General features: G+C 38.7%; 4 protein-coding genes across 5 annotated transcripts in view; 3 read left to right on the plus strand and 1 right to left on the minus strand.

Moving 5' to 3' along the window:
- Positions 1–25,697: 25,697 nt before the first annotated feature.
- LOC141349760 (uncharacterized) lies at positions 25,698–28,761 on the plus strand. The gene is made up of 5 exons (XM_073853947.1): positions 25,698–26,073; positions 26,769–26,882; positions 26,988–27,926; positions 28,243–28,309; positions 28,389–28,761. Exons 1-3 carry the CDS (start codon positions 25,738–25,740, stop codon positions 27,660–27,662), a joined length of 1,125 nt encoding a protein of 374 aa, XP_073710048.1. The 5' UTR covers positions 25,698–25,737; the 3' UTR covers positions 27,663–27,926; positions 28,243–28,309; positions 28,389–28,761.
- Positions 28,762–37,795: 9,034 nt separating this feature from the next.
- drc4 (dynein regulatory complex subunit 4) lies at positions 37,796–55,133 on the minus strand. Its single transcript, XM_055173403.2, has 11 exons — positions 54,821–55,133; positions 54,402–54,494; positions 52,105–52,302; positions 49,589–49,795; positions 49,443–49,497; positions 48,847–49,052; positions 44,029–44,196; positions 41,282–41,368; positions 39,975–40,184; positions 39,804–39,869; positions 37,796–38,091 (listed from the first exon to the last, which is right to left on the minus strand). The coding sequence occupies exons 1-11, from the start codon at positions 54,821–54,823 to the stop codon at positions 37,942–37,944; spliced, it is 1,443 nt and encodes a 480-aa protein (XP_055029378.2). The 5' UTR covers positions 54,824–55,133; the 3' UTR covers positions 37,796–37,941.
- On the plus strand, positions 54,369–58,904 carry pdcd5 (programmed cell death 5). 2 transcript variants are annotated; one of them, XM_055173407.2, is made up of 6 exons: positions 54,369–54,510; positions 55,656–55,724; positions 56,442–56,485; positions 56,617–56,678; positions 57,785–57,948; positions 58,341–58,904. In XM_055173407.2, the coding sequence occupies exons 2-6, from the start codon at positions 55,659–55,661 to the stop codon at positions 58,386–58,388; spliced, it is 384 nt and encodes a 127-aa protein (XP_055029382.1). In that variant the 5' UTR covers positions 54,369–54,510; positions 55,656–55,658; the 3' UTR covers positions 58,389–58,904. The 2 variants fall into 2 exon arrangements, with proteins under 2 accessions (XP_055029382.1, XP_055029379.2); XM_055173404.2 differs by lacking the exon at positions 54,369–54,510 and adding an exon at positions 55,282–55,334.
- A 3,119-nt stretch (positions 58,905–62,023) lies between these two features.
- mvda (mevalonate (diphospho) decarboxylase a) overlaps positions 62,024–72,089 on the plus strand; it is an 11,613-nt gene continuing 1,547 nt past the window's right edge. Inside the window, exons 1-9 of the mRNA XM_055173401.2 lie at positions 62,024–62,477; positions 62,749–62,819; positions 62,921–63,035; positions 63,126–63,272; positions 63,960–64,159; positions 66,069–66,143; positions 66,237–66,455; positions 68,496–68,611; positions 70,870–70,978. Coding sequence (XP_055029376.2) covers positions 62,402–62,477; positions 62,749–62,819; positions 62,921–63,035; positions 63,126–63,272; positions 63,960–64,159; positions 66,069–66,143; positions 66,237–66,455; positions 68,496–68,611; positions 70,870–70,978 — 1,128 coding nt within the window. The 5' untranslated portion in view covers positions 62,024–62,401. The remainder of the gene's footprint in view (positions 62,478–62,748; positions 62,820–62,920; positions 63,036–63,125; positions 63,273–63,959; positions 64,160–66,068; positions 66,144–66,236; positions 66,456–68,495; positions 68,612–70,869; positions 70,979–72,089) is intronic.

Consider the following 72,089-nt stretch of genomic DNA (forward strand, 5'->3'; position numbering starts at 1 on the left):
GAGCACTGATTCTCCCATAGAGCCCCAGGCCCCAGCTTCAAGTCTCACAAGGTTTAAGTGGAGTTCTCCACTGACAAGTAGTCACTTGTTTAGCTCTGATAGAGTTTGTGGGCAGCTTATAGCCTGCATATTCTATTTTGCCTTCCCAAATCCAGTAGGTTGTTCATTTTATTACTGTTCCTATGTTTCATGAAGCAGTCTTCATAGCTGATGTGGGCTTAAGATTTTTGTTGGACATTTGAGATAAAATTTAAAGGGGACATATTATGAGATTTTTTTTAAGATGAAAACTAAGTCTAAAATAGGTCTGAGCAAAAGTGTGCCGTTTTGGGTGTGTCATTTAAAATGCAAATGAGCGGATGAAGTGCAACCACTGATCACAATGATGGTGGTTTGTTGCAATTGAAACTCTAGTGTGCTGTGAAATATTTTCTCTCTCTCTTTCTCTCCATACTAAATGGTTGTGCTGTGGTTGGATAGTGCAGATAAAGGGGGCGGTATTACCTTATTCTGACATCACAATTAGGCTTGTGCCGGTGTTCGGTAATACGGTAAACCACGGTAGTAAAACTGCACGGTAGTGTTATTGCGGGGTCTTCAAATTACCGCGAAAAGACGTGCATTATTTTTTTTCCTTTGACCGGTTCAAATTACACTGCACGGATGCTGCGTAGGTGTCACTCATACGCAGATGCACACCTTACCAGACTCTCATGGAGAAGGATGACGGAAGGATGAGTGCTGCTGCTGCTGCTTACTATTTTTACACATTACAAAAAATAATGTATGGAGTAAAGTATGGAAGTTTTTTTTGGCTTCGTGAAAAAACAAAGAGGGAGTGCTGGTGATAGACAATTCCCCTATGTGTAGAATATGTGGACGGAACGGGTCAGCAAATTACGTGAACACTAACTTTATGCATCTTCCAGACAATCATCCCCAGTTCACGGAGATAGAGGTAAGATACATGGCATCATATTTCATATCTTGTGTCTAGCAATGCTAATGTCCGCTAGCTAACGTTACGCTGTTTAGTTTGTCTAATATTATTACGTCTATTAAGCTAACGTTATATTAGCTATCCTACCGCTTGTAAATCTGGTAAAACACATATTATTAATTATAGCTGAAACTGAGCCTGACAGGTAACGTTAAGTTAATTACTTAATATTAAACAGACTACAATTAATGTTAGTGCAAAACGCAGCTGCTAGAGTTCTTACCAGGTCCCGCAAGTTTGATCATATAACCCAAATTTCAGTATCTTTACACTGGTAAGTTATCTTTTTACAAAAAAAATATTTTAATCTTCTAAATTGTGTTTTATGTATATTTTAATTGTGTACATTATGTATATTTTCATTGACTGTTAAATGCGTTATGTGAATTAAGTGATGTGTCACTGTCTGACTTTCAGTCAGTAATAATAACTATTTAAATATGTTACGTAATTTATTTGAACTCTGTATGTAACTCTGTATGTTGAATAAACAGTACTGTGAATACAAATGGGCATATTTAGCTGTATGTGTTCTTTTACTAAAATGAAAGGAACACATATTTATGTATCATATTTAATCATACAAACAAGTAAAAAGACAAACTATCAGTAAGCTTTACCTTATTTTATTCTCTATAATTGTCTAAAATGCATCTTTAAGGCGTGAAGTAATACTTTTCTTTGTTTTACAGAGTATCCAATCATCTAGCAGTGCTGCTGCTGGCTCATTTTCAGCTGAAGCTATACAGTCAACGGTCAAAGTGGCTTTCCAACATCAGGCTGCATATGGACTGATGATATTTTGCAATTTAATCATTTAAACCACTAAAGTTGACTGCTTTTGCAGTTTGGACGTTATTCTGTTTGAATCTGATTGGTTCAGTTTACTGTTTATTGTTTTATTTATATCATTTTAACAAGTTTAAGTTATTAAATCTTTTATTTACACTATAAAAAAGACGTTTGCTCATCTTTTCAACTTATTTTTGTAGTGCATTTCACCACCGTGGTAATACCGTCTACCATAATAAAACCTTCATAAATCACCGCAACATGAAAATTTAACACCGGCACAAGCCTAATCACAATAAGGGCCAAATTACAATGACCTATTTTTTCACATGCTTGCAGAAAATGGTTTACCAAAACTAAGTTATTGGGTTGATCTTTTTAACATTTTCTAGGTTGATAGAAGCACTGGGGACACAATTATAGCACTTAAACATGGAAAAAGTCTGATTTAATATGTCCCCTTTAAGATAGAGTTCTGGACATAAAATTCAGGGCTTTCAAGCAAAATGTATTCCTGTAAGTTTCAATTTAAGAAAGAGTCCTGGACATAAAATTAGCAAATAATACAGCAGATGCCAACAGTATCTTTGGGTTTTGAAAGAAGCAAACAAATCTTCTTTAGATCTGATAGTTTCATGTATTTTTGGTTTTGAATCTGACTGTACCAGCCAGCCAACTGTCTGAGCATAGGCAGCAATACACAGGACCAGGTTCTGTCAGCCCTGCTCCAACTCATCCTCTGTAGTCTAGTGGTTAGAGCACTGATTCTCACATGTGGGAGACCCAGGTTCAAGTCCCCCAATGTTTAAGTGGAGCTCTCTACTGACAAGTAGTCACTTCTTTAACTCTGATAGAGTTTGTGGGCAGCTTATAGCCTGCATAATCTTTTTGCCTTTCCAAATCCAGTAGTTTGTTCATTTTATTACTGCTCCTATGTCTCCTGAAGCAGTCTTCATAGCTGATGTGGCCTTAAGATTTCTGCTGGACATTTAAGATCAAATTTTAGATAGAGTTCTGGACCTAACATTCAGTGCCTCCAAGCAAAATGTATTCCTGTAAGTTTCAATTTAAGAAAGATTCCTGGACATAAAATTAGAAAATAATACAGCAGATGCCAACAGTGTCTTTGGGTTTTGAAAGAAGCAAACAAATCTTCTTTAGATCTGATAGTGTTCATGTATTTTTGGTTTTGACTCTGACTCTACCAGCCAGCCAACTGTCTGAGCATAGGCAGCAATACAGATTTTGTCAGCCCAGCTTCAACTCATCCTCTGTAGTCTAGTGGTTAGAGCACTGATTCTCCCATAGAGCCCCAGGCCCCAGGTTCAAGTCTCACAAGGTTTAAGTGGAGTTCTCCACTGACAAGTAGTCACTTGTTTAGCTCTGATAGAGTTTGTGGGCAGCTTATAGCCTGCATATTCTATATTGCCTTCCCAAATCCAGTAGGTTGTTCATTTTATTACTGTCCCTCTGTCTCATGAAGCAGTCTTCATAGCTGATGTGGGCTTAAGATTTTTGCTGGACATTTGAGATAAAATTTAAGATAGACTTCTGGACATAAAATTCAGGGCTTTCAAGCAAAATGTATTCCTGTAAGTTTCAATTTAAGAAAGAGTCCTGGACATAAAATTAGCAAATAATACAGCAGATGCCAACAGTATCTTTGGGTTTTGAAAGAAGCAAACAAATCTTCTTTAGATCTGATAGTTTCATGTATTTTTGGTTTTGAATCTGACTGTACCAGCCAGCCAACTGTCTGAGCATAGGCAGCAATACACAAGACCAGGTTCTGTCAGCGCTGCTCCAACTCATTCTCTGTAGTCTAGTGGTTAGAGCACTGATTCTCACATGTGGGAGACCCAGGTTCAAGTCCCCCAATGTTTAAGTGGAGCTCTCTACTGACAAGTAGTCACTTCTTTAACTCTGATAGAGTTTGTGGGCAGCTTATAGCCTGCATATTCTATTTTGCCTTCCCAAATCCAGTAGTTTGTTCATTTTATTACTGCTCCTATGTCTCCTGAAGCAGTCTTCATAGCTGATGTGGGCTTAAGATTTCTGCTGGACATTTAAGATCAAATTTAAGATAGAGTTCTGGACCTAACATTCAGTGCCTCCAAGCAAAATGTATTCCTGTAAGTTTCAATTTAAGAAAGATTCCTGGACATAAAATTAGCAAATAATACAGCAGATGCCAACAGTGTCTTTGGGTTTTGAAAGAAGCAAACAAATCTTCTTTAGATCTGTTAGTTTTCATGTATTTTTGGTTTTGACTCTGACTCTACCAGCCAGCCAACTGTCTGAGCATAGGCAGCAATACAGATGTTGTCAGCCCAGCTTCAACTCATCCTCTGTAGTCTAGTGGTTAGAGCACTGATTCACCCATAGAGCCCCAGGCCCCAGGTTCAAGTCTCACAAGGTTTAAGTGGAGTTCTCCACTGACAAGTAGTCACTTGTTTAGCTCTGATAGAGTTTGTGGGCAGCTTATAGCGTGCATATTCTATTTTGCCTTCCCAAATCCAGTAGGTTGTTCATTTTATTACTGTTCCTATGTCTCATGAAGCAGTCTTCATAGCTGATGTGGGCTTAAGATTTTTGCTGGACATTTGAGATAAAATTTAAGATAGAGTTCTGGACAAAAAATTCAGGGCTTTCAAGCAAAATGTATTCCTTTAAGTTTCAATTTAAGAAAGAGTCCTGGACATAAAATTAGCAAATAATACAGCAGATGCCAACAGTATCTTTGGGTTTTGAAAGAAGCAAACAAATCTTCTTTAGATCTGATAGTTTCATGTATTTTTGGTTTTGAATCTGACTGTACCAGCCAGCCAACTGTCTAAGCATAGGCAGCAATACACAGGACCAGGTTCTGTCAGTCATGCTCCAACTCATCCTCTGTAGTCTAGTGGTTAGAGCACTGATTCTCACATGTGGGAGACCCAGGTTCAAGTCCCCCAATGTTTAAGTGGAGCTCTCTACTGACAAGTAGTCACTTCTTTAACTCTGATAGAGTTTGTGGGCAGCTTATAGCCTGCATAATCTTTTTGCCTTCCCAAATCCAGTAGTTTGTTCATTTTATTACTGCTCCTATGTCTCCTGAAGCAGTCTTCATAGCTGATGTGGGCTTAAGATTTCTGCTGGACATTTAAGATCAAATGTAAGATAGAGTTCTGGACCTAACATTCAGTGCCTCCAAGCAAAATGTATTCCTGTAAGTTTCAATTTAAGAAAGATTCCTGGACATAAAATTAGCAAATAATACAGCAGATGCCAACAGTGTCTTTGGGTTTTGAAATAAGCAAACAAATCTTCTTTAGATCTGATAGTTTTCATGTATTTTTGGTTTTGACTCTGACTCTACCAGCCAGCCAACTGTCTGAGCATAGGCAGCAATACAGATGTTGTCAGCCCAGCTTCAACTCATCCTCTGTAGTCTAGTGGTTAGAGCACTGATTCTCCCATAGAGCCCCAGGCCCCAGGTTCAAGTCTCACAAGGTTTAAGTGGAGTTCTCCACTGACAAGTAGTCACTTGTTTAGCTCTGATAGAGTTTGTGGGCAGCTTATAGCCTGTATATTCTATTTTGCCTTCCCAAATCCAGTAGGTTGTTCATTTTATTACTGTTCCTATGTTTCATGAAGCAGTCTTCATAGCTGATGTGGGCTTAAGATTTTTGTTGGACATTTGAGATAAAATTTAAAGGGGACATATTATGAGATTTTTTTAAAGATGAAAACTAAGTCTAAAATAGGTCTGAGCAAAAGTGTGCCGTTTTGGGTGTGTCATTTAAAATGCAAATGAGCGGATGAAGTGCAACCACTGATCACAATGATGGTGGTTTGTTGCAATTGAAACTCTAGTGTGCTGTGAAATATTTTCTCTCTCTCTTTCTCTCCATACTAAATGGTTGTGCTGTGGTTGGATAGTGCAGATAAAGGGGGCGGTATTACCTTATTCTGACATCACAATAAGGGCCAAATTACAATGACCTATTTTTTCACATGCTTGCAGAAAATGGTTTACCAAAACTAAGTTATTGGGTTGATCTTTTTAACATTTTCTAGGTTGATAGAAGCACTGGGGACACAATTATAGCACTTAAACATGGAAAAAGTCTGATTTTCATAATATGTCCCCTTTAAGATAGAGTTCTGGACATAAAATTCAGGGCTTTCAAGCAAAATGTATTCCTGTAAGTTTCAATTTAAGAAAGAGTCCTGGACATAAAATTAGCAAATAATACAGCAGATGCCAACAGTATCTTTGGGTTTTGAAAGAAGCAAACAAATCTTCTTTAGATCTGATAGTTTCATGTATTTTTGGTTTTGAATCTGACTGTACCAGCCAGCCAACTGTCTAAGCATAGGCAGCAATACACAGGACCAGGTTCTGTCAGCCATGCTCCAACTCATCCTCTGTAGTCTAGTGGTTAGAGCACTGATTCTCACATGTGGGAGACCCAGGTTCAAGTCCCCCAATGTTTAAGTGGAGCTCTCTACTGACAAGTAGTCACTTCTTTAACTCTGATAGAGTTTGTGGGCAGCTTATAGCCTGCATAATCTTTTTGCCTTTCCAAATCCAGTAGTTTGTTCATTTTATTACTGCTCCTATGTCTCCTGAAGCAGTCTTCATAGCTGATGTGGCCTTAAGATTTCTGCTGGACATTTAAGATCAAATTTTAGATAGAGTTCTGGACCTAACATTCAGTGCCTCCAAGCAAAATGTATTCCTGTAAGTTTCAATTTAAGAAAGATTCCTGGACATAAAATTAGCAAATAATACAGCAGATGCCAACAGTGTCTTTGGGTTTTGAAAGAAGCAAACAAATCTTCTTTAGATCTGATAGTGTTCATGTATTTTTGGTTTTGACTCTGACTCTACCAGCCAGCCAACTGTCTGAGCATAGGCAGCAATACAGATTTTGTCAGCCCAGCTTCAACTCATCCTCTGTAGTCTAGTGGTTAGAGCACTGATTCTCCCATAGAGCCCCAGGCCCCAGGTTCAAGTCTCACAAGGTTTAAGTGGAGTTCTCCACTGACAAGTAGTCACTTGTTTAGCTCTGATAGAGTTTGTGGGCAGCTTATAGCCTGCATATTCTATATTGCCTTCCCAAATCCAGTAGGTTGTTCATTTTATTACTGTCCCTCTGTCTCATGAAGCAGTCTTCATAGCTGATGTGGGCTTAAGATTTTTGCTGGACATTTGAGATAAAATTTAAGATAGACTTCTGGACATAAAATTCAGGGCTTTCAAGCAAAATGTATTCCTGTAAGTTTCAATTTAAGAAAGAGTCCTGGACATAAAATTAGCAAATAATACAGCAGATGCCAACAGTATCTTTGGGTTTTGAAAGAAGCAAACAAATCTTCTTTAGATCTGATAGTTTCATGTATTTTTGGTTTTGAATCTGACTGTACCAGCCAGCCAACTGTCTGAGCATAGGCAGCAATACACAAGACCAGGTTATGTCAGCGCTGCTCCAACTCATTCTCTGTAGTCTAGTGGTTAGAGCACTGATTCTCACATGTGGGAGACACAGGTTCAAGTCCCCCAATGTTTAAGTGGAGCTCTCTACTGACAAGTAGTCACTTCTTTAACTCTGATAGAGTTTGTGGGCAGCTTATAGCCTGCATATTCTATTTTGCCTTCCCAAATCCAGTAGTTTGTTCATTTTATTACTGCTCCTATGTCTCCTGAAGCAGTCTTCATAGCTGATGTGGGCTTAAGATTTCTGCTGGACATTTAAGATCAAATTTAAGATAGAGTTCTGGACCTAACATTCAGTGCCTCCAAGCAAAATGTATTCCTGTAAGTTTCAATTTAAGAAAGATTCCTGGACATAAAATTAGCAAATAATACAGCAGATGCCAACAGTGTCTTTGGGTTTTGAAAGAAGCAAACAAATCTTCTTTAGATCTGTTAGTTTTCATGTATTTTTGGTTTTGACTCTGACTCTACCAGCCAGCCAACTGTCTGAGCATAGGCAGCAATACAGATGTTGTCAGCCCAGCTTCAACTCATCCTCTGTAGTCTAGTGGTTAGAGCACTGATTCACCCATAGAGCCCCAGGCCCCAGGTTCAAGTCTCACAAGGTTTAAGTGGAGTTCTCCACTGACAAGTAGTCACTTGTTTAGCTCTGATAGAGTTTGTGGGCAGCTTATAGCGTGCATATTCTATTTTGCCTTCCCAAATCCAGTAGGTTGTTCATTTTATTACTGTTCCTATGTCTCATGAAGCAGTCTTCATAGCTGATGTGGGCTTAAGATTTTTGCTGGACATTTGAGATAAAATTTAAGATAGACTTCTGGACATAAAATTCAGGGCTTTCAAGCAAAATGTATTCCTGTAAGTTTCAATTTAAGAAAGAGTCCTGGACATAAAATTAGCAAATAATACAGCAGATGCCAACAGTATCTTTGGGTTTTGAAAGAAGCAAACAAATCTTCTTTAGATCTGATAGTTTCATGTATTTTTGGTTTTGAATCTGACTGTACCAGCCAGCCAACTGTCTGAGCATAGGCAGCAATACACAAGACCAGGTTCTGTCAGCGCTGCTCCAACTCATTCTCTGTAGTCTAGTGGTTAGAGCACTGATTCTCACATGTGGGAGACCCAGGTTCAAGTCCCCCAATGTTTAAGTGGAGCTCTCTACTGACAAGTAGTCACTTCTTTAACTCTGATAGAGTTTGTGGGCAGCTTATAGCCTGCATATTCTATTTTGCCTTCCCAAATCCAGTAGTTTGTTCATTTTATTACTGCTCCTATGTCTCCTGAAGCAGTCTTCATAGCTGATGTGGGCTTAAGATTTCTGCTGGACATTTAAGATCAAATTTAAGATAGAGTTCTGGACCTAACATTCAGTGCCTCCAAGCAAAATGTATTCCTGTAAGTTTCAATTTAAGAAAGATTCCTGGACATAAAATTAGCAAATAATACAGCAGATGCCAACAGTGTCTTTGGGTTTTGAAAGAAGCAAACAAATCTTCTTTAGATCTGTTAGTTTTCATGTATTTTTGGTTTTGACTCTGACTCTACCAGCCAGCCAACTGTCTGAGCATAGGCAGCAATACAGATGTTGTCAGCCCAGCTTCAACTCATCCTCTGTAGTCTAGTGGTTAGAGCACTGATTCACCCATAGAGCCCCAGGCCCCAGGTTCAAGTCTCACAAGGTTTAAGTGGAGTTCTCCACTGACAAGTAGTCACTTGTTTAGCTCTGATAGAGTTTGTGGGCAGCTTATAGCGTGCATATTCTATTTTGCCTTCCCAAATCCAGTAGGTTGTTCATTTTATTACTGTTCCTATGTCTCATGAAGCAGTCTTCATAGCTGATGTGGGCTTAAGATTTTTGCTGGACATTTGAGATAAAATTTAAGATAGAGTTCTGGACAAAAAATTCAGGGCTTTCAAGCAAAATGTATTCCTTTAAGTTTCAATTTAAGAAAGAGTCCTGGACATAAAATTAGCAAATAATACAGCAGATGCCAACAGTATCTTTGGGTTTTGAAAGAAGCAAACAAATCTTCTTTAGATCTGATAGTTTCATGTATTTTTGGTTTTGAATCTGACTGTACCAGCCAGCCAACTGTCTAAGCATAGGCAGCAATACACAGGACCAGGTTCTGTCAGTCATGCTCCAACTCATCCTCTGTAGTCTAGTGGTTAGAGCACTGATTCTCACATGTGGGAGACCCAGGTTCAAGTCCCCCAATGTTTAAGTGGAGCTCTCTACTGACAAGTAGTCACTTCTTTAACTCTGATAGAGTTTGTGGGCAGCTTATAGCCTGCATATTCTATTTTGCCTTCCCAAATCCAGTAGTTTGTTCATTTTATTACTGCTCCTATGTCTCCTGAAGCAGTCTTCATAGCTGATGTGGGCTTAAGATTTCTGCTGGACATTTAAGATCAAATTTAAGATAGAGTTCTGGACCTAACATTCAGTGCCTCCAAGCAAAATGTATTCCTGTAAGTTTCAATTTAAGAAAGATTCCTGGACATAAAATTAGCAAATAATACAGCAGATGCCAACAGTGTCTTTGGGTTTTGAAAGAAGCAAACAAATCTTCTTTAGATCTGTTAGTTTTCATGTATTTTTGGTTTTGACTCTGACTCTACCAGCCAGCCAACTGTCTGAGCATAGGCAGCAATACAGATGTTGTCAGCCCAGCTTCAACTCATCCTCTGTAGTCTAGTGGTTAGAGCACTGATTCACCCATAGAGCCCCAGGCCCCAGGTTCAAGTCTCACAAGGTTTAAGTGGAGTTCTCCACTGACAAGTAGTCACTTGTTTAGCTCTGATAGAGTTTGTGGGCAGCTTATAGCGTGCATATTCTATTTTGCCTTCCCAAATCCAGTAGGTTGTTCATTTTATTACTGTTCCTATGTCTCATGAAGCAGTCTTCATAGCTGATGTGGGCTTAAGATTTTTGCTGGACATTTGAGATAAAATTTAAGATAGAGTTCTGGACAAAAAATTCAGGGCTTTCAAGCAAAATGTATTCCTTTAAGTTTCAATTTAAGAAAGAGTCCTGGACATAAAATTAGCAAATAATACAGCAGATGCCAACAGTATCTTTGGGTTTTGAAAGAAGCAAACAAATCTTCTTTAGATCTGATAGTTTCATGTATTTTTGGTTTTGAATCTGACTGTACCAGCCAGCCAACTGTCTAAGCATAGGCAGCAATACACAGGACCAGGTTCTGTCAGTCATGCTCCAACTCATCCTCTGTAGTCTAGTGGTTAGAGCACTGATTCTCACATGTGGGAGACCCAGGTTCAAGTCCCCCAATGTTTAAGTGGAGCTCTCTACTGACAAGTAGTCACTTCTTTAACTCTGATAGAGTTTGTGGGCAGCTTATAGCCTGCATAATCTTTTTGCCTTCCCAAATCCAGTAGTTTGTTCATTTTATTACTGCTCCTATGTCTCCTGAAGCAGTCTTCATAGCTGATGTGGGCTTAAGATTTCTGCTGGACATTTAAGATCAAATTTAAGATAGAGTTCTGGACCTAACATTCAGTGCCTCCAAGCAAAATGTATTCCTGTAAGTTTCAATTTAAGAAAGATTCCTGGACATAAAATTAGCAAATAATACAGCAGATGCCAACAGTGTCTTTGGGTTTTGAAATAAGCAAACAAATCTTCTTTAGATCTGATAGTTTTCATGTATTTTTGGTTTTGACTCTGACTCTACCAGCCAGCCAACTGTCTGAGCATAGGCAGCAATACAGATGTTGTCAGCCCAGCTTCAACTCATCCTCTGTAGTCTAGTGGTTAGAGCACTGATTCTCCCATAGAGCCCCAGGCCCCAGGTTCAAGTCTCACAAGGTTTAAGTGGAGTTCTCCACTGACAAGTAGTCACTTGTTTAGCTCTGATAGAGTTTGTGGGCAGCTTATAGCCTGTATATTCTATTTTGCCTTCCCAAATCCAGTAGGTTGTTCATTTTATTACTGTTCCTATGTTTCATGAAGCAGTCTTCATAGCTGATGTGGGCTTAAGATTTTTGTTGGACATTTGAGATAAAATTTAAAGGGGACATATTATGAGATTTTTTTAAAGATGAAAACTAAGTCTAAAATAGGTCTGAGCAAAAGTGTGCCGTTTTGGGTGTGTCATTTAAAATGCAAATGAGCGGATGAAGTGCAACCACTGATCACAATGATGGTGGTTTGTTGCAATTGAAACTCTAGTGTGCTGTGAAATATTTTCTCTCTCTCTTTCTCTCCATACTAAATGGTTGTGCTGTGGTTGGATAGTGCAGATAAAGGGGGCGGTATTACCTTATTCTGACATCACAATAAGGGCCAAATTACAATGACCTATTTTTTCACATGCTTGCAGAAAATGGTTTACCAAAACTAAGTTATTGGGTTGATCTTTTTAACATTTTCTAGGTTGATAGAAGCACTGGGGACACAATTATAGCACTTAAACATGGAAAAAGTCTGATTTTCATAATATGTCCCCTTTAAGATAGAGTTCTGGACATAAAATTCAGGGCTTTCAAGCAAAATGTATTCCTGTAAGTTTCAATTTAAGAAAGAGTCCTGGACATAAAATTAGCAAATAATACAGCAGATGCCAACAGTATCTTTGGGTTTTGAAAGAAGCAAACAAATCTTCTTTAGATCTGATAGTTTCATGTATTTTTGGTTTTGAATCTGACTGTACCAGCCAGCCAACTGTCTAAGCATAGGCAGCAATACACAGGACCAGGTTCTGTCAGCCATGCTCCAACTCATCCTCTGTAGTCTAGTGGTTAGAGCACTGATTCTCACATGTGGGAGACCCAGGTTCAAGTCCCCCAATGTTTAAGTGGAGCTCTCTACTGACAAGTAGTCACTTCTTTAACTCTGATAGAGTTTGTGGGCAGCTTATAGCCTGCATAATCTTTTTGCCTTTCCAAATCCAGTAGTTTGTTCATTTTATTACTGCTCCTATGTCTCCTGAAGCAGTCTTCATAGCTGATGTGGCCTTAAGATTTCTGCTGGACATTTAAGATCAAATTTTAGATAGAGTTCTGGACCTAACATTCAGTGCCTCCAAGCAAAATGTATTCCTGTAAGTTTCAATTTAAGAAAGATTCCTGGACATAAAATTAGCAAATAATACAGCAGATGCCAACAGTGTCTTTGGGTTTTGAAAGAAGCAAACAAATCTTCTTTAGATCTGATAGTGTTCATGTATTTTTGGTTTTGACTCTGACTCTACCAGCCAGCCAACTGTCTGAGCATAGGCAGCAATACAGATTTTGTCAGCCCAGCTTCAACTCATCCTCTGTAGTCTAGTGGTTAGAGCACTGATTCTCCCATAGAGCCCCAGGCCCCAGGTTCAAGTCTCACAAGGTTTAAGTGGAGTTCTCCACTGACAAGTAGTCACTTGTTTAGCTCTGATAGAGTTTGTGGGCAGCTTATAGCCTGCATATTCTATATTGCCTTCCCAAATCCAGTAGGTTGTTCATTTTATTACTGTCCCTCTGTCTCATGAAGCAGTCTTCATAGCTGATGTGGGCTTAAGATTTTTGCTGGACATTTGAGATAAAATTTAAGATAGACTTCTGGACATAAAATTCAGGGCTTTCAAGCAAAATGTATTCCTGTAAGTTTCAATTTAAGAAAGAGTCCTGGACATAAAATTAGCAAATAATACAGCAGATGCCAACAGTATCTTTGGGTTTTGAAAGAAGCAAACAAATCTTCTTTAGATCTGATAGTTTCATGTATTTTTGGTTTTGAATCTGACTGTACCAGCCAGCCAACTGTCTGAGCATAGGCAGCAATACACAAGACCAGGTTATGTCAGCGCTGCTCCAACTCATTCTCTGTAGTCTAGTGGTTAGAGCACTGATTCTCACATGTGGGAGACACAGGTTCAAGTCCCCCAATGTTTAAGTGGAGCTCTCTACTGACAAGTAGTCACTTCTTTAACTCTGATAGAGTTTGTGGGCAGCTTATAGCCTGCATATTCTATTTTGCCTTCCCAAATCCAGTAGTTTGTTCATTTTATTACTGCTCCTATGTCTCCTGAAGCAGTCTTCATAGCTGATGTGGGCTTAAGATTTCTGCTGGACATTTAAGATCAAATTTAAGATAGAGTTCTGGACCTAACATTCAGTGCCTCCAAGCAAAATGTATTCCTGTAAGTTTCAATTTAAGAAAGATTCCTGGACATAAAATTAGCAAATAATACAGCAGATGCCAACAGTGTCTTTGGGTTTTGAAAGAAGCAAACAAATCTTCTTTAGATCTGTTAGTTTTCATGTATTTTTGGTTTTGACTCTGACTCTACCAGCCAGCCAACTGTCTGAGCATAGGCAGCAATACAGATGTTGTCAGCCCAGCTTCAACTCATCCTCTGTAGTCTAGTGGTTAGAGCACTGATTCACCCATAGAGCCCCAGGCCCCAGGTTCAAGTCTCACAAGGTTTAAGTGGAGTTCTCCACTGACAAGTAGTCACTTGTTTAGCTCTGATAGAGTTTGTGGGCAGCTTATAGCGTGCATATTCTATTTTGCCTTCCCAAATCCAGTAGGTTGTTCATTTTATTACTGTTCCTATGTCTCATGAAGCAGTCTTCATAGCTGATGTGGGCTTAAGATTTTTGCTGGACATTTGAGATAAAATTTAAGATAGACTTCTGGACATAAAATTCAGGGCTTTCAAGCAAAATGTATTCCTGTAAGTTTCAATTTAAGAAAGAGTCCTGGACATAAAATTAGCAAATAATACAGCAGATGCCAACAGTATCTTTGGGTTTTGAAAGAAGCAAACAAATCTTCTTTAGATCTGATAGTTTCATGTATTTTTGGTTTTGAATCTGACTGTACCAGCCAGCCAACTGTCTGAGCATAGGCAGCAATACACAAGACCAGGTTCTGTCAGCGCTGCTCCAACTCATTCTCTGTAGTCTAGTGGTTAGAGCACTGATTCTCACATGTGGGAGACCCAGGTTCAAGTCCCCCAATGTTTAAGTGGAGCTCTCTACTGACAAGTAGTCACTTCTTTAACTCTGATAGAGTTTGTGGGCAGCTTATAGCCTGCATATTCTATTTTGCCTTCCCAAATCCAGTAGTTTGTTCATTTTATTACTGCTCCTATGTCTCCTGAAGCAGTCTTCATAGCTGATGTGGGCTTAAGATTTCTGCTGGACATTTAAGATCAAATTTAAGATAGAGTTCTGGACCTAACATTCAGTGCCTCCAAGCAAAATGTATTCCTGTAAGTTTCAATTTAAGAAAGATTCCTGGACATAAAATTAGCAAATAATACAGCAGATGCCAACAGTGTCTTTGGGTTTTGAAAGAAGCAAACAAATCTTCTTTAGATCTGTTAGTTTTCATGTATTTTTGGTTTTGACTCTGACTCTACCAGCCAGCCAACTGTCTGAGCATAGGCAGCAATACAGATGTTGTCAGCCCAGCTTCAACTCATCCTCTGTAGTCTAGTGGTTAGAGCACTGATTCACCCATAGAGCCCCAGGCCCCAGGTTCAAGTCTCACAAGGTTTAAGTGGAGTTCTCCACTGACAAGTAGTCACTTGTTTAGCTCTGATAGAGTTTGTGGGCAGCTTATAGCGTGCATATTCTATTTTGCCTTCCCAAATCCAGTAGGTTGTTCATTTTATTACTGTTCCTATGTCTCATGAAGCAGTCTTCATAGCTGATGTGGGCTTAAGATTTTTGCTGGACATTTGAGATAAAATTTAAGATAGAGTTCTGGACAAAAAATTCAGGGCTTTCAAGCAAAATGTATTCCTTTAAGTTTCAATTTAAGAAAGAGTCCTGGACATAAAATTAGCAAATAATACAGCAGATGCCAACAGTATCTTTGGGTTTTGAAAGAAGCAAACAAATCTTCTTTAGATCTGATAGTTTCATGTATTTTTGGTTTTGAATCTGACTGTACCAGCCAGCCAACTGTCTAAGCATAGGCAGCAATACACAGGACCAGGTTCTGTCAGTCATGCTCCAACTCATCCTCTGTAGTCTAGTGGTTAGAGCACTGATTCTCACATGTGGGAGACCCAGGTTCAAGTCCCCCAATGTTTAAGTGGAGCTCTCTACTGACAAGTAGTCACTTCTTTAACTCTGATAGAGTTTGTGGGCAGCTTATAGCCTGCATATTCTATTTTGCCTTCCCAAATCCAGTAGTTTGTTCATTTTATTACTGCTCCTATGTCTCCTGAAGCAGTCTTCATAGCTGATGTGGGCTTAAGATTTCTGCTGGACATTTAAGATCAAATTTAAGATAGAGTTCTGGACCTAACATTCAGTGCCTCCAAGCAAAATGTATTCCTGTAAGTTTCAATTTAAGAAAGATTCCTGGACATAAAATTAGCAAATAATACAGCAGATGCCAACAGTGTCTTTGGGTTTTGAAAGAAGCAAACAAATCTTCTTTAGATCTGTTAGTTTTCATGTATTTTTGGTTTTGACTCTGACTCTACCAGCCAGCCAACTGTCTGAGCATAGGCAGCAATACAGATGTTGTCAGCCCAGCTTCAACTCATCCTCTGTAGTCTAGTGGTTAGAGCACTGATTCACCCATAGAGCCCCAGGCCCCAGGTTCAAGTCTCACAAGGTTTAAGTGGAGTTCTCCACTGACAAGTAGTCACTTGTTTAGCTCTGATAGAGTTTGTGGGCAGCTTATAGCGTGCATATTCTATTTTGCCTTCCCAAATCCAGTAGGTTGTTCATTTTATTACTGTTCCTATGTCTCATGAAGCAGTCTTCATAGCTGATGTGGGCTTAAGATTTTTGCTGGACATTTGAGATAAAATTTAAGATAGAGTTCTGGACAAAAAATTCAGGGCTTTCAAGCAAAATGTATTCCTTTAAGTTTCAATTTAAGAAAGAGTCCTGGACATAAAATTAGCAAATAATACAGCAGATGCCAACAGTATCTTTGGGTTTTGAAAGAAGCAAACAAATCTTCTTTAGATCTGATAGTTTCATGTATTTTTGGTTTTGAATCTGACTGTACCAGCCAGCCAACTGTCTAAGCATAGGCAGCAATACACAGGACCAGGTTCTGTCAGTCATGCTCCAACTCATCCTCTGTAGTCTAGTGGTTAGAGCACTGATTCTCACATGTGGGAGACCCAGGTTCAAGTCCCCCAATGTTTAAGTGGAGCTCTCTACTGACAAGTAGTCACTTCTTTAACTCTGATAGAGTTTGTGGGCAGCTTATAGCCTGCATAATCTTTTTGCCTTCCCAAATCCAGTAGTTTGTTCATTTTATTACTGCTCCTATGTCTCCTGAAGCAGTCTTCATAGCTGATGTGGGCTTAAGATTTCTGCTGGACATTTAAGATCAAATTTAAGATAGAGTTCTGGACCTAACATTCAGTGCCTCCAAGCAAAATGTATTCCTGTAAGTTTCAATTTAAGAAAGATTCCTGGACATAAAATTAGCAAATAATACAGCAGATGCCAACAGTGTCTTTGGGTTTTGAAATAAGCAAACAAATCTTCTTTAGATCTGATAGTTTTCATGTATTTTTGGTTTTGACTCTGACTCTACCAGCCAGCCAACTGTCTGAGCATAGGCAGCAATACAGATGTTGTCAGCCCAGCTTCAACTCATCCTCTGTAGTCTAGTGGTTAGAGCACTGATTCTCCCATAGAGCCCCAGGCCCCAGGTTCAAGTCTCACAAGGTTTAAGTGGAGTTCTCCACTGACAAGTAGTCACTTGTTTAGCTCTGATAGAGTTTGTGGGCAGCTTATAGCCTGTATATTCTATTTTGCCTTCCCAAATCCAGTAGGTTGTTCATTTTATTACTGTTCCTATGTTTCATGAAGCAGTCTTCATAGCTGATGTGGGCTTAAGATTTTTGTTGGACATTTGAGATAAAATTTAAAGGGGACATATTATGAGATTTTTTTAAAGATGAAAACTAAGTCTAAAATAGGTCTGAGCAAAAGTGTGCCGTTTTGGGTGTGTCATTTAAAATGCAAATGAGCGGATGAAGTGCAACCACTGATCACAATGATGGTGGTTTGTTGCAATTGAAACTCTAGTGTGCTGTGAAATATTTTCTCTCTCTCTTTCTCTCCATACTAAATGGTTGTGCTGTGGTTGGATAGTGCAGATAAAGGGGGCGGTATTACCTTATTCTGACATCACAATAAGGGCCAAATTACAATGACCTATTTTTTCACATGCTTGCAGAAAATGGTTTACCAAAACTAAGTTATTGGGTTGATCTTTTTAACATTTTCTAGGTTGATAGAAGCACTGGGGACACAATTATAGCACTTAAACATGGAAAAAGTCTGATTTTCATAATATGTCCCCTTTAAGATAGAGTTCTGGACATAAAATTCAGGGCTTTCAAGCAAAATGTATTCCTGTAAGTTTCAATTTAAGAAAGAGTCCTGGACATAAAATTAGCAAATAATACAGCAGATGCCAACAGTATCTTTGGGTTTTGAAAGAAGCAAACAAATCTTCTTTAGATCTGATAGTTTCATGTATTTTTGGTTTTGAATCTGACTGTACCAGCCAGCCAACTGTCTAAGCATAGGCAGCAATACACAGGACCAGGTTCTGTCAGCCATGCTCCAACTCATCCTCTGTAGTCTAGTGGTTAGAGCACTGATTCTCACATGTGGGAGACCCAGGTTCAAGTCCCCCAATGTTTAAGTGGAGCTCTCTACTGACAAGTAGTCACTTCTTTAACTCTGATAGAGTTTGTGGGCAGCTTATAGCCTGCATAATCTTTTTGCCTTTCCAAATCCAGTAGTTTGTTCATTTTATTACTGCTCCTATGTCTCCTGAAGCAGTCTTCATAGCTGATGTGGCCTTAAGATTTCTGCTGGACATTTAAGATCAAATTTTAGATAGAGTTCTGGACCTAACATTCAGTGCCTCCAAGCAAAATGTATTCCTGTAAGTTTCAATTTAAGAAAGATTCCTGGACATAAAATTAGCAAATAATACAGCAGATGCCAACAGTGTCTTTGGGTTTTGAAAGAAGCAAACAAATCTTCTTTAGATCTGTTAGTTTTCATGTATTTTTGGTTTTGACTCTGACTCTACCAGCCAGCCAACTGTCTGAGCATAGGCAGCAATACAGATGTTGTCAGCCCAGCTTCAACTCATCCTCTGTAGTCTAGTGGTTAGAGCACTGATTCACCCATAGAGCCCCAGGCCCAAGGTTCAAGTCTCACAAGGTTTAAGTGGAGTTCTCCACTGACAAGTAGTCACTTGTTTAGCTCTGATAGAGTTTGTGGGCAGCTTATAGCGTGCATATTCTATTTTGCCTTCCCAAATCCAGTAGGTTGTTCATTTTATTACTGTTCCTATGTCTCATGAAGCAGTCTTCATAGCTGATGTGGGCTTAAGATTTTTGCTGGACATTTGAGATAAAATTTAAGATAGAGTTCTGGACAAAAAATTCAGGGCTTTCAAGCAAAATGTATTCCTGTAAGTTTCAATTTAAGAAAGAGTCCTGGACATAAAATTAGCAAATAATACAGCAGATGCCAACAGTATCTTTGGGTTTTGAAAGAAGCAAACAAATCTTCTTTAGATCTGATAGTTTCATGTATTTTTGGTTTTGAATCTGACTGTACCAGCCAGCCAACTGTCTAAGCATAGGCAGCAATACACAGGACCAGGTTCTGTCAGTCATGCTCCAACTCATCCTCTGTAGTCTAGTGGTTAGAGCACTGATTCTCACATGTGGGAGACCCAGGTTCAAGTCCCCCAATGTTTAAGTGGAGCTCTCTACTGACAAGTAGTCACTTCTTTAACTCTGATAGAGTTTGTGGGCAGCTTATAGCCTGCATAATCTTTTTGCCTTCCCAAATCCAGTAGTTTGTTCATTTTATTACTGCTCCTATGTCTCCTGAAGCAGTCTTCATAGCTGATGTGGGCTTAAGATTTCTGCTGGACATTTAAGATCAAATTTAAGATAGAGTTCTGGACCTAACATTCAGTGCCTCCAAGCAAAATGTATTCCTGTAAGTTTCAATTTAAGAAAGATTCCTGGACATAAAATTAGCAAATAATACAGCAGATGCCAACAGTGTCTTTGGGTTTTGAAATAAGCAAACAAATCTTCTTTAGATCTGATAGTTTTCATGTATTTTTGGTTTTGACTCTGACTCTACCAGCCAGCCAACTGTCTGAGCATAGGCAGCAATACAGATGTTGTCAGCCCAGCTTCAACTCATCCTCTGTAGTCTAGTGGTTAGAGCACTGATTCTCCCATAGAGCCCCAGGCCCCAGGTTCAAGTCTCACAAGGTTTAAGTGGAGTTCTCCACTGACAAGTAGTCACTTGTTTAGCTCTGATAGAGTTTGTGGGCAGCTTATAGCCTGTATATTCTATTTTGCCTTCCCAAATCCAGTAGGTTGTTCATTTTATTACTGTTCCTATGTTTCATGAAGCAGTCTTCATAGCTGATGTGGGCTTAAGATTTTTGTTGGACATTTGAGATAAAATTTAAAGGGGACATATTATGAGATTTTTTTTAAAGATGAAAACTAAGTCTAAAATAGGTCTGAGCAAAAGTGTGCCGTTTTGGGTGTGTCATTTAAAATGCAAATGAGCGGATGAAGTGCAACCACTGATCACAATGATGGTGGTTTGTTGCAATTGAAACTCTAGTGTGCTGTGAAATATTTTCTCTCTCTCTTTCTCTCCATACTAAATGGTTGTGCTGTGGTTGGATAGTGCAGATAAAGGGGGCGGTATTACCTTATTCTGACATCACAATAAGGGCCAAATTACAATGACCTATTTTTTCACATGCTTGCAGAAAATGGTTTACCAAAACTAAGTTATTGGGTTGATCTTTTTAACATTTTCTAGGTTGATAGAAGCACTGGGGACACAATTATAGCACTTAAACATGGAAAAAGTCTGATTTTCATAATATGTCCCCTTTAAGATAGAGTTCTGGACATAAAATTCAGGGCTTTCAAGCAAAATGTATTCCTGTAAGTTTCAATTTAAGAAAGAGTCCTGGACATAAAATTAGCAAATAATACAGCAGATGCCAACAGTATCTTTGGGTTTTGAAAGAAGCAAACAAATCTTCTTTAGATCTGATAGTTTCATGTATTTTTGGTTTTGAATCTGACTGTACCAGCCAGCCAACTGTCTAAGCATAGGCAGCAATACACAGGACCAGGTTCTGTCAGCCATGCTCCAACTCATCCTCTGTAGTCTAGTGGTTAGAGCACTGATTCTCACATGTGGGAGACCCAGGTTCAAGTCCCCCAATGTTTAAGTGGAGCTCTCTACTGACAAGTAGTCACTTCTTTAACTCTGATAGAGTTTGTGGGCAGCTTATAGCCTGCATAATCTTTTTGCCTTTCCAAATCCAGTAGTTTGTTCATTTTATTACTGCTCCTATGTCTCCTGAAGCAGTCTTCATAGCTGATGTGGCCTTAAGATTTCTGCTGGACATTTAAGATCAAATTTTAGATAGAGTTCTGGACCTAACATTCAGTGCCTCCAAGCAAAATGTATTCCTGTAAGTTTCAATTTAAGAAAGATTCCTGGACATAAAATTAGCAAATAATACAGCAGATGCCAACAGTGTCTTTGGGTTTTGAAAGAAGCAAACAAATCTTCTTTAGATCTGATAGTGTTCATGTATTTTTGGTTTTGACTCTGACTCTACCAGCCAGCCAACTGTCTGAGCATAGGCAGCAATACAGATTTTGTCAGCCCAGCTTCAACTCATCCTCTGTAGTCTAGTGGTTAGAGCACTGATTCTCCCATAGAGCCCCAGGCCCCAGGTTCAAGTCTCACAAGGTTTAAGTGGAGTTCTCCACTGACAAGTAGTCACTTGTTTAGCTCTGATAGAGTTTGTGGGCAGCTTATAGCCTGCATATTCTATATTGCCTTCCCAAATCCAGTAGGTTGTTCATTTTATTACTGTCCCTCTGTCTCATGAAGCAGTCTTCATAGCTGATGTGGGCTTAAGATTTTTGCTGGACATTTGAGATAAAATTTAAGATAGACTTCTGGACATAAAATTCAGGGCTTTCAAGCAAAATGTATTCCTGTAAGTTTCAATTTAAGAAAGAGTCCTGGACATAAAATTAGCAAATAATACAGCAGATGCCAACAGTATCTTTGGGTTTTGAAAGAAGCAAACAAATCTTCTTTAGATCTGATAGTTTCATGTATTTTTGGTTTTGACTCTGACCAGGGATGGGCAGTATTTCAAATACATGTATTTAAAATACTTATTTGAAATACAAAATAGTATTTTGTATTTTGTATTTTAAAGCCTTTGAAAAAAATGAAATGTAATTTGTATTTAAATACATTTAAGATGAGTATTTTTGTATTTTTAAAATACTCAAAATACTTTGAGCCAGTCAACCAGTCAGGGTGCTGTTTTCATGCATCAACTAGTTCAGACAAGACACCAGAGTTCAGGTAAGCAAATATATCTGTGCAGCTTTTAGTGGGCAATAATTAAAATGTTGGAATGGGAAAAAAGCAAGGGCGATTGCGTTATTGGGTGTGATGTGATTTGTGTAATTATAACTGTCGCGAAAGGAAATTCAAATTCACACTTGCACGTTGGCAGGCAGTTTAATGCACGACTGAGAGAGTGTGAAACGCTGACAAATAGGCCTACACTTTTGACTTAAAGGAAAACCACCATTTTTCAATATTTTACTATGTTCTTACCTCAACTTAGACAAATGAATACATAACTATCTATTCAATGCATGGAGGAAGAGCACTTAGTTTGCCGCATTTCGACCTCAGTGCACAGTAACATCTTAACAGGAGTGATGATGTTACTGCGCCAGAGGTCGAAGTGCTGCAAACTATGTGCTCTTCCACCATACAATATAGTTCTCATTTTTTATTCACTTAAAAATCATGTTTTATTTTGTGCCACCATACTTACTCGTGTAACTACTCATGTAACAGTCTTTGAATGGGGTAAACATGGAAGTGTTTGGTGGCTTATAAATTCTTCCCTGTTTGGATCCTAAGGAATAAATGGGACTAGGCTAAATGCTAACACATTCATGACACGCTGTGCAAAGATGACGTGCACATATTGAAAAAAGATAGGCATGCATTCATTCATCCAAGTTGAGGTAAGAACATAGTAAAATATTGAAAAACTGTGGTATTTTACTATAAAGGCCCTTTCACACGTGACGTGGCAAGTGGTGGAATCAGCATGCAGTTGCTGAGTTCTTTTTAGCTTTGTGCAGTTGAAGCCTTGTTTACACTTTTGCAATTCGCATGCATGGCTCTACTCTACAGCGTGAAACTGCTGAACCTGCAGGCTCCTCAGTAAACCTACAAGACTTTTATGCTTGACGTGCTCTCCGTTGTATAATTCTGTGAAATGACAGAGGGCGACTCGTGAGTAATTGTTCTCAAAACCATCAAAAAGCAGCAATGAGAGGAATAGTTTGCCGAAATAATTTGTCAAACACTCGTCTCGTGAGAAGCTTGTAAATACGTGGATTCAGGCCCGGATTGGCCGTAGGGAGAACCGGGAGGATTCCCGGTGGGCCGGTCTGTTTTTTTTTGCCACGAGGGCCGGTGTTGTCATGCCACCGAGATGACGCGTATTTGCGGGTGAGAGATGTCCCCGCTGCTTTATGATCAAGTTGATTGTGTCCCGAGTCCCGACCACTTATTGGAAGAATTCTTGCATTAGGGTGCATTGACATCTAAAACGCATGGGAAACGCAGGACGTGCCGCTGTCTTCTGGTTTTCAAAGCGCTTACTTGAACACGAGTTTTGTTTCAGACGCGTCTATATTGAGTGCGCTTGCCGGCCGCGCGTCTATATTTAAAATAAACTTGAGCGCGTCTTTTGAGTGCGCTTGCCGGCCGCGGGTCTATTATATTTTAAATAAACTTGAGCGCGTCTTTTGAGTGCGCTTGCCGGCCGCGCGTCTATTATATTTTAAATAAACGTGAGCGCGTCTTTTGAGTGCGCTTGCCGGCCGCGCGTCTATATTTTAAATAAACGTGAGCGCGTCTTTTGAGTGCGCTTGCCGGCCGCGCGTCTATATTTTAAATAAACTTGAGCGCGTCTTTTGAGTGCGCTTGCCGGCCGCGCGTCTATATTTTAAATAAACTTGAGCGCGTCTTTTGAGTGCGCTTGTCGGCCGCGCGTCTATATTTTAAATAAACTTGAGCGCGTCTTTTGAGTGCCCTTGCCGGCCGCGCGTCTATTATATTTTAAATAAACTTGAGCGCGTCTTAATACAAACGGGCTGGCCTCTAAACGTATTTTTTTATCCAAGTCATAGATGAATTCTCTATGAATAGTCATTATTCATCGTTTATTGCAAGAGGAACAAAAATCTATTTGATGCAAAACTCATTAGTTTCAAAAGTATATCCATGATGTTTTCTTTTTTTTAACACAATGTAGGCCTACGTTAAGACATGATCTAAGTACTAAAAAAAGATACAGATTATTTCCATTTGTTTCCAATGCATACTTGATAAATCTTGCTTGTGTATTGTATATCAGGGGTTTCCAAACGTTATCAACCCAACAGTTAATCTCAAGACTCACCATTTTTTAGAAATAGAAATATAGAGGAAAATACAAACACATTTGTTTCCTTTAGTTTTTGAATAAGTTTACTTTAGTAATATATGGTCTTATGGTAGGGCTGCATAATTATGGCAAAAATTATAATTGTTTACTGCATTTGCACGGAATATGAAATTATATATTTGAAAAATACAGTGAATTGCAAGGCTGCAGAGAACAGTGCACTACTGCAGACTTATACTACTGAGGGTTTAAAGATATTATTTTAATAGTCAGTCGTGAACTAAAGTGGGCCGGTCTAAGGCATGAAACTCCAGGGCTGAAAATGAGTCCCACTCCGGCCCTGCGTGGATTTCTTCAAATATAAACTGATTAGGTTGTGGGTCATTTTGACGACACATGAAAACGTTTTTATGAGGTTTTTATAAAACATCACTTTACTTGAATGGGTGTTCATATACATGACACCTTCATAACCATGACATGACACGTTTCATGAATATGAAGGAGATTTTATTGACGTTTATGACTACTGTCATTAAGTGTCATTTGTTCAATTATGTCATTTTTATAGCCAAGATGACATTGTTTGAGATGTCTTTGTTATGACAACTTGACCTTAACCAAGACAACATAACTGACCACTTTTTACCAGTGATAGAAATTGAATTTTTCATTAAAACATCATAAAGTGTTAATACTCTGTAAAATAGCTTTATAACAGCATCATGAATATTTTTCGTGACCTCAACTACAGTCGTACAAATATAATTTGTCATTAAGTGTTAATACTCTGTTAAATAGTTTTATAACAGCATCATGAATATTCTTCAGTTCATAATGTTTATTTGACCGAGTATTAATAATATTTGACATAGTATTAACACTTAATGACATTTAAATCACAGTTTAATGTAATGTTAACCCACAAAGTTCGTAGTTTCTTAAGTTTGATCATTATTGTTTATGATTTATAACAAGTTGTGTTTTATTGGTTTATGTCAAGTTGTCATAACAAAGATATCTCAAACAAAGAGGTATGTAAAATAAAATGAAAGTTTCTAAGCAGTTGCACAGATCTAAATGCTTTTTGGCATTCAGAAATAGACCCAGATAGATTTCAGCATAATAGGGATACTTGCACTGAATCACCAATTTCACATGTATTTTGTGTATTTTCAAAATACAAAATACTGTATTTGTATTTAAATACATTTTTTGACACAGTATTTTGTATTTGTATTTAAATACATTTTTCGACACAGTATTTTGTATTTGTATTTGAAATACATTTCCATGTATTTATGCCCATCTCTGACTCTGACTGTACCAGCCAGCCAACAGTCTGAGCATAGGCAGCAATACAGATTTTGTCAGCACAGCTTCAACTCATCCTCTGTAGTCTAGTGGTTAGAGCACTGATTCTCCCACATGGGAGACCCAGGTTTAAGTCCCACAAGGTTTAAGTGGAGTTCTCTACTGACAAGTAGTTACTTCTTTAGCTCTGATAGAGTTTGTGGGCAGCTTATAGTCTGCATAATCTATTTTGCCTTCCCAAATCCAGTAGGTTGTTCATTTTATTACTGTTTCTATGTCTCCTGATGCAGTCTTCATAACTGATGTGGGCTTAAGATTTCTGCTGGAAAATTTAAATTTAAAGGAGCATTTCACCTGTAGAAACATTAATCTTTATTGAAATTGTGTCATATTTGTAGTAGAAATTTAACACACACATCAAATGTGGTGCCTACTTGACCGAGAGTAGGCAGAAATTGACTTTGGGGTGTCATTTGTGTGGAGTGCCGCAGCTCCCACGGTGCGCCGCGATGCGCGGCTCCGCGGGCCGCTCCCACTGATCCAGAACACCGCCTACAAGACTTATTCATTTCACAGAAAACTTTTATTGAGTTAGTTGGCGAATTACTCCTCGTTTGTTTTTCTGTCAAAATGGTGAATTCTTGCATGGTACAGGGATGTTCAGTCAGAGGACGGAAAGGGCAACAAGTAAGTTTTCATTATCTACCGAAAGATACGGAGCGATGCAAACAGTGGCTCAGGGTGATAAATCATCCGTACTACCGGTACTCGGAACACACACCCGCGGAATATTTGACAAAACTAAAGGTTTGCAGTCTTCATTTCAAAAAAGAAGACTTCCAATTAAATGTCTTGGGAATGAAGAGAGTCGCTCTTTTGGACATTCCGTCGGTGTTTACCTTACCAGAAGACGATGAACAACCGGGGCCATCTGGACTTAGCAGCGCGAAACGCATTCGCTTGGAGGTAAGAGACTTCCTCGACTATATTTCTGTAAACATATACAGTCTTCTGAAGTAAAGCAGAACATACAATATGAGATGTGTATACGTTGGCTATTTACAAAGTAAATTTGACGTTTTCCGCGTGTTTTTCTTGCTCGTGGTTCTAATGTGTCGACATCACTAAACTGTAACTACTTGGCAAATTAGCATCGCAACATTATAAAGAAGACGCTTCAGATATGTTCTATATACGTTTGCTGGTATCAATGTAAATCCGCCTTGTTTCGCGTTTGATAGTTTGATGTTGTTAAAATGTTCGTTTGATAGTTTGATATTGTTGAAAAGTTTGTTTGATAGTTTGATGTTGTTGAATTGTTCGTTTGATATTGTTAAAATGTTCGTTTGATATTGTTAAAATGTTCGTTTGATATTGTTGAATTGTTTGTTTGATATCGTTGAAATGTTCGTTTGATATTGTTGAAATGTTCGTTTGATATTGTTGAAATGTTCGTTTGATATTGTTAAAAATGTTCGTTTGATATTGTAAAAATGTTCGTTTGATATTGTTGAAATGTTCGTTTGATATTGTTAAAATGTTCGTTTGATATTGTTAAAATGTTCGTTTGATATTGTTGAATTGTTTGTTTGATATCGTTGAAATGTTCGTTTGATATTGTTGAAATGTTTTTTAAAGTTATTGAACGTATGGCATTTCAGACTGAAACTGCGTCTGATGCTGCTTTGCTATCGTCGTCGTCGGAAGATGATGAACAACCGATTACAACATCAACACCTGTCAAGCAACCTACCCCTGTCCAAGCAGCACAGTTTGTAAGTTTTGTACACCATATTTCCTCTAATGGAATTCTCAAACCAATGTATTATTAAAATTAAAGAAATTTAACACTGAAAATAAACCTCTTTTTGATTGTACAGTTGCCAAGTACACCTGGTGCCCTCGACACAAGTGCCAGCAGCATTGAAGTTGGTTTCATCGAAGAAAGCTATCAGCTTGAGTCGACCATTACCCCCACATCATCATCTTCGTCATCAGAAGATGAAGGTGGAAAAGACTGGCATGAGAAGAAGGTTATTGTCAATGAATCTAGCCTAATGTCACTATTTAAATTCTGCCAGATGTGTGGGAAACCAATTTCTTCGAAAGACATCTTTGATAATGGGGCACAGAGAAAAGTAAAATGGACTTGTCTTGGGGGCCATTCGGGGACTTGGACATCTTCACCTGATGTTAGAGGAATGCCACAGGTGAATCTCCTTTCTGCAGCAGCTGTTTTGTTCAAGGGTGGAACATATACGGAACTGTCAGACTGGTGCACAACCATGAGCATCCAAATGATTTCACAAACGACATTTTACACCATTCAAAACGCATACTTGCATCCCGCTATTGAGAACTTGTATGAGGAGAGAAGAAATGAAGTTTTGGCAAGAGTTTATTTGGAACAGGAGGATGGGAAGCGCCCACACTTGGCGGGCGATGGCCGATGTGACTCGCCAGGTTTCAATGCAAAATATTGTCACTACACATTTATGCTAGACGATACAAAGGAGATAATCCACACGGAGCTGGTGCAGGGAAGATGCATATAAATGTATACAGAATCACAATAATTCAAAATCACTGCTGCTATGTTGAAAACTTTGATAACATCAAACTTGAACTTTAGTGTACAGAGGCCACCAGCTCTGGAGCCATGGAGCCATTAGGTTTTAGAAGGGGAATGACAGAGCTTCTAGACTTGGGCCTTGACGTGGAGGTGATGACAACGGACCGCTCGTCATCAATAAGGAAGATAATGAGGGAACAATATCATAATATCCAGCACAAATTCGACATCTGGCACACAGCCAAAGGTATGTTTTTTTTTTGCCACTCTTGTAAACACACACGCTACTCTCCACATTTTTCATTTCATTTTTCATTTCATTGTGTTACTCCCCACCCCACTCACAAATCTGTGCAGCCTTGCTGAACTTATTGTAGAGGTAAATCCCAGTGACAAGCCACACACTGTGCAATAGAGCACCATGTGAGTAAAATAAGTAATAGCTAAATAAACCTAAAATAAACAGTGGATATAAATGTCTCTGACAGGGTTAATAGGGACAATACAAAAATAAATGGACGATGTTGTTTTTTATCAAAATTATTCTGCATTTACGGCCACAGGTTTCCGGAATAAAATACTGACGAAAGGGAAAAAAAAGGACACTGCAATCCTTCTCGCATGGACCAGGTCAGTGTTGGTTTGTAGTCTTGGAAAATTTACATTACTTTACAAGGTTGGAAATTACTAATTTCAATATCATTCACAGGTCTATCGTAAACCACATGTGGTATACCTGTGCCACAAGTAAGGGGAACATAGAGGTAAGGAATCAAAAGCTGCAATACCACAATGTCTGTCTGATTTGTGTATTTTATAGCATTAGTATTATTGAAAACCTTTTCTTTCACAAAGGCACTGCAAAACCGTTGGAAATCCATTACACACCATGTTTGCAATGAACACAAGTGGAGAGATGATGACGGAACACTGCATCAGTGTGATCATCCTCCTCTTACTGCCCAGGACCAGAGGGGGCGAATGTGGATTGGCAAGGACTCGGTGGCATTGCAGGCCCTGTCGTCACTGGTCCTAGACCAAAAACTGTTGAAAGACCTCAACCAGATGGCACTCTTCAAACATACTGGTGAGAATATATGCACTTTTACTATTGCATCCTAAATGAACGTGTTTCAATTAATCCTATCCATCCTCTTTTCCTCTATGTAATTGTACACAGGGCCACTTTCATAGTGCCATGTTGAAATACCTCCCCAAGCGGCAGGCCTTCTCATACCAAGGGATGAGGGAGAGGTGCCACCTTGCCATCTTGGACCACAATGAAAACATTGTGAAAAGGAGGCAAGCCACCACAGTGACAGGTTTGTTACCATGTGCTCTTTTGATAGTTTATCCAAAATAAGAATAACAGCTAACTGAATTGGCATACTTTGCTGAAAGGTGTAATGTATTCATTGTGGAGAAATGTCTAGTGCAATCAAATCTACATTTATAATTTATTATATTATATTCCTTGTCATTTACAGGAGAAGAACGATTCAAGCAGGTGTACTGCAAGAAATCCAAGCAGTGGATACTAAAGAAAGTCTACACACCACATACCACAGACTTTGTCACAGATTTAATAGAGAAGGTCCTGGAAAATAGACAAAATCCAAACATCCCATTCAAAATGGCGACCTCGTCACTTGCCCTGCCACAACCTGCATTGCCACCCAACATAGCCCCAATACCGAAACCTTCAAAGGAGCCTGACAAAGAATCATTCCAAAGCAGCTTCTGATACATCGCACCCAACTCCATCTCTCACTGCTCTGCCTCACCAGCTGTGCCTTTTTATATTCTGCCACCACTGTGTGTGTCTGTGTGTGTATATATTTACATTTTATTTTTATCTTGTTTAGTTTCTATAACTACGTTCATGCCTTTGCTATTTAACTTTCTGAATATTTTAATTATTTTATTTGTGAATAAAACAAAACTTATTCAATCATGCACTCCTTTCTGTGTACACCAAAATTCTACATTATTAACTCGGAAGGAGGTAAATGGTTTTGCCAATGACTTATAGTGCAATTTAAATTCGCAAAATCAGAATAAAATAATATGACCTGACCATTATTTTCCTATCTGTTGTCATCAGGCAACAGTAGCTTAGTAGCTCCAGTTACAACATGTTTGTCGTCCAATAACTTTCTCTAATATAAACTTGGAAATGAAGACACTTGGAACTTTACTTCCAAATTATCAGAATTTTGATATGTAAAAAATAAGTTACATACACTAAAGTGTGGTGGGAAAAAATTATTAGCATTAAACTTGTTTTTATTTCAAGTTGTAAATAGTGTAATTTAGATATACCACATCTACTAAACCTTTATTATTTGCAGTTTTAAAATGTTTTTTTTATATTTACACAAAATATTTCTGTAGGAAACACCCTAAAATGTAAACTTCACGTTTATAACCTACACACAATGATAATTACCAGATTACAAGTGTTTGCCCTGGTCATGCCAGTCATTGTAACAGGAGCATTATTTTGATAACTGATAAATGGCTACCATCATTTTGATAAGTGATAAATGGCAAACCATTATTTTGATAAGTTATAAATGACGTACCTTTTATCACCTATCAAAATGATGGTTAGCCATACAGCACTGGCTGAATGATATTATAAATAATGTGAATGAATGAATCAATGAATGAATAGATGAATGAATATACTTTATTCGAATTATTGCTACAGTGCAAGAATATATAAAAATATAATACTGATGAAAAGATTTACACATTTATCATATTTTACAACATATTAACAATGGAAGTTACAGTTCCTCCTGAGCGTCCTCAACTTCTTGGTGCCCGCATTACTGGCCATCTGGAGCTGGATATTTCTGACGGATTGCCTGCACAACACAGGCGGGTAAAACGACACGATAGCCTCGACCCAATCTCTCGCCTCGCAGGACCCATTCAAGAAAGTGTCGGTAGGCTGTTAGGCGATATTGTCTACAAAACATTGACCACACAGTTAGCGATGCATGGTATTTGTGTTTAGCGTGCCACAGTAACGTTAGTTTGCAATGCAACATCAAGCTGTGTAGTAAATAAGCCAAGCTCAGCCGGCTGACGTTACGTATTAAACTGTAATAACTTCGTGCTAATGCTTGAACAAATTGTGTACATACATGCCACGTTGGTATGGGAAAGAAAATAGAAACACTTACTTTATACTCAGACGTCCGTTTGTCCCTGCAGGCTTTGGCTGTCGCTTCCAGTTGACCTTCGGTATTCTGAAATATGTATCCAAAACGCCGCTGTCCATATGCGGTGCGAAGCTTGGGTGGTTCACCACACAAACGTCCTCATCTGATGAAGCGATTTCGTCCAAAAGAAACTGGCATCTGTCAAATTCTCTGCAGCAGACAGACTCAATTTCTGTGTCCATAGGCGCACACCGAGAGCACAGGCACCACCAGTTCCTCCCAGCTCGAGTCAGTCCGAGCTCCTCGCCCGCGACAGGCAGGGCTACTGCCGCCGCGACCGCAGCCGCCTCCTGTTCCTCCATCTGCCTCAGCTGCTCTTCGCTATATTGTGGCTCAAAAAGATAGCCACGAAAACATCCGATTCGAGCACCACGGTTTCGAAATCACCCTCTTCCATATCATTCTGATTACCTTCCGCCATTTTTGTGAAATATCAAGCCTGGCTCCACAGCGTCGGTTAGCTTAGCTTAGCATAAAGATGGCGGCTGATCGTTTTTTTTCCGTGTGCATTCGTATGTTTTCGTAAGTCCCACCCACTGATATGTTATAGGTCTGTAGCATGAGTGGGTCCCACCCATAGCCCCCACCTTGGAAAAATGAGGAATGAGTGTCTGTTGTCTTTCACCCTCGACAAAGACACAGGACTTCCTTCTTTCAATGACGCAAAATGACGATTTTTACATAATTGAAAGAAGGAAGTGCCTGACTGAAATCTGTATTTCTCCCCTCTCAGGGGAAACTGAGGGAATAATGCACAACCATTCAAAAACATGACTGGGGTTCTAACTATATAAGCTTAATGCAAATTGGTGAAGTTGCCCTTTAAGTATTTTCATGCAACCGGGCACAAGTGTTTGGTTCTGGTGTTTGGGTTTCAGATTTCAGAAATTTTGTGTGTAAGCAGTTGAAAAAAAAATTAAATAGGCATTACAGGTCTAGTGTTTACTGTTTGGTCAATGTTTATATAGCACTTCACAATGACAATATCTCTAAAAAAATTAAACCCAAATCATATCAGAAGTTTTACATGTGTTTAAGATTTAGCATGACAGTGTGGTTCAAACAGAATCTGACTGTATGAACCATGCGAGTACCATACACTACCAAAACTGGGTTTTGAAAAATCATTGTTTTTGAATGAAGTGAGTGATGGATTTTGCAAAAGGTTTGAGATGCTCTGTTAATTGTTTGTGTAGATTTGTAAACCGTGTGTATTTTTATCTAGAAAATAAGCCTTATTTTCAAAATCATGCCAAAGCAATCGTAAAAAAAACTGTAATAGAATGTCCTAGTTTTGTTTTTCATTTAAGCAAACAACGGACTTGGTGCACCTCTGCATTTAAATTTTCTTCAGTAGTGCCGTAGAACTGTGCCATGAGCAGCAGACTACTTTAGAATGACCTGTGTTGTGGGCTACACCTGGGACCCCCCATTAGCACACTATCGGCATCTTTAAAGAAACGTCTTTTTAATTCACTGACCAGCCTGTCAACTACTTGATAGAAACATTTGACGTGCAGATCATCAACATTTGACACACATGTAGGAGCCTTAATGGTAAAGTCCCTTAGTAGATTGTTGCCGTCCATCTCTCCTCTGTGGTGGTAAACTCTCTAATGCTAGGCCAACCTTGGCACACAGTTCATTTGCTCCGTTTTGTATGTCACTTCAATGTTCCTCTGGACAATTTTCTGATAGATCTGTATAACAGACTAGATCAGATCACTTGCTGATGAGATATCCAGGTTGGGTGACTTAAGTGAACTTGATTACCCGCAAAACATTGCCCTGGCATCTCTTTTTTGCCTTACATTGTTTGGTCTTTGATATGCTGCAAGTTGACCAGGGGTGTTTCCCGAAAGCATAGTAACTTGCCGCACATTCGTCGGTTGAACGATGTTTGTTTAACAACATAGTGGATGATGTCACGTGGGAGGTGAAGTACTAATCAATCTGTGCAAATCGATTTAATGTCAGATTATTGCTAACATATATTGCATCGGAAGACTGATTTTGTTATCGTGATTTAGTTATCTGTTGTTTATTTTAAAGATATTTAAAGCAACACTATGTAGTTTCCATGTAAACAGCTTCCCCATGTGGTTGAAAAGCGCAACAGTGCCTGGTATCAGGCAGGGGGAGGGGCGGGGCTGTGTTTCCTACACTCCACCGCCACTTTCAGAGTGTGCTTGTAGCAGCTAGGAGGCTGCTCAGGTTGCAGCAACAGTACAATTTGTCCAGTTAAAAGTTGTTCTATCACTGAAATAATTTTAGACATTATTTAAAGGTAAAAAAACTACATAGTGTTGCTTTAATTCACGTGCAAGCTCCCTCTAACGTCACTCCTCCCAGGGATTTCCCAGGGTCTTAAAGCTCATAGGTTTGCGCACATGCGCAGTTTCAAATGCAGCGCTTTAAGTAAGCAATAAGGTACGAGAGGCTGTGCTGTATCCGCTTCGCGTCGTGCCTAACAACGCCCTTCAGCCGTGACTTATTCACGATAAAGCACTTGCCTCGAGTACCTTATTGCTTTTATAAAACGGTTACCACACAATATTAAAGTAAAAAAAATATTAGTGCAACTTTCATGAAGTTAAATCAATAAAAGCATTCCTTCCGCTAGAAAAAATAGTCCCTGACTGCGAACAACAAAATGAAAGCTCAAATAAAAACAACGAACTGTTCTCAGACTTTGTCTCATTATATGTTTATGTGTTGCTAAGGGTGTTGCTAAGGGCGCAGTGATATTAAAAAGAACCGTTGGGTGAAGCGGTCACAGCAGTGTTTTATCATGAATAAAGCACACCTATTGACCAATCAGAATCAAGGATTGGAACTAACCGTTTTATAATTCTGTTAACAGACCTAAAGATGTAAAATAAAATTTTAATATATTTAGAAGGATGGATATAGACTGTACTACATGGTTTTTGCTTATTTTGTTCAAAAGCATATGATAATAACAAAGAACGATGCTTCTAAAGACAGGTCAAGAGCTGTCATTCAAACCACACGAGTTTGCGATACAACTTGCGAATGTTCGTTTGAACTATGGTTTCGGGAAACACCAAATCGTTGAGCTTTGTCAGTAACGACGAAACTTCGGGAAATGCACCCCAGAATAGCTGGGAATTATTTTTTAATTACCCATAATAATAAGTGCCAATGTGCTCACTACGTTTCTTTAACTCTTTAACTCGATTTAAGGTCATGGACCACTGAATCAGAAAAAAATGTGCACAATCTCAATCTCAGCTGCTGGCTGGATATTGCATACACAGCCCATCAAGACAAGGTTAAGTCTGTGTGCATGAAAGTGCACGTATAATGCATGTGGGACCTCCTTTCGTAACTTTCCTGCACCCAGTTGTACCACCCCGACATCTGGCTGAAGCAGACGTTGACATAAATGTTGCAATTGTGGGGTCCAGTTGAATATGTTAACTGTAATGTTAAAGATGTAGATATAGAGAATGAATTAATAACCCCCTCTCATTTTTTTTATTTAAATAAAATAATATGAATTTGTTTTATATTATTTTGTGTTTTTAAGTTCATTATGAATTCATGTCATGTTTATGTCAAATGTAAATGCAAAGAGTTATTTAATTCACTGTAGAAGAGAATCCACATCATACAATCCTTCAGCTAGTGTAAAATTAAAAACTCCTTCATAACATTCCCTGTATGTAGATATCGGACCACCAACAAATCTGTTCCTTTTTGCTAATGTCTTTACCTTCATCTACAATCAAGACAAAATAAACCAAATCCCTTAGTTCAACACTAACCTTTTTTCTCGCCATAATGGTGATTATCTCATTTTGCACTTTGTGGTAAGTATATTTTGCATTTGAAGGAAGCTATCTTTTTAGCAACAGCTTGGTCAAACATTAGCCTGGTCCAACCAGACTTTCGTACATTCATTTCATTTGTACAGAGAGTTTGGCCACGCTCCATTGCAAAGCGTTACTTCCATTAAGGCAGGTCCTCTGTTGAAGTTTAAAGCTATTGGATCTGTCAGAGTCACTCGCTTACGTGTGGTTGTAATGTATATCATGCGCCGAAACCGGCTGGAAACAACCAGTTTGAATGATCAGACCAACAAAACTTAGCAAACATTGTTCTTGCTCCGGGTTTAACTTCTTTATATTCGGCAGTTTTGCAACAACGGACCGAATAGCTTTTCTCACGTCTTTCTCCGCTGCCATTACTAAACTACAACTCAAACTGAGGCACAACCTCAACGTCATCGTTCTTAGCCACCCCCCCCCCCCTGTTCGCTGATTGGACCTGCAGATTTTTGCCGGAGAAAACAAAAATGAACTTGGTTGGAGTCAGTTTTACTAAATAATTTCTTGTTCACTTTACTTAACAAACACAAGTTACTGCATATAATTACTTTGACTTAGTAATTTCAACAAAAGACTGTGTCTTGTCAGCTTTACTTTTACAAAAATTATTTGTTCAGTCAATATAACATTGTTGCGTAAAAGTAACAGATTAGTAAAACCAATACAGACTTGCATCTCATTGGCTGATGATGCTGCAGTGTATTATGGTTAAATTGTTGTTCTGGCACCCTCTTGCAGAAGTGTAGCACCATTAGATAGGTACATGAGTAATAAGTGGCCAAGTGTAAGTCAATGAACTTGTTCTGATATATTTTGGAACAAAACAAACCAACAAATGGTTTGAAATGTAACATTGCATTTCAAATATGTTTGTGATATGTTTGATAAACTGTAATTAAATAAAGGTTGTATTGAGCAGCTGCATTCCGATTGATTGATTCGTTGTTATGGAGTTATTAAATCATTATTTTTAATTTTGTTATCATCAATAAAATGTTTCTTAACAGTGACTTCACTAGGATTTATTTAGTACATGTAACATTTAAATTGTCAATTTTACACAAACCTTTTTAGTAGGGCCGGGACTTTAACGCGTTAATTAAGATTAATTAATTACACAAAAAATAATGTGTAAACATTTTTAATGCATTTTAATCGCACTTATTTTTGCACCGCGGAACATTTCTCATTGGATGAGTTTCGGCGGACCGATTATACTGGAGCACCAACTCGCGTTCGTGACTTCAGACAACAACAAACCACAGTGAACATGAACGAAGAAGCTGATGAGATCGCTTTGGTTGGCCCCGTGGATCGGAATTTTTTTAATAAAAAACGAATGGATAGAAGCGTCGATAAGAGCATGGTTGTGTGTAAGCTATGCAACAAGGAATTCACATATCACCGCAGCACATAGAGCCTCAAGTATCATCTCAATGCAAAACATATAGCAGCTAGCGTGGACATTAGCCCGACTCCGAGTACAACGACTTGGTTGAACAAAAAAAAAAACAATATTTTGTTGCTTAAAGGAATAGTCTACTCATTTTCAATACTAAACCATGTCACCACCCCAACCAAGAAGAGTTGACACATCCCTCCATCATCTGTGCGCGTGCACGCAAGCGCCGGAGCGCGCTGCGACACCTCGATAGCATTTAGCTTAGCCCCATTCATTCAATGGTATCAAACAGATATAAAGTTAGAAGTGACCAAACACATCAACGTTTTTCCTATTTAAGACGAGTAGTTATACAAGCAAGTTTGGTGGTACAAAATAAAACGTAGCGCTTTTCTAAGCGGATTTAAAAGAGGAACTATATTGTATGGCGTAATAGCACTTTTGGGAGTACTCTCTCATAATGGGAGAGGGAGGGTGTTACTGTGCCAAGTCGAAGTACTCCCATAAGTGCTATTACGCCATAAAATATAGTTCCTCTTTTAAATCCGCTTAGAAAAGCGCTACGTTTTATTTTGTACCACCAAATTTGCTCGTATAACTACTCGTCTTAAATAGGAAAAACGTTGATGTGTTTGGTCACTTCTAACTTCATATCTGTTTGATACCATTGAATGAATGGGGCTAAGCTAAATGGTATCCAAGTGTCGCAGCGCGCTCCAGCGCTTACGTGCACGCACACAGATGATAGAGGGATGTATCAACAATTCTCAGTTAAGGTAATAACATAGTTTAATATTGAAAATGAGTAGACTATTCCTTTAAGCTTATGTATTCAGTCATTATTCATGGTATACTAAAATCCATGTGAAAAAATAACAACTCTTTCCCCGCCATTGACGAGATATCTCGTCAATCAAGAGAAAACGCTTCCCCGCCAATGACGAGTATTTCCGTCTTTCCGCAATACCGCTATTATCCACTAGGTGGCGCCCTTCCGCAACTTTTTAAAGGCACACAAGGCAAGTCTGAGTATTATTTCTCTACTAGCTCCCCCTAGTGTCTGGGAGTAAATGCGTTCTATATCTGAGACTATACGAGACTGAAGGACACCGGGTCGGATACAGCGAACTTGCAAGTGGGGTATTCTTCCTACAGACGGTAGGGGCTGGCGAGAGAGTCTTCATTCGTCATGTAATGAGTCATTTAACCATATACCGACTTACGAAGATGATTTATTAACATAAAAATGCTGCCTTGTGTCCCTTTAAAACCGCAAGTATTGCCCTATGGCAAGCTGCTGCATGTCCGGGTCTGTTTTAAAGATCGCTCTGAATGGGATCTCTATGAAAAGTCTGTCACAAAAATGGAATTATCTCAGCTTTTTGCTCAAAATGTGGTGTTTTTGCAGAAACCTACCCATATTCAAAAGCTGATTACAAAAGAACTACTGAAGGTAGGAGTAAACACTTTTTTTTGTTTGAAAGCAGAGGGTCTGTTCTTTCATTTGGAATATTGTATTTGGAACAGCTCTGAGCATATGGACATAAACATTGTCAAGCCATATTTAAGCCAATTTAGATAAAGCAGTGTCCAGTAATTGTGTACCAGGAAAAAATCAGACACAGAGTTTTCATAGTAAATTTTAAAAGTAATTTCTTAAAATTCACTCAATCAATTGCAAAATTATAAATAATATTTGCTCTACTATGATAAGAAATGTCATCTTTTCATTTAATTTAAAACAAGTATAAATGTTTCTTTTCCTCTTCTTGACTAATTTGAGGCAGAAAAGAGGTCCGCAGGGCCCTGCCCCAGAGTCTGTCGGGAGATGCTACTTTCAAGTGGCTTAAAGCCGAGTTCTTCCACAGGGAGTCCAAATGCCCGCAGCTTTGCATCAGAAGTCCTCAGCAGGTCATTATAAGTCTGTGCATGGAAAGAGACAATTATGCTTCCATCAAAACAAACATTTTAGTATATCATTTATTTCACATGTTTTTTTGAAACAATACAATAGACAAATAAATCATGGTAGTGTGCTAAAACCTTAATGACGTTTTAATGCACTTCAAAATTAGGTTTCGGTTCAATTTACAAATTAATTTATTTTACTGTCATGTAAACACGTCTTTATTCCAGTTTTAGCCCAATTTGCATATTTACAGTGTTGTTGATTTTACAGCCCACAGTCCTCTCATTTCCTGATCAACAGATTAGTTGTACCAGCTGGGCATACACCCAGTCGTAAGATTAGTCTATGTAAAATTTACACCTGTTGCACCATCTAGGTGTAGCATACGTCTGTGACTAAATCTTCTCAACCTTAGCCTGATGTATCTGGCGGATCCTTCAGCAAATCAATGGCATTTGGGAGCATCATGATGGTCTTCGCTCTGATGTAGTCCAGCAACTTGAGATGATGTTGAAAGGCATCACATCTGTCTTGAACATCTTTAGCTTCAGCAAAATACTGTGTTCTCTTTCAGGACTGTAACCATTGTGTTTAATTGCACTTTGCCATTCATTACAAATGTTGGAATTTCTGATTACTTTGTGAACAATGTTGTGATTTGGGCCAACCATTTTTTCTCCCGTCAGTATCTTTGGGAAAGTCATACATCAGAATAGGGACAGAGCGCAGTTATGCAAATTTGAAAACCATCTTTTGAGAAGCAGCTTTTAGGCATTATTCAGTTTTTTGTTATAAGCCAGAAATGACAAGGAGGCGGCCTCTCGCAATACAAAGTCAATGGAGACGGTTGGATTGCTTGTCCCCCCGGTGGGCGTGGTTTTCAGGTTGTGACGCGCTGCGCTCTGTCTCTATTGCTTTCTCAGAGTGAATGGTGCATCCTAATGCCACACATCCAACCATAGTAAGACAGAACTAGAAAAGTGTTGTTAAACATAAATGAGACTTTTTGTATGTTTGATACTCTACGTTGTATTTGTTTATTCACATCATTTACATTACATGTTAATATTTACTGAAAATAGTTGTTGATGTTCTTCTACCATAAAGGGATAGTTCACCCAAAAATTACAATTCTGTCATCATCTACTTAACCTCATGTTGTTTAAAACCCGTAAACATTTATTTGTTCTGATTAACATAAAAGAACATCTCATCCATGATTAATAGTATTTATTTTCCCTTATATGGCAATAAACGGGAGATGAGATCTGTTTGGTTAATGACATTCTTCCGAATATATTCCTTTGTGTTCATCAACGCAAATACATTTTATAGGTTTTGAACAACCTAAGGGTGGGTGGGTAAATAATTACAGAACATCCATGTCTGGGTGAGCTATCCCTTTACCTATTCAAACCAAATCAAGATCAAATTGTACTGTATAACTTTACATGAATCACGTGACCACACGGTGGCGAGACCGAAGTGTGTCGTAACTCTCATTATACTACTCTGGTCTCAACTATCACTGCGGTTAAACACATTCGCGGGGGCATGTATTGTCTACACTGGTCAGAGTTTCTGATGGTGCGACAGGCGTAAATATTTTTCACAAAGCTGGACGTAGCTAAGCCTGGCGTAGGGCATACACACCACTTTTTTACGTTCAGTTGGTGCAACCGGCCCTAGATGTTTAGGCAGAAGGCAAGCAGGAATAGCTTTTTACCTTGCAAACTCGAGCCACTTCGTATTGTAAGTCTCTGATAGTATGGTTTTTGGAGTCCAAGACTTCCTAAAACACACACACAAAACAATCATAACGATAAAGAAACCAATGTAAATGGTTAAAAAAACCACACTGCTTATGACTGCTCTATATATATCATGACATATGTACCTCCAGCTTACGTGTGACCACACTCAGGGCAGTTGGGTCCAGGTTGGAAGCAGCTAACACTTCACTGAGCTGAGCTTCTTTCTTCTCCAGTGTGTCATTGAGTGCAGTCAGTTTGCGCTCCAGCAGCAGATTTTTGAAACCACTCTTCTGCTGAACTTCCAGAATAGCTTTAGTGAACTTCATGTACAGCTCATCCCGCTCCAGCTGAACCTGAATGCAAATTAAAGGGTCCTCATAATAGATCAGTACAATTAGGTATCAATTTCAGTTAAAGCTAAAGGTTTATGAAATTGAAGTAAATATTTAATACTTCAGAACTGGTATGTTGTAATACATCCAATAGATTTTGTGCTTTAACAACAGATCTAACCAACAACAAGTTGCATGTTCTGATGAGAAATTTTGGTTGTCCAAAAGAGCCCTGTAATGCATGTGTAACACTACAGTACAATAATGTAATGAAACCATCCTTACAGAACCTATTCTTTTCTACTAATTCTTAGTCCAGTAACAACCCAGGGGCCGGTTGCACCTTCTGGTGCACACCCAGTCATAAGACTGGTCTGTACGTAAAATGTGCTTTAAGCCTACATAGAATTTACATCTAGTTCTAGCGTACGTCTGAAAATGAATCTTACGTCTAGTCAAAAGTAAGTGTAAGTATAAAGTGTTGACTTGTTTCTATGGCAAAATAGAAATGATTAAATTGACGAGACATTGGCGTGTCTAATTGTTTCATGTCTAAGTTTGATGAGTCTGCACACATCTCAAGGGAATGGTGTCTCAACTATTAATGTGGTTAGATGCATACTATTAGATGGTGTTCCAGGTGTACAAATTTATCACAAAGCCGGACGTAGTTAAAGGCGGGGTGTATGATCTCTGAAAGCCAATGTTGACATTTGAAATCACCTAAACAAACACGCCCCTACCCCAATAGAATCTGAACCTTCTTTTGATAGACCCGCCCTACACATAAGCATTCCCAGGCAACGATGTTGGTTAGTAGACACGCCCCTTACTGCTAAATGGCTACAAGTGTGTTTTGGTACTCTGCCCGACACCCTTTTCCAAAACGTTTCTAAAAATCACGCACCCCGCCATTAAGTCGTACTGCTTACACCCAGCGTTTTTATGTCTAGCTGGAGCAACCGGCCCCTGTAGCTCTAAATATAGAATTAGAAAACATGTTGTTGTCTATTTTAGTAATGTTTTAAAAAATACAATAAATATCAGGCAGTAGTGATGAGCAAAATAATCAATAAGTTAGCATGTCTATACAGTAATGGTAATGTTCTTTTCATTACCGTGGTAAATCTTTGCTCCAACACCTCATGTTCCCATTTCAGGTCCCTCAGTTCTTTGTCAGACACTTTGAGGCGAGCTCGAGCTCTCTGACAGCAAAACACAAAAAACAAGACATGGTTTACGTATATGGTATTAAGACTATTTACAAAACAAAACACCTGCGTACAAAACAAATGCATAAAAATAAAGATGCTATAAAGGGTTCCTCACACAGTAATACCACAGAAGATAGATCTGTAAACCTGCTCCTACAGAGTTCAGCTCAAACACACAATAACCAGCTAAACAAAAGCTTTAGGATCATAACAGGCAGGTGTGTTAAAGGAGGTTTAAAAGTAAACTCTAAAGTAGATGTGCATTCTGATAGACAGGGTTCATACACACTACTCTGTAAACATGGGATATCCATTGACGTAGACTTTGGAACGCACCAAAAAAGGCAACGACAGAGCCACATAGATCATAACATAACACATTGTGTAATGTAATTCAAATTTAAAATGCATATAATAAACATACTACGTATCTTATAAATATAATCAACACTATGTTTATTATATGCTTGTAATTTATTTGAATATTAGCTTTAGCTATTAGTTGACCATTAACAGAGCTTTATTGTAACTGTCAGTTTCCTTTCTGTCGTCAACTACACGTTGTGTCGATGATGACAGTGGGGTGTGCTCTTGAGAGCCAATCCAGTCTGGCATGTATATAAAACGCCAATGAAATTGCGGGAATGGTATTTACATACCAGTCTCCGTCCATGCTTGCTTGAATAAAAGAAAACGGCAAAGCCCCATTCATTCGCTTTTGTTCTTCAAAGCTCGCTGGTCTGATCACTTCTATCCAGTCAAAGATCTCCTTTTTTACTGTTGGCATGACGGCGCGGCAGCGGATTTGTCTTGTGAACACCATCCCCTGGGTTTAGTAAGATTTGTTTTACAGAGCGCATTTCTTTACTGAGCGAACATCCTTTTAAGAATGGCTTTTCACCTCTGTACTCTTGGATGTGGCAGGTTTTTCTCTTCTGCTGATGGGAATGATTGTTTTTTGGGCTGTCTAGGACCACAGCATGCTGAGGCAGCATTTGTGGAGGGGACATTCTCTCATTGCAAGTCTATTAAGACGTTGCGGTCACAGCTGTCATCTTCTCTTGTGAAGCCGGCAGCCACCGCAACTGCTTCCCATGCTGGCGGATCGGCTGTCTCTCAGTTTGGTGAGAAGTGCGGGTGATTTGGGGGCCAGTGTGAGCAATTCATTGCCAGTTAAATACCTACAACCCGTTTGACCCCCCTACGCTCGTCTTCCCATCAGCTCGAAGCAAGAGGAGGCGTTTCTGCCTTCGGGCGGTCTCACACTCACTGTTCCAAGCAGAGCAGAGCAGAGGATGAGTTATCTGTTAAAGTATTGGAGGGCGACCTCCTGTTGTCTGATTCAGAGGATAAGTCCATGGAGCTCCCATCGGGCGGTCAAGCACAGCCAAGAACATTGGGCTGCAGTGCACCGCACCACCTTCGCCCAAGCATTCGAGGCTGGATGAGTGGTTTCTGGGTGCCGGTCGTGACTCTAAGACACACCCCGCACCAGTGCCATTATTTCCAGAGGTGCACGAGGAACTCACAAAGTCTTGGAAAGCACTGTTTTTGGCACAAGGCTAGAGGTTCGGTCATCCTCATCTCCCTAGACGGTGAAGCAGCTAAGGGCTATGTCGAGGTACTCCAAGTGTAGCATGCCGTTGTGGTGCAGTTATGTCCACCCCCTTCCAAAGCCTGTGAGTATTCCTCAGCACTTGTGTAGAGGGCTTACATGTCGGCGGGTCAAGCTGACTCCATCCTGCACACCATGGCCATCCTGCATGTCCACCAGGCCAAAGCGTTAAAAGATCTGCACAAAGGTAGGTCCGACCCTTAGATGATGCAGGAACTCCGTACCACCACTGACCTCGCCCTCCGGGTGACGAAGGTGATGGCCCGATGTCCACAATGGTGGTTTCAAGAGGGACATCTCTGGCTTAACCTTGCGTCGATGAGAGATGCCGAGAAAGTAAGTTCCTTGTCTGAAATCTCTCAGACATTGCACAGCGGTCACACTCAAGCTCTTTCAGAGGCTCCTAAGGTACATGGCATCCTCAGCGGCGGTCGTTCCCGTCGGGTTGATTTACATGAGACCGCTTCAACATTGGCTGTATGCCCCAGTCCCCAGGTTTGCATGGCACACCATCGTTCTTCTAACACTGCGGGGCCAACGCACTCTTAGCCCCTGGCAAGACCTTTCATTCCTCACAGCTGGTGTGCCTATTGGACAGGTTTCAAGGCGTACAGTGATCACCACAGATGCCTCGAAACTGGGCTGGGGTGCAGTGTGCAATGGGCATCACCATCACCTGCTTTCAGATAAAGCAACATTTACTAGACAGAGGCGTAGTTCATTGACAATCGGGGCAATTTCGCATTATCATCGAGATGCGCATGACTACTGCATGCGATTTATCATGCAGCCCTAATTGTAATGATGTCATATGCCAGTCTGCGCAGCTCAACACAACTTTACTACCACAGGCAATTGTTTTTTTTTTGTGTAAGAGATGTTCTGTGGATGTTAAAGGTTATCTATAGAACCTTACTTTCAGACAAAGAACCTCTTTATTTTTTGTATAAGTGTATGTTACATTAAAGTTTTTTAACATTATTAACTGAAGATACTAGCGTGAAATAATAATAATGTTATTAAATATGTGACCTACAGCCAGAGCACTCTTGTCCTTTTCATAGTTGACAAGCTGTTTCTGAAGCTCTGCAACTTCTTCTTTGGCTCTCTGTGGAGCCTCGATCAGCTCTTTATTTTTCTGAAGCACTTCTCCCATCTCTTTAGTTCTCCTCTCCTCCTTCTTTTTCATCTCCTTCAACTCCTCCTGCATGCAGAAGATAAAGTAAGCAAGGATTAGCCGCAGCTTGTCTGTATTGTTTTTGTCTGGGGTAAAATGTAATGTTTAATCATTTCTTTGATTATAAAAATAACATTTTGCATTGAAGAAAAGTAGATTTTTGTGTCTGTATGCTGTCAATCTTCAAAAAATCTGTATCAGGAGGTCACATATACAAAGAAATCAGAAAACAAGATCAGCCAACTGCTATCTGTGCATCCCTACTAGCAATCTAACACTATGGGCCCTATCATACACCGGGCTCAATGCGGCGCAATGTGTCTTTTGATAGTTATAACCCAGCGCAATTATCATTTTCACGTTTAGCGCCACGTTGTTTAAATAGCAAATGCATTTGTGCCCAATTTTGCGCACATGGGTGTTCTGGTCTGAAAATGAGGTGTGTTCAGGCGCATTGTTGCACGTTGCTATTTTGAGGCAACTAAAATAGACTGCACCATTGACCAACTAAATCCAAGTCTAAAGTCAATGGCGCAATATTATTTTTGTTATTAAATGAGCGTGTTAGTAATATGTGCCTATAATGCGCAATGATATTACGCAGCGCCTGACAAAAGTCACCTCGGTAACTTTCAATAGCAGGGGAATATTTTCGACTGCTGCGTAATATCATTGCGCCTCCTGCATCTATGTTACGACAGCAAAGTCCTTAATTATTATGCCAGAATGAGAGTATACTGTAGTTCGTGGCCATATCTGCCTAGAAAATCACAGCTTTTAATTTTCCGTCGTCGTAGTAAACAATGTAACTACAAAAGAGTCAAGTTTTAAATAGGAATAATATCACAACTCTTTGGTTATTTTTGAGCACGATACTAATGGTCTAATCAAATTCAATAGATTATGCTAAGCTATGCTAAAAGAGCTACCCCCAGACCCAGAGATCAGCTGAATGGATTCCAAAACAGTAAAAATGAAATGTTTAACTCTAGGGGAGCTGGGCTAGTCTCGCGCAAGATCGAAGGGGCGGCTCAAGAGGACGCCCTTCCCTATATACCCGATGGCACCTGTTCACACTACTGTCCCCTAGGAGAGGAGACCCCGCCCAGTCCGCGGCCGGGAGGGCGCACCTTGGTCGTCTGGGGCAAGAGGGTCGGGGGGCCTGGAGGTGCATAGGCCGCCCGGGTCCGCTTCTGAATACTCTCCTTCTGACTCGGGAGGTAAGGTCGGGGACCCTGGAGGTCACGCGCCACTGATGTATGAAATAAAACAATCTAAACCTAAAACTTGAATTCAACAAAAATATTAAATTATACAACGCAGTGCTGTTGGTAAGTAGTGGGTTTATTAGAGGTTTAATTAAATTGATAATAAATTATTCTATTTTATAAAATGTCATAAAACTGGGGCCCCCTGGCACCATCTCGCTGCCCCCAGTTTAAGTGCCACTGCTCTAATTAATATAATCATGCAGAGATATGGATGCTTTATGTAAATGTATGTTTATTATTAGTAAAAGAGTCAGCAAAAATAATTCAGTTAAAGATTTTTTAAGGTTGAAAAACAAAATCACTGCATCTATACCTGGGTTTCATACATTTGCATTATAAAAATTATTAGTGTTGTCAAAAATATTGATATTTCGATACATATCGATACTGGACATTTAAAACGATTCCAATACTTGTGTCCCATGGAAACGATACTCCGAGACAAGCTGCGCATTGTTGTTTTTTAACTCTGCGAAACCAGCTGTGCGTTCTTGCTCTCTCTCTCTCTTTCTTTTAAACGGCACACACACACCCACAGGCCCTGTCCCAAATGGCGCACTTCATGTAGACTTTCGGTCTTGTGGCCTTAAATTGCGCGTTCTCGCTTAGTCTACGAGTCCGTAGGTGTCCCATCTGTCATTTTTACGCTTTGAAGTGTGCTCATCAGCGCCTCCTTTGCCCCCTTGATGCGGCCTTCAGCGAAGCCCGCACTGCAGCAGGCTTCGCGCACTTTACCAACCCAGAAGTCCTTGCGAAAGGGCAATCAGAACAATCAGACGAAGGAAGGGAGGAGTTCACACTGACGGGCAACTTTCCTACCTATTTCCGGTGTGATTCTCGAGTCTGTCCCAAAATACGACTCCGGTGCACCCACGTGGACTCACATCAAGGGTCCCTAAAGTCTGGACTACGTGATGTCATCAAAGTGTGGACTCTGAGGAGGACCACAAGTCCGGAGTGTGCCATTTGGGACAGGGCCATTGTGCACATAAAGTGACTGCTCTCTCCTGCTCTCTAGCTACCTGGTGGGTGGAGACCTGGGTAGTGGGGTGGTGGGCGGGAAAATTCAAACGGAATGTGACGACAAGACTAGTTACGTCACAACGGAGCTGATTTTAAAACCGTGCAATCTTAGACTTGAGGCAGAGGACATTCAGAAACCTGTATCTCACTCAAAACAGCGTGGATGGATCTTTTTTCAAGTTTGTATGCGTATGGAAGCACCAGGCACACAAAAGAACACCCCAAAACCCAGAAAAAGTGAGTTTTTCATAATATGGGCACTTTAATTGTCCCTAGAGTATCAAAAGTGTCTAAACGTGGTAGATCCTTTTCCTACTTAGCCCCTAAGCTCTGGAATGACTTACCAAATAATGTTCGAGTATCAGACACAGTTGATCAATTTAAGTCTAAACTTAAGACATTCTTCTTTAACAAAGCATTCACATAAAATGTCCAGTAAATTTACTTATCCCGCAATAGTTAGTTTGTCCAGAACAAAGCATTCACTTAAGTCATCTGGGTAGCATACTTATGCTGCAATAGTTAGCCTGTCTGGAACCGAGCTGATTTAAACCACAATACTGTATGACACTTACATGTGAACGGCCCCTTCTGTATTTCTGTATCTCTCTCCCTGTCTCGTCCTCGACCCCGAGGACAATGAGACAAACAGACCCAGTTCCTGCTGCTGTGAAGGACATCACACCTCTGATCAACTTACTGTCCTTTAACGTGATGCCCAGTCGATGTCTGACCAACGACCACCGGCGGAACCAGTTTAATCTGCTTATCCGTTCCCATACCCCGATAGTATTTTATTTGTTTATATAAATATATATGTATCTCTCTCAGGGGTTTTTCTCCTCCTAGGACTTTTCCCCCTGGACTAGCTAGGAGGGTTTTTCTCCTAGGGTTTTTTTCACCCCCTGAAAAGACAGTACAATCATTTTGTATATATTTTCTCCTTTCATTCAATTTTTTGTGACCCTGCTGCCCCATCAGGATTTCTTGTCTAATGGTCACACCTCAATTTTTCACATTTTATGGCATGGCGTCTTTCTCGTGGACATAATAATAATAATGAATTTTCCAATGTGTGTTAAACATTTATTGACCCATTTTACCTGTAAATGATAATGTGCCTTATAATTACACACACCTGAATATAAGGTGTTTTTTTCTCCAGCCATCATTAACAATATTACTTGATTATTTACAAATGTAATGGTAGTAATTAAGATTAATTTGATTTGAAATTGGTTAAACAGTGTTTGGAAAAAAACTGTGATCAAATGTTTTTATATTTTTGCAACTGACCTCATTGCATATTCATTTCTAGGAGTTTCCCTTTCAGATGCAAAAAGTATGGTAGGAGAGTGTGATATTACTGTTTTTTGCACCATTATTTAATGCCAAAAAAGCATGTCTTACATGATTTTGCGCCTGAAATGGCTGAAATTGTAGCTGCTAGAAGAGGCATTAGAACTATGAACACTACTCCCCTGCTTTAACACATGAGTCAAATTTGGTTAACTGTTACTTCAAAACTCTACACACAAATCCCTACATTTGTCAGTGCTTATACCATCTGGTCATATTGATAAAACTCGAGCCACTCTAGCTGACCATGTCCTTGTCCATGGTACAACTATGAGGGAGGCTGAGCAACGAGTAAAGCCTAATTTGAGTCGCTTCACTGTTGCCTCCATCTTCAGAGCCTTCAGGGAGGAAACTGTGCATACATTGTTGGACTATGCTACTGGAATAAATAAATGCATCAAATTGCCTTGCATACAGATAGAAATATCAGTAGATGAATGCCAGGGGTGGACCATGCAAGAGGATTTTACCCTCGCTGTTTGGCTTGGACCAATATAGACTGTGATGTGGAGGAGATTCTCTGGCCTGACCCAGAACAAAGACGGGATGTTGGGATGTTGAGGCGAAATATTAATAAAAAAAATGTTTTACAGTTGTGCTGTGTAGCACATGAATGAATATAAATGTGCTAATGCATACATTGATTGTGTCTTGTGAAAAGGTTTTTGAGGGTGAGAATCACAAGTAACTTACCAGTTATATTGTTTTGAATTTATTGCACCAGTGTGTAATACTATGTTGTAGTGTGTGTGTTTTTGTAAGCTTGTGTGTGATGTCTGAGGGAAAATGTTGGTTTTTCAGTAAGAGTGAATGGTTTTGAGTGAAGAGCTTCATTTTGACCTGAAAATATGTTGTTTGGAGAATTGTGTGAGGCGTTATGATATTGTGTTTACTGTTTTGAGAAAATGAGGCATAGTGTTAATAAATGAGAAAAACGGTAATCGCACATAAAAAATTGTGTCGTTAATTTTGACAGCCCTAATTTTAAGTGAGTGTCCAGGGGTGTGACATGTGTTTTGATTACCTTAAGCAAACTGATGAGATTCAGATCCTTGTGCATAATGTCGTTGAAGTAGTTTTTGATTTCTCTGAAAGCTTTCTCGTGGTTCTTCATAAGTGTGCTGATGTGGCTGTTCTTTCGTTCCTCGATCTCATGAATCTCTGTCTTGCGTCTCAGTTCTTCTTCCTGGCGGAGTTTCTGCATTTTTTTCTCATATTTAGATCCAATTTCTGTAATAACAGTTTAACTTTCTCATAAACCTTCATGCCTATAAGACAAACACTTAAAACACGTTCATTTTGGCTTGACAAGCTTTGCACAGACCTAAACTAACTTACATTAACTGTGCATCTTCCTGTCTGTCTGTTGGTGAGGCCTGTACAATTAAGAGTTTGTGTATTTTAAACTTTTAGATAACGCTTAATCATGCAAACATTAGCATGTGTTTTTCTTTAAATACGGAAATTGAATTTACAACAAAGTTCTCTAAAATCCTATTGATTACTCTCAGATCATTTAAACTTAAATCATTTGGTAGTCAGAACCTCAATATTCTGACATGTATTTTACACATGACTATGAAAGAACCTTTGAATCTATCTTTGAAAAGAATACTTCACCTCGTACTTGTCTGGCAAAATCATTTCTCAGATTAGTAATTTCTTCATCATGTTTCTGTTGGAAGAGTCATATGTGTTTATTGACACAGAGTGAGATATAAATCAGGGGTATTATTAATTTTATTATTAGGATATTATCTACACACCAGCTGAAGGCGCTTGAGCACATTTTCACTGGACATCTCCTGCTTTTTCAAATCCATTTTTAGGTTGCAGAGATCCTTGTGCAGTTGTTTTTCGAGGTCAGCGTGCTCTTTCTGGAGCAGTTTAGTGCTGACAACACCTTCAGCTTTCAGCTCTGACAAGCTGTTCTGTTGTTCATAGAGTAGGTGCTTCACCTTCTGCTTATACACCTAAACAAAAACTCACACATGTCAGGATCATATTTATTATCATATCAACCTGCACATTCACATTTTGTCCATGGGCCCTTTATAATAAGGAAGTTAAAACTTGAACTTGGTTGGAAAAACGTCCTTTTAACATGCACGATCAGCCATAACATTATGATCACCTGCCTAATGTTGTGTTGGTCCCCCTTTAGTCACCAAAACAGCTGTGACCTGTTGAAGCACGGACTCCACTAGACCTTTCTATTAGAACCAGCATTCACTTTTTCACAAATTTCAGCTACAGTAGTTTGTCTGTTGGATCAGACCACACGAGCCAGCCTTCGATCCCCACGTGCATTATTAAGCCCTGGCCGCCCATGACCCTGTCACTGGTTTACCGCTTTTCCTTTCCTGGGCCACACTTTTGATAGGTACTGACTACTGCAGACCGGGAACACCCCACAAGAGCTGCAGTTTTCCTGCTTCTAACACATCAGCTTTGAGTACAAACATGTTGATTTGTTAGAAGCATGTATCCTGTGTGGCAGTGTTACAACGTTCTGGAAATGTTACGGTAATGTTACAAGGTCTATTTTGATGTAGTGATCCCAGAATCTATTATGGGACATGTTTTTCGCTTCCATTTCCAGTTTGCATGTTCTCCCTGTGTTAGTGTGGCTTTACTCTGGGTACCCTGGTTTCCTCCAACAGGCCAAAAACTTGCAAGCTAGGTAAATTGAAGATGCCAAATTCCCCCTTCCCCAAAGTGTGCATGGATTAACTTGTGTGGATCAATTTGTGCAATGTTGTTCAATTTATTTTTGTTTTTTCCAAAAATATATATTTAGCAGCTCACCATTTGGTCACTGGGGTCCCTCTGGGATCCACTCCTTTTCTCCATATACACAACATTCTTAAGACCTATCATACAGACACATGGCTTCTCCTGCCACTGCTATGATGACACCCAAATCTTCTTCACATTTCACACAGATGATCCCACCCTAGCAGTGCATATTACACCCTGCTTAGAAGACATCTAGCCTTGGATGAAGAAACATTACCTCCAGCTGAACCTTGCTAAAGCTGCTTATATTTCAAGCACATTACATCCATTCAACTTGGCAACACAAACATTTCTCCTTCCCAAACTGCAAGAAACCTTGGTGTAACAAAAACATCTCTTAAAAACCCATTTCTTGCGAAAAATACTTGACATAAATATTGCCCGCATTTCTTTTTCTTCTCTCTTTTTAGTTTAAAAAACAGGTATTGTTTCAGAATAGTGAAATCTTTTTTCCACATAAAATAGTGGAATGGAGTTTAAATGTGTTCTCTGATTTAGTCCTTATGTGTTCCTGTAACTTTAGACTATAGATAGAATACATTTTTGTTTTGAAATTGTTAAGTGTGACTATTTTGTACACTAAAATAATGCTGTTCTCTATTTTAATAAACATTCTGTGAGGGAAAAAAACAAATGCTTCTAAAACAGACAATATTCTAAGACCGTTTTAGGTAGAAAAATCTACGTGTATACCACTTCTCACTTCTATGTGCACTCTCCTCAAAACTCAAAAAATAGTATAGCGCTAGGTGTTCTTGTCAGATATTACTGTTAGATGTGCATCTGATATATGTGCCACATATTTTAATATGTTACCAGTTTAGCGGTGGCAAACTTTATATTGTCATCATTACCGAAACATTATCATCACTACCAAAAATATGCTGTCACTAGCAAAACATAAAATGCTTTGAAAAAATAAAGTGTATTGAATGATCAACTAGTGTTTGATTCTATGTAACTATAGAATCCCTTACTTTGAAATCAATGTCAACAACTTGAGGATTAGATTCAAAACATATCAAATGTCATAATTCACACTTGAAATACTGTGTAAACTGTATTGTTATTGATTGACCTGTGAAAACTTGTTTTACAAGGTAGATGTAAAAATATATTTACAAGGTAGATGTAGGCCTAAACAAAATCATAATACTATAGTTCTGCTGAAGAGCACAGTGTGAGGGAACAGCAAGTGATGACACTAAACAGAAACACAGCCACAAAAAAATCTGTTACTATTCTGACACAGATCAGATATTGCTGCTCATTTGTAAAAACAAAAAAACTTATCTCAGCCAATTCCAAATGTGGTTTTAAATCAGTAAAAACGTATATCTGATTCCTCTGTACTCTGATGTCACTAATGTAAATGAAGTCCAAGTTACGAGTTAACATTCTCAAGTGTTTTCAATAAACCTCTTATCTGAAATGGGCCCATGAACTAATTTACTGAAGCGAAACATAACTGACATCACAAGACCTTAATTTCCACTTGGTGCTGCTCTTCGGCCACCTCCATCTCACGCTCTCTGTTCCTCAGCTCACTTTTCTTCTCTTCCAAATGTCTTTTGGTGATTTCCCAAAATGTGTGGATCTTGTCTCTCTCCAGCTGAAAGTAGTTGCGTTCCTCTCGTTCTCTGTCGAGCTCCTCTCGGAGACGGACAATGTGCTCCTCCAACTATAAAACACATGATGGAGATGTAAAGTACTGAGGCAATAATTGATGCATTGTTTGACTGTGATTTAGGGGGTGTGCACATTTACGCCAGCGGTTGGTGTGTTTTTTTTTCTCCTCATGTACTATCTGTTTTCCAATTAGATGTTTATTGTGAAGCACATTGGTCAACTTGTGTTGTTTTAAATGGTGCTATATAAATAAAATTGCCATTGCCATTTTTTATTGTTTCCAATGAAAGTGCTGCGCTTTTCAAAAACGTCAGCAGCTGGCATGAGTTGAAAAATGGTCAACTTTGGGAGAAACACTCGGCTCGTCAATGTCACTTCTCACTCTGCCGTCTAATTACAGTGGAGAAGGGGCAAATATCACAACAACCAACCGGTGCATCATTCAACGACTGATAAACAAAGCAAAAGTTATCTCAGCAACCAAAAGCTCAGCTGAAAAAAGCTGGCAGTTTAGGCGCCTATTCGTTTTTATACCAATCAAAAGCCTCTAACATCATATTCTCCTCCTATAGACATGGAAGATCGATCAGAAATCACTCAAATATATTTTTCTTCTTACATATTTATGTTACTAAATGAAGACAGATAAAAGAGAAATGCTAAAACAATGTTAGTCTCTAAGGTATAAAACTCAGAGAACATTCAAGGAATAATTGGTTTATTTATGCTTTCACTTCATTTCCTGACAGTTTCACTTTTAACGTGAAAATAATGACTGACAAGACAACGACGCATTACATACAATATAATTACCTAACTAAATCTGAGAGAATATAAAAACATTAAAATATTTTTTCTCTTAAGATAGCCCGACGGGCAAGGACAGAGATACATTTTGGTAGCCCAAAAGGAATTACAATAGCCCCGGACGTTTGGCTACCAATTTTGCAAGCTCTGCATGTCTTCTATCTCTTGGTTTTGGCTAGAAGGGATACAGTTATGGCCTAAATCTCATGAGATATTGGGTTTAGGGTTAGGTTTGGGGATAGGATAAGGATAAAAACAGCACTCATTCGGCAGTTACTGCTTCCCTTCTTGCCACAACTCCATCTCTTCTTACGCTATGTCTTCTCAGCCAATCATCGTTGAGAATGACTTTTCTTTTTCCATTTGTTTTGACTCTCCGACTAAGCTACACTTGGTCATTTATCTACTGGGAAAATCTACAGGCTATCAAAAGTGTTTGTCTAGATAAAATAGCTGTATTCTGCACATTTGACTTAATTTTCTTCCAAATACCATAATTTTGAGGTTCTGGTATGATACTTGGACATTTCCAATCTGGCAACACTGTAACCCATACTTGGAATGTGACATGACCTCTGCATTTAGCCCATTCAGTGAGTAGTGAACACACACACACACACACACACACACACTCACACGGAGCAGTGGATTCGACACACATCACGGCTAAAAAAAACAATAGACACCATCACAGAAATTCTATTGGTTTTATTGTGAATTTTATTGGTTCTAATGGAATATGGCCCAAAACACACTACAGTGTAGTGGTCTTTGTTGGTCTCTAATGGTATGTATTGGTTCTATGTATTGGTTCTAATGGAATATGGCACAAAACACACTACAGTGTAGTGGTTTTAATGGTAAATGCTAATGGTTCCTATTGGTATTTTAATGGAAACCATTAGAATTTTCTGTAATGGTTTTATTGTTTTTTTTCAGCAGGCATAATGTAGAAATGCTGACATTGCAAGCACTGTCCCTTTGAAATAAAGCGTCTGCTAAACCCTACTGAAGAATCCAGCAAAGACCAGCATTTAAGCTGGTAGCTTTAAGGTGGCAGTAGCTGGTCTAAGCTGGTCCTCCCAGACTGGCAAAGCTGGTGGTTCAGCTGGACTATCAGCCAGACCAGCTAGCCTAGAAAAGCTTAAAAAGTGACCAAAACACAGCTAGACCAGCTTGCTACACCAGCAATACCAGCTAAAACCAAGCTGGGAGACCAGCTAAAACCAGCTCACCAGCTTATGCTGGTCTTAGCTGGATTTTTCAGTAGGGAATGCATAAATGTAATCGTGTAGTCGTCTATACTGTAGAGATGCCAACAGTATTGTAAAGTAAATGACAGACCTGCTCTTTGGACATCTCCTCTGTGGACACACCATCCACTACTGTTGGAGTTTTTCCCTTTGAGGACTTGGTGGACGCTTTTCTTTTCGGCGGCTGTAATACAAAACACGTGGGTTAAGTGTAAACATTAGTGGGGTACGATTTAGGGGGTAACTTATTTTGTCCTTTTACATTGACAGTCTGCCCTTTACATTAACATTTCGATATAACGTCTCAGCATAACTTTGTTTTTTATTTACTAGTACTTAATTTACAGTGCAAATAGTTTGATAACTGTTATCTAATTTTTTTATTCTACTTCAATAGCGAAAACTTGGCGCTAGAAACAGCGGCACATAGAGTCAACTGAACTGGTGCCTGAAGAAATAACATACGAAAATAAAACGCCGTCATTTTGTAATTATTGGACATATGCTCACCATTGTTCGTAGATGTGTTGTTTTTACATTCAGCTTAAGTCAAATAAAATAGTATATAGCTTCATGCGATGCTAATCCAACAACAATCCAGTTTCCTAGCAACACAAGATCTCGCGATGATGTGGAGGTGGAGGATGTGGGGTGGGCGTGCTTTAACTGACCGAAGAGTAAAAATGTCAATAATTATGTAGCAATAATAAAAAAATAAACAGATAAATAATTTAGAGGAACTCGTATTATACTGGTTTCAATCAATTAAATAAGTTACTATTTGTAATGTTTGGCATTATTTTATCCGTTCACATCATAGGACAGTGTCGACAGCAGTATAGCAGTATGACGCTCGATTGCTCTGCAGTAGATTAACTCGCCTGTCCCCATCCTCATTAGCATAACGTGACCCTGGATCATAAAACCAATTGTAAGGTCAATTTTTTAGAGATCTGTTCAGAGCAGAACAGATCTGATCAACACAGAAGTTTTGTGTGTTCAGGATAGGGAAAACATGAGAATGGTAAATGTTTGAACATGTAGTCTAGTCAAGTGTGAGGGAAAAATTACTTCTTTAATAGTTTTGGGAATTAATGATTTAACTACTAGGATATTGATAGGTCTATAAAGTCTCTGAATATATATTTTTAGTATAAATTTGAATAACGGATTTTACTTTACTTTTTTGTATTGTTGTGCTCCACACTCCAATCCAGTAGGTGGCGGGAATGTACAATTTAAGTTTGTTTTGCCAGCCGCCATTAAATATTGAAAGAAGAAGACAGTGTTGTGTCTTTTATCGGATTTTATTTCTTTCTGAGAAGAACTCGCTGTGTATTTAAAGGCAATGGCTGATGAAGAACTGGAGGGCATTAGACGGCAGCGCATGGCCGAACTGCAGCAGAAACATGGGGTAAGAAAAGTGATCCAGATAAGCGCTTTCTGTAAATACACCCAGAGCACATGTAACGTTAAGGCCCTGAAATATGAATTAAGTATTTTCACGCTAATTCATTATTGAATATTTGCACTGTCGTAATATTCATAAACATTATCTGGTAACGTTAGTTTATATATCTCGTTTATGTTCTGTTAGGCTTGTTTGCTAAGAACTGATTTTAGCAATCTGGTAATGGAGTTCTGATATTGTAGGCAGATAATATCATATCATAGTTTTGAGACACTCCTAAATTCATAAGCTTTCCTATAAGCAGTTATTTTGGTGTGCATACGCTATATTTATAGAGTAACCTTAAGTCAGACTCGCTATCAGTTATATTTAGTTTCAGCCACACCCCCTGAATGTTCACAATATTAATTAACTAATAACTTTGAGTCCATTCGTCATTAAATGATTACTTTAGCGTAGAGGTGTTGGTGAAAACATTTCTGACATATAATACATATGTAATAAGAGCTATATTATATTTAGTACTGCATTTATTTAGTTTAGTTTCTGCAGTTTATATATAAAATATAGCTCTTATTACACCTGTTCTTGATCTCATGTTAAGAGTTTTTCATTTAAAATGACTGAATTCTTTTATTTGTATTTGAATGAGTCAAAATTATAATATTAAATAAATTATATAAAATATTTTGAATTTACTCTCCTTAATCATCTATCTAGGACCCTTCCAGTGACCAGCAAGGACAGCAAGAGGCCAAACAAAGGTAGTAATTTGTAATAACAAGCTTTTTTTTAAAGAGTTTTGTTTTCTGTAAAATTACTTTAATTTAAATAATACTTATTGTTTTTACTGTTTTTAAATTTCATGTAATATTATCATTGTGAATTTTCACAGGGAGACTGATATGAGAAACACTATACTGGCTCAAGTCTTAGATCAGTCTGCCCGTGCCAGGTGTAAGTTCATTTACAAACCTTTGACAACCTTTCTCTGTCTTATATTATTTATGTTTTTAATGGCATCCACACATTTATAGCTGTTTAGAGAGTCTAGGGCTGTTTCTCAAGCGGAAGCTTGCAGCCTCTGGAGGTCACACGTGCAGGCTGCATACGTCATCAAGCCTGGTTTATTCAGTAAACTGAGCATTACATTTTCAAGGCATAAGCATATTACAACAATTTATTAATAACCAATTATAATAGTCAACCTTATAATTGCTAATATTCTGAAATAAGACAGTTTTATGACTTATGCAGCCTACAAATGCGACCTCCAAGGATGCAGCCTTCTGTTTGAGAAGAAAACATGTGGATTGGCTTTTTTCAGCATTTTATTGATCTGCTAGTTAGTAGTGGGAGCTTATAAAGAGAGGTTCTGGCTGTATCTCGGTGCATTCCCTGCCAACTTAGCACAGAGTTATATTCCCCTAGCCTAACTATTATGATATTTGAAATCACCTAAACAAACACGCCCCTACTCTAATAGAATCTGGACCTTCTTTTGATAGACCACACATACTTATATTCTGCTACACATGACATCCACAAAAACTGCCAAAACATAGATTATGTTTAGACTGCACACTTTAATGCTAAATTCAGATTTTTTTACTCAGATGTGACTTTTTATTGGCTCTTCACATTATGTGGCTAGTAGCAGATTCCAGTGTGAACTGGTCATGAACTGCATTGCATGTGCAAAGATAAAACAATAATGTCACACGCTGTTATAGGTAAATGACCGGGCAGACCCGCCAGTCCACGCCTGCTATCTCTGTTCCACGGGAGCGAGCAGTACGAGAACATACGAGCCAAGGCAGTCTGCTCCCAGGCCGCTCGAGGGTCGTTCTGCAAGTCAAACACACCGCTTACGTTTTGGGGCTTACGTGTATAAGGGGGAAAAAACTGATCTGGGTCACATATGAGCAAAAAATCTGAATTTTGATCAAAATCAAGTTTGCAACAAAAATAAGATTTAATAATTTTAGCTCATAATGTTTACATGTGGATGATGAAAGGCTAATCTTTATCAAGTAACAATACTTCTTTTTTTTTTATTTCAGTGAGTAATTTAGCTCTTGTAAAGCCAGATAAAGCAAAAGCTGTGGAAAATTATCTGATACAGATGGCTCGCTTTGGACAGCTTGGAGGAAAGATTACAGAAGCTGGTTTGATAGAGATCCTTGAAAAAGTCAGTCAACAGACAGAGAAGAAAACAACTGTAAAGGTAAGCGATTCAACATTTTGATGCTTAAGACTGTAAAAAGTAAACCTTAAAGGGACAGTTCACCCAAAAATGAAAATGTTTAGGAAAACAAATATTATGAAAGTATTTTGATAAATGAAGAAGATATTTTGATTAATAATGGAAGCCACACAGTTGATGGGACCCATTGTTTTTCTTGGTATGGAAGTCAATGTTTACAATCAGCTTACCATCATTTATCGAAATATCATCTTTTGTGTTTATCAGAAAAAATACATTCATAGATTTTAAGATTTTAAACAACATGAGTATGGGAAAATGATGACAGAATTTTCATTTTTGGGTGAACTTTCCCCTTTAAAAATGTCCTTTTCTAAAGACACTAGTTTAAAGTGAATGTGATTTGTTCCCAGTTTAACCGGCGGCGAGTAATGGACTCGGATGAAGAGGATGATGATTGATATGAAGGTATCCTGAGTCAACTGGGCTTTTTGTACTTCTGGGCAAATACTCTGGTCTGCCTGCTGATCAGGGCATAATCCCGACACCATCTCAGCCAAAGAACTTTGATCTGTGGCTGTACATGAACTCTTTATTTAAATATTTTCTCCAATTTCACAACAATTTAGCTCCAAGGCTTTCAGCTCTAGCCCTCGAGATGCACTTTGCAGAGTTTAGCCCTTACCATGATCACTCTTACCTGCTTGTAACTTTCAAGTATTTCTGAAGACCTTGATTATCTTGTTCAGTTGTGTATGATCCGGGTTGGAGCTAAACTCAGCAGGAAAGTGGATCTCGAGAGCCAGATCTGCTGGTTTAGCTGATTCTCCTTATTGTTCTTTGCCTTGAAACACCGGATTGTAGTAATGAAGCGACATTTTACTGACTTTTGTGAGCATACAGAGGACATTTCTGAATAATTTGAACTGGCAGACATGTATGGGCAACTGTTTACATAATAAAAGCCTTAAATGAAACTTTAGGATGATATTTTTTGCTATGTCAGTTGCATTGCATGTCATTCATAATCCACAAAATTCACATTATGCACAAACGTTTATTCACATGTACATAGAAAATTGTAGAATAATGCAGACAAATATCTGATATGTGACCCTGCCTGTGAAAACCTAGCTAAAGTCATTTTTTGTGATTTATGGTTGTCTAATATAATGTAAAGAACATTCTGTGAAAATATAACCTTGATATCTTTAATATTGACTGAGTAAGATCATGACAAAGATTGAAATCAATTACTGAAATCAAACTTCGATTTTTTTTTTTTACGTGTCTGCCAAAGGCATAAATGTAAAATACATTCATGTTTTTCTGTAATCTTGTTCGGTATACAAAACTGTAAAACCTGTAAACACCTGACAGTCGTTTGTTAAGCTTTTAATCACAAAGCTATGGGTTAATCACAATGTTTTGTTTACATGAATGGCAACTTTTTAACCAGTTCGAAAAAACAAAGTGCTTTATAATATTAGAGTTTTGGGTCAGACAAAACCTTTATGGATTTTTTTAGTTCTCATACTCTAATTTTGTCTGTTTTGCACAAAAATTTAGTGTAGCATCTAGAGACACTCCTGACCAGAAGTGACTAAAATCTTTTTGATAAACCAATCCATTCTCATAGAACATATTAATGAATCTGACAGCATACTACGCAGTCGTGTTTATATATGAAGAACACATGAGGAGAGAGACAAAATACAGCCATGGGACGTTCCAGAGTTAGGCTCAACAGGGAAAAGATATTAAAGAGCACATATTTTCCAATACACATTACATTTGTTAACGATATGCAAAAGGTACAAATCCCAAAGTAAACAATTATGAGAGTTTTCGTCTCTAAATCTCGAACTTAAATCTAATTTCTTGGACTAAAGCATGGATTGTAGGCAACAGTTTACTTCCTTGGCCTGTTGACGTGACATGACGATCATTATCATAATTCCGAACAATTCTGACTCACAACATGTAAGTAGTCTACTGAATAATCCATGACTCAAACACAAGTTTTGAGCAGTGCAGAGTAGTGCTTGCTTGTCGTTTTTACGATCACAAATGCAGACATGGTTTTATGTTTTAGTATCTTTACCTTACCAATCTGTTACGTTCTGCTCAAGCCGCACTGGCAAAGTTGATCGATCAGCTTGGTCATCTGCATTTTCTGGATCAAATAGATTGAATGACCTCGTATTGAAAGACGATATTAACTCCTGTCAGCATTGCATTGTGAGTAGTCTTCCAAACATGGTAAGGGGCGTCACTTTTCCGGCTGACGTCAGAGGTAATCAGGCCAATCATAACGTTCTGGTTTGCTGGCCATTCGAAGGACACTGCGCTTTTTAGAACGATGAGCTTTATACAAATTCAATGTGTTTAAGGAAGGCAGGGATTACAACAAACATGTACAATATGTGGAAAATGTTTTTTTTTACCAAACCACATTGTATTACAGCAAATACATAAAAGAATGTTGTTTTAGCAGCGTAATAGGGTGTCTTTAAAGTGATAGTTCACCCAAATATGAAAATTCTGTCATCATTTACTCATCCTCATGTTGAGTCCACAAAAAACCTGTATGAATATCTGTGTTCTGCTAAACCCAAAGGGTCAAAAAGCTTTAAAAAAATAAAGAAAGAAAACAAAATCTATCACCATAAGTTGTTTTGGGGGACAGTTAAAGAAACAAATCCTCAGCTCTAGTATTTTCATTTTCCATACTGGACCTTTAAACAGGACTGAGTTCTGCAGCCATATGAAATCAAAAAGGGTTTATTGGCCACAATGGCTTTTGGTGCACACTGGGATTCAAAAGTACTCCATGTCTACAGTTAAATATACCGCTTGTTACACATTTTTATTACGTACACTATAAAAAAAACATTTTAAATCAAATTGCCAATGCAAATCATTTTAACTTACAACATTATTGGGTGGTTTCCCAGACAGGGTTTAGATTAATCCAGGACTAGGCCTTAGTTATAGGATATTTAAGCAGTTCTTACAAACAAACATTACATAAAACATTATTGGTGTGCATCTTGAGATAAAACAATGATATATGTTGAGATGTGTCAGGGCAAGATGTTTTTAAATGTCAAACATGCATTTAAGTCTGGGACTAGGATAAACCTGTCTGGGAGCCTGCCCCTTTATGTTTTATGTACACTAAAATTTCAACTAAAAACTTAAAACACATTGAAATGACTTGGAAGAGGATTATGATACACGAAATGGAATTTTCCCATATAGGCCTATCTTTGCATTATATAATATTTTCTGATAATAAAAAAGCTTTATTAATGTGATTTCATACAGATGAAGCATTCTTTATTACCACATTGAATGTCATTCACAAATGTATACATTTTAAGAAATACAGACACAGCCTGTAGGGGGCTGTCATGCGACAGAAGCACTAATGTCTTGTTCACAAGGACTGACTCAGGAGGTAAGCTATCAGTCAGTTTCTTGTTAGAGCAGTTTCTTGTGGGAGCAAGGGGTATCACAATGGATAAAACTATTTGTAGGGCTACTTTTTTATATAGTTAACTTTTTGACAACTTTTTTGTTTTACTGGTTGATTTTATTTTATTTAACTTGTTGAAATGTTTTATCATTATTTAAAATGTTAACACACATACAAATAAGCATATAAAAGAATATAAAAATGTGTAATAAATAAATATTAAAATTAAGGCTATTAGAATGTGCTTTGGTGGGCACTTCACAGACTCCTTGCGGGCACCATGTTGGAGACCACTGGGCTACAGAGTTTATTTGCTAATGTCAAGAAAATAAGCATTTTTGTTTATCATAGTAATTGACTGCATTATTATTTATTTCTTGTTAGAAACGTCACAATTGTTTGTATAAGTGGTCGTTCGGGGAAAATGTGTGAACGAGCACGCAATTCTATTCAATTGAACGAAAAAAACGAAATGACTTGGAAAAACCGTTCATATAATCCGAACTTCCCATCACAATTTGTCACGTGACTCATCACCGCCAATGAGAGCCTGCCCTGAGCAGAGAGGGCATCTTTGATATCATACACTTCCGGGGAATAATGCGCTAGCTGTGATGATTTCATTAAAATGAAGGGGGATGTCAATGCAATGCTACGTTTCTTTCAGACCTCTCTGGTTGACGTAAACGTGAAGTTGAAATAAAAACGACTGAGCATGCGCGGAGAATCTGTCTTTCTATTCGTATGACTATGGTCCGACCTTATTCATTGGTTAGGCTCGTACAGCGATAACTCTAATTGGTCAAGTGCGTGTCCTCGCGCTGAGCACAAGCCAATCCAAAGTCACGCGTGTGTTTTCATTAGCTATGTGAGTTTGACATGCTGTCACATTGACTTCGATATATCCAGTGAGTGTATGTATGCTGTACGTAAACAACCGGCTGCTTTAGCTAAACCGGTTTATCTATATAGATATATATTTTAAGTACCAGTATGTCTGATAACGGTCACCAAAATGTCACCATGATCACCTGCACGGCACCTGTAAACATCGCGGTCATTAAATATTGTAAGTAAAGTGAGCCAGATCTTTAAATGGGAATAAACTGTAATGTAAGAACTACATAATACGAGAGTTGTGATTACTGTAAGTTAGCTATTAGACAGCGATGATATATTGTGTTCTTAATGTGTCGTTATAATTTTGTAGATCCTCTCATATGCACGTGTGGAATGTTTTTGTTAGATGTTTAAATGCCATTGCATTAACTAACCCAAAATATGTGCGTGCGTGCGTGCGTGCGTGCGTGTGTGTGTGTTTGATTGATGTTTATTTCCAGGGGGGAAACGTGATGAAGAGCTCATTCTGCCAATTAATTCATCATTGAGTGTCACTCTGCATCAGGACCAGGTGAATTCTCATATTAACCATTTCAAGCATCTGCATGTACACATGTCAAGAACACCAGACTAGTTATAACATTGTGAGTTTGTCTTCTGATTCTTTCGCAGCTGAAAACAACCACAACAATTGCATGCAGCAAAAGTTTCCAGGAAGACCGTATCTGGCTTAATGGAAAAGAAGAGGATATTCGACACCCCAGACTGCAGTCATGTCTGCGAGAGAGTACGTACCTGTCTGTCAGAACATTACAAATACCTCTGGATATATAACAAGACATGTCATTTATGATGTTTTTTTATTTTAATTAAAAAGTTCGAAGGTTAGCTCGAAAGAGACGAAATAGTGGCAGTCCCACTTCTGATGTCACCAGCGTGTCTCATAAGGTCCATATCTGCTCTGTTAATAACTTTCCCACCGCCGCTGGCCTGGCCTCCTCTGCAGCAGGCTATGCCTGTCTGGGTAAGTGGCTTTGATAAATTTTTGATCCCCTGAAAACTACAGGTAGGTGAGATTTTATCAGGGTTGGAGCTAAAATCTGCTGGACATAGGCACTCCAGGACTGAAGTTGCCTACCCCTTATCTAGATTTCAGAGAGTACCTATAGAGTAGTATTACATCCTTCATATCTCTGAAGAGTCTTTAGTTTTATCAGATTGATAAAAACAGATCAGCTCTAGGGGTTGTTTCTGGAAAAACACGACCCCCTTGGACCGTGCCGCGGGAGGAGCAATCACGAGCAAGCGACACACACAAAACCACTATTTCTGGATAACTGATGATTCACTACATGTTCGTGTCATTTACATTATATGCACATTATATGCTGATTTCCAACACAACACAGAAGTCTTACTTGTCGCATGCGACTCATGACCCAGTTGGGACTTTTCAACGAAATTCAATGTTAAACAAACACACACGCAAAACTCTGCTGGTACCCCAGATAAACATACTATATACATGGAAAAAGTCAGATTTTCATGATATGTCCCCTTTAAATATTGTATTGTGATTAAACATAACTAACTAATATATGATTTCCATCTTCAGAACTAATGAATATAATATTTTATCCAGTGTATAAAGGCCGTATATGATGCATATATCAAAATGACTTGCTTCAGTAATGCATGCTGTGTTTTGCAGTATACACTCTGTCACAGTTGTTTGGGGTTGATGGCGAGCTGTCTGTTGTGGCGCGGCAGGGCTCTGGCAGTGCCTGCAGGAGTCTGTATGGTGGGTTTGTTCAATGGAAAATGGGTGAGCGTTCTAATGGGACGGACAGTGTCGCTGAACAAGTAGCACCTGAGTCGCATTGGCCAGAGCTCAGAGTATTAATTCTAGTGGTAAGTTTAGTATTTAATCTCAAACTTTACATATAAATAATAATAATAACAATATGTTTATATTAACATGGTAACCAGTGGTCTCAAACTCCCCTTCCCTTTTCTGCGGCCAAAAAATATAACATAATCTGGCCCGCAAAAAGATTTTTATTTACTTAGTTTCATATTCGTTTGATTATTGATGTAAACGTTTAAGGGGCCTAAAACAAGAGTCAGGGGACTTTTTCTTCTTTCCAAAACGCTCCGAAGGTTGTGCATCTTCTTTTGCTACGCAACCATGAGTCGTCAAAAGTCATCATACTTTCTTTTCGGCTGGATTTTTGGTTGATTAGGTTCACTGTCTGTATTGGTTATCTCTGCTGGTGCCGAATCTCCAGTTTTTTTTTCATTCTGTGTCACAAACTTGTCCTTTGTTAACTTTTATACCCGCTACCGCCTATACCGCCTCTCCACATTAAAGTTTTTGTTCCGCTTCAATTAACTTTCCGATGTTATTCATTCTTGTAGGCTATAGTTCTGCTTGACATTTTCTTCACAGTCTGATGTTGTTTTAAGTTAGGCTTATAATTAATTATAATTAAATGTCTCATTTTGAGTGTATGGTCAATAAATAAAGGAATTAATAGAGATCACAAAAATTTCCAAATTTTCCTCCGTTTGTCACGCCTCAATTGTAATGTTCCTAGACACAAAATTGTGATAATGTGCATGTGTTAATTTAGTTTATAGGCATGTGCGAGTATAAACAACAATAGTGGCCTACAGGACTGTATTTGTGCTCCTTAAGATACAGAGTTTATTACGCTTCTCCAACAAAGTTAACAAAATGTTGCCACTTTAGGGTCACTAGTAGCATTAAACGTACCTTGTCATTCGTCTAAACAAAACTGCTCGATGCTTTAGCCATCTTGATTGTTTGTATCTATCACTTAGTAGAAGAATGTGTATTTCACTGCACAGGCATGTAGTGTTTCTTTACAAAGTAGCATTGCCATCTACTGGCCTTTTTTTATTTTCAAGTTTACATTTTTTTACAACATCGTGGTCGTGTAAACATAGCATTAATATAATGGTCTGGCTTCAACCTCTTGTAGTCACTTTACAATTTTCAGAATAATTAATGCTGTATGTTATTCATATTTTATAGTACTATTGCGAAATGTGTGCCTTTAAAATGGCCAACTGCCTGATCAGTGACCCTGACTACTGAACAAAGGAGCTGATAAGACACAACCAGTGTTACCGACAGATTTGTATGGAATGTGCTGCAGTAATGCAAAATATGTGAAAAATATGTTTTTTTAACAATCAAGCGTGAAAAAATGAGTATACCCCGTTTAAACAAATGCAAGACTTTGTAAAACAGAAAAAGATCTGCTACTTAAAAATCCAAACGTTTTTGTGCAAAAGCATGCATTGAAGTAATATGTTAAATTGTTCTCTGATATCTACGTATAAGCTATGTGGCTTTATTAAGTGCAAAAATTATCCAGAGATGGTTTTGCATGTTCATTTACAACCCTAGCTAGGATTTGCCCTTATATGAAATTGGCTGTTATTACCTCATTTGAAAGGGTAATGAATAATAAATGTTGAGCTCTGCTCTAATTGGCTGTTTTCACAGCGAGGCTCATTTCAGTAAACAGACCTTATAGGTTATAGCCTGTATCAGAAGATGATTCAGACTTTTCATTGGTCTTTTGTATGCACAAGGTTTGCATAAGAAGGAGGAAACAATCGTGTTTGAGGCTCAAAATATTAACATGTACAGAACTCTTATTATTCATCTATGCCTAGATAAATACAGTTTACCTCCTAAATACAGGAGGGGGAGGCAAAATTAGATTTTGGATCCTGATTTTATATAATTTTTCCATGCTAGGAAGTATAAACTACTGTTTGTTTTCAGGTGAGCGCTGAGCAGAAGTCTGTTGGCAGCACATCTGGAATGCACACTAGTGTGAAGACAAGTGACCTTCTTACGGTGCAGAGGTGTTTTCTTTGTTTTGAAGTTGTTTTGACAATTTCATATACACATAAGTATACAAAAATTCACATGCCATACTGTCAATCCCAGTACCGGGCAGACGCTGTGGTGCCTAGTCGAATGGAGGAGATGATCGGGGCAATTCGTCAACGAAACTTTGCAGCATTTGGTGAGCTGACCATGAAGGACAGTAACCAGTTTCATGCCACCTGCCTAGACACATACCCACCTATATTCTACCTGAACAACATCTCACACAAGATCATCAGCCTTGTGCACCGCTATAACCAACACTATGGAGAGATCAGGGTAAGCATGTTTTACAGCTAAATACTTCATTGGAGACTTCACTAACCAAATACTATACTAACACAAACGGTTTAGATTGTCCTCCAAACAAGATCATTTATTTTCTTCAACTGATCAAGACAACAGGAAACTATTTTATTTTGACCCATTTTGTCAAATAAAAGATGCTGTCGTTTTTTGGCATTTCTTACTTTGGTTTTTGACAGCATATGATTGGAGTACAAGGAGGTAATCTTGGTATAAACTGAGCCCTAAACAGTGTCTAAGACTATTCCAGAGTTTAGGTGTCAAATTAAGTTAAAAAATTGTACCTCCTTTAGCACAAATGTTTTGTAATTGTAGGACAATTGGGGTTTTGCGCAACAAACTTCTGCATTCGGCAAAATGGGTCACATCATGTCTGGTTCAGGTCTTTTGCGTGTACTTCATTAAATATACAGATATTTTACTCAAGATGTATTCGGGTGATTCTCACGAAAACTTGGTTTTAAAAATGTCAAGCATGAAAATGTAAAAATTGCTTAAATTTACTTTTTTCCCACCAGACATTGAAAAACAAAGTCTGGATTAAATGGGAACATTAATTTAAAAACTTTTACTTATCATTAACACTTTTTTTAACATAATTTAAAAAATTTGTCCTAAAGAATCTCATTACCGCAACAGTCAGAAAACATCAACACTGACATATTTTCAAAATGACATGACAAACCTGAAGGAACATAATTTGGAGATTCTGCACATGCATTTAAAATCAAAGTATTATGCTTCTATTAATTAAATTAACATTTAATAAGCATCTGCTGCGGTAATGATAATTAAAATGTCGTGTAAGCATTCTGACAAGACAATATTTCAAATTAACTGTAAAAAAATGATCTTACCTGGTAGCCATCTTGAAGTAACTGGTCCATGTGCTTGGTCACTCAAAATCAAACTTTATTAAAATTCTGTATTTGTGCTTAAACTGTTCTCAAAAAGTGTTGCGGAGGATGAGAACATCAGGCATGGACACATCATTTTCCTAACTTTTCTTCATTATTATTATACATGAATATTCAGTAAATATTTTTTCTGTCATCTAAAGTAGTCTAGCAAAACATCCATTTATTTTTTTTCTTAATATTTTTGTGTTAATTTGATTAAATTACAACATAACGCATGTTCAAACACAGCCGGACACATTGCGGTAATGAGAATAAATGATGATAAATGAGATAAAATTTACAATTATAAATTCTTATGTTGAAATCACACATTGTGCAAGGTAGAACACAGTATTGTGTTAATTCTGATGCTTTTTAATGTTACTGTATACACATTTTAAAGCTAAAATCATTAGTGCCGTGGTGTTTCAATGGTTTCGTGAGAATCACCCATTCAAATAAACATCCAACATGTAGTGCATATACAAATTGATAGTTTAAAGTTGTATTATTCTTCTGCTTCCCACTAATATTTGGATACTAAGATGAATAAATGCCACAAATTAAAACATCTACCTAATTAAGATAAAAGTTTATAGCTATTGACATCAGTTCATGACATTATTTTATGACGTAAGCATACTCTGGTATGGATCATAAAGTGTGGTGTGAGTGCTGATGAGCAGGGGAGTGGAGAGGGACAATCATACTCATGTACGGTTCGGTTCAGTTAACTATGGTGTGAGCGCATGTTTAGTCTAGGACTAGCCTAAAACTATGTCAATGAAACTGGGAAATGAATGTTAGTTTAAAGGCGGAGTGCACAATGTTTGAAAAACGCTTTGGAAAAGGGAGTCGGGCCGATTACCAAAACACACTTGTAGCCAATCAGCAGTAAGGGGCGTGTCTACTAACCAACATCCTTGCCTGGGTTGCGTATGTTTGGGGCGGGTCTATCAAAAGAAGGTCCAGATTCTATTGGGGTAGGGGCATGTATGTTTAGGTGATTTCAAATATCAACATTGGCTTTCAAACATTGTGCACTCCGCCTTTAACTACTATTGATTTAATGTAAGTAAATTAATGTAGTTGTTTGTTTTTTCTCCTATCCCAGGTGGCTTATACCTTTGATGCAGGTCCTAATGCTGTTATATATACACTGCAAGAGCACTTGCCCGAGTTTTTACAGGTGGTCTGCCATTTCTTTCCCCCAGAAGTCAATGGAGGAGAGTAAGTTACAAATATTAAGCATTTCGTTTAGGTCTTATTTAAATTACTTTTAACTAGTGGTCGACAATAGTTTTGTTTTTTGTTTTTTGGCTGATGCTGATATTAGCCTCTTTCACACAATAATTCTGGTAAATTACCATGAATTTACCAGAATGAATTTACCAGTAAATACAAAAATGTGCTGTTCACACATGCAGTGACGTTCCGTCTTTTTACCAGTAAGACATCATTCACACATCAGTATCAAAATACCGGTAAACTCGGAGAGAAAGCGAAAGTTACCTGTGGCGCGCAGCCGCGAGCTCCGTGTCGTATTGTACACAATGGCGGGTTGTGACTTAATATCGTCTGTCCGTATTTTGTTGTTTTCACATCTGTGGCAAACGGTCGCGAAGTTGCTCGTGACCAAACAACATTGCGTAGGCGACGTCAAACAGAACCTTAGCTTCCCCGAGGGTGTACTAAGGACGTTGGCAATTTGGCAAATAGATGGTAAGCTGTTTTAAACAACTTTGAAGAAATGTGGATGTTAACTTCAGTTGTGCTCGACTTTTAAGCAGCATGGGTATTGAAACGAACGTAAACAGTGCGGGGGTAAACGCGTCATCTGTTAAAACGTTCTGATTGGCCCGATCTGTCAGCGCGGTCTGACGTCGTCCGTTCTAAATGCCGGTAATCCTATATTTTTCGTTCACACATAGTGCTTACCGGTAAATTACTGGTAATCTTACAACCTGTCTTACTGGTATATTGGGAGCACTGATTTACCGGAAATGTTCTGTTCACACATGACATATTAACTGCAATTTACCAGTAAATTTCCAGTAAAGACTGTATGTGTGAAAGGGACTATTGAGGAAGCAGTGTGGTAAATGAGAAACATGCAGAAACCAAATTAACATTACGTTTTAGTATAAAGTGTTAGTGCAGCATCTCAGAGTGTTTGCTAAAAGATCTACAGAAATGAACTATAATCTATAGGGTGACCGTGCGTGCCGTTCTTCCCGGGTGCGTCCTGTCCGGGATTTCGGATGCGTCTTCCGGGGGTCGTGTTTGTCGACCGCATAATAGAGGATTCACGAGTTCGCCTTTACATCTAATCTGATTGCGAAAGTAAGAATATTTTGGCGTGCCGTCCTGGGGGAGGGCTCAGGATCCGGAGTAAAGCTCGAACATCGAATCCGGGGTATGGCCCGAACCCGGAGAACTCCCCCATCCCAAACTGGGATAGAACAGATTAGAGTGGCGAGTTGGGGTGGTGGAGGGATATCTGGAAACAATCTCCAGAGACTGAGGTAGGTAGGATGGGCCTGGGCTTAAGCCCAGGTAAGCCCATGCATTAATGCGGCCCTGGATGTCTGTATATGTAGTGTTTGGCTGATTACCAAATTAGATGCACCTGTGCTTGATTAGTTAATTATCTGATCGTGCTCCTCCCGAACCTTGTTAATAAAACATCATTTATTATTATTATTACAGAAAAGCAACCGTTACATTTTAAGGTAAGATTGTATGTCTTATGTTTTTAACTGAATGCCATATGCGGTCGAGAAATACGACTTCCGGAGGACGCGCCGAGGTCCTGGACAGGACGCGTCTGGGAAGAATGGCACGTATGGTCGTATACCCTAAATCTATAAGACCTAACCAAACAAAACGTAAACAAAAGTATTAAGGCAGAGCTAACAGCAGGATCTGTCAAGTCTTTTTTTGCTAGTTTCAGCCTGATGCAGTTATTCTTTTCACGTCCAGCTTCACGTTGTTTAAAGTGCACATGCATTTGCTATTTAAACATTATGATGCTGCATTGCGCTGGGTGTATTATAGGGCCCTCAGAGTCACCTAGCACAGTAACAGGTTGTTTAACTTTCTTAATGTAATTCAGATTAAAGATTATTTACTTGTCTGAGACAAAAGTCATAGTCTTTATTATTACCATCAAGTGCATAGTTAGCAGCATGTAACCTAGTGTCAAAACAAACACACAGTGGAAACTTCATAGCATATTGAATACAAATATATAGTAATTCAAGGGTTCATGTCTCACCGATCTCACACATGTTGTGTATAACATTAAGTTAAAACTTCATTGTCTGTCAGATGTAGGCTGTATATCAATGTGCCTTTTCTTTCCGAATGAGAAATTAATCGGCATGTGAAAAATTTCTAAATACACATCAGACGACCACTAATTCTAGCCGCACACTTGTGTAGATAGAGTTTGAAGCTGTTGTTCATGTGTAAGTTTTATTTTCTAGGTTTCTCAAGGGTCACCCTGTGCATTCATCTCCGCTCTCTGAGGAGCTGAAGAGAGCGATTAACCTGGAACCCACAGCCAAGGGCATCCGTTATATTATCAGCACTAAGGTAGGTTTCTGAAAGCTAAGCTATTATTGGCTGTGATATAATTATCATATTTTCATTATAAGTAGTGATAAATATTGATTACTCATCACTGATTACTTAAGTAGTGATTTAATGTCATAAAACCGATCGGTCTACACAGTGCATGAAGTTGAGCAAAACTATTATTAATCATGCTGTACGTATCAGAAGAGTTTTTGCAGTGACAGCTAAAGTTGAGGGGAAAATAAACAGTTGCATAGTTAAAGGAACAGTATGTAAGAAATGTATATCAATTAATCATAAAATGGCCCTGATATGTCTCTAGACATTAAGAATCATTTTCATTTCAAATTCTTATATCACTGACAACAGTGGTCTGGCCAGGATATTGTCGTTTAAAAAGCCCTCAACTGATGTTTATGTTGTCATGTTGTATATTGGCCACCAGTTGTGTGATTGCAGTACCAGTTTTAGCCACAAGTTTTGTGATTGCAATATCAGTTTTGGCCACAATCCTACATACTGTTCCTTTAAAAGCAAATTTTCAGATCCGTGCTTTGGCATTTTTCGCTCCTATTATTGTGCCCCGCTCCTGAACCAAACTGAACCTTACCAGATACCACCTCTGCAAGCGTACCACACCCTGGTATGGTACGGAGCGATCACACTAGTCAAGTGAACCAAAAGGGGTATAAACGGAGGTCGGAGCCAGCTGCAAATCGGTGGGTTAGCAGCAAGTGGGTGGAGCTTTAGCCGCAAGTGGGCTGTACAAACTTCCCGAGGATTCACCACCGTCCCATTTGAAGCGTAAACTCTTCCTACTTGCACATTTCTGAAATCCCTCCTACTTGCGCATAAGCTCCACCCACCTGCAGTCTCCAGGCTGCAGCGATATGTACTTGGGTGAACCAGACTTTGGGGTTAACCTTACTCGGATATGATACGGTACGCTATACAAAGTGTGAGTACGCCCTTAAGCCCAATTTGTACTTCAGTGCCGAGTCTACGGCGTAGCCGTCCCAAAATTGAAAAATAAATGCTAAAATAAAACATTAATTTAACATTAATTTTTTTATTTTAAGAGGATAATGCATCTTCCCTGCCAAATTGAAAATAAAATGCAATTGATAAT

Source organism: Misgurnus anguillicaudatus, chromosome 15, assembly GCF_027580225.2.
Source record: "Misgurnus anguillicaudatus chromosome 15, ASM2758022v2, whole genome shotgun sequence".
NCBI lineage: Eukaryota > Metazoa > Chordata > Actinopteri > Cypriniformes > Cobitidae > Misgurnus > Misgurnus anguillicaudatus.

Excerpts from the sequence above, each read along its gene's own strand:
- drc4 (XM_055173403.2), bottom strand. Across the intron at positions 44,197-48,846 it reads ATCTCATCAGTTTGCTTAAG|GAGGAGTTGAAGGAGATGAA; the intron begins GTAATCAAAACA and ends TTCTGCATGCAG. Across the intron at positions 38,092-39,803 it reads AAGTGGCTCGAGTTTGCAAG|ACTTATAATGACCTGCTGAG; the intron begins GTAAAAAGCTAT and ends TTCCATGCACAG.
- LOC141349760 (XM_073853947.1), top strand. The coding sequence starts at position 25,738 with ATGGTGAATTCTTGCATGGTACAGGGATGTTCAGTCAGAGGACGGAAA. Across the intron at positions 26,074-26,768 it reads CGAAACGCATTCGCTTGGAG|ACTGAAACTGCGTCTGATGC; the intron begins GTAAGAGACTTC and ends ATGGCATTTCAG. Across the intron at positions 26,883-26,987 it reads CTGTCCAAGCAGCACAGTTT|TTGCCAAGTACACCTGGTGC; the intron begins GTAAGTTTTGTA and ends TTGATTGTACAG.
- pdcd5 (XM_055173404.2), top strand. Across the intron at positions 55,725-56,441 it reads AACTGCAGCAGAAACATGGG|GACCCTTCCAGTGACCAGCA; the intron begins GTAAGAAAAGTG and ends TCATCTATCTAG. Across the intron at positions 56,486-56,616 it reads CAGCAAGAGGCCAAACAAAG|GGAGACTGATATGAGAAACA; the intron begins GTAGTAATTTGT and ends GAATTTTCACAG.